At 35.6% G+C, this 72,089-nt stretch overlaps 3 protein-coding genes and 1 long non-coding RNA gene across 7 annotated transcripts; 1 reads left to right on the top strand and 3 right to left on the bottom strand.

Annotated features, from left to right (window-relative positions):
- Positions 1-17,811: 17,811 nt before the first annotated feature.
- On the bottom strand, positions 17,812-30,376 carry mbip (MAP3K12 binding inhibitory protein 1). Its single transcript, NM_001256179.1, is given in 9 exon segments — positions 17,812-18,136; positions 18,246-18,284; positions 22,592-22,686; positions 22,790-22,942; positions 23,406-23,471; positions 26,338-26,434; positions 27,968-28,180; positions 29,588-29,704; positions 30,212-30,376. Coding segments are annotated over 9 exon segments (1,038 nt in total). The 5' UTR covers positions 30,365-30,376; the 3' UTR covers positions 17,812-18,031.
- A 64-nt stretch (positions 30,377-30,440) lies between these two features.
- LOC147833145 (uncharacterized) lies at positions 30,441-48,030 on the top strand. 3 transcript variants are annotated; one of them, XR_015513677.1, is made up of 5 exons: positions 30,441-30,480; positions 32,409-32,529; positions 35,198-35,288; positions 36,098-36,182; positions 46,281-48,030. It is a non-coding gene; the product is annotated as an uncharacterized LOC147833145 (long non-coding RNA). The 3 variants fall into 3 exon arrangements; XR_015513678.1 differs by having other exon boundaries at positions 32,409-32,606; XR_015513679.1 differs by lacking the exon at positions 32,409-32,529.
- Positions 48,031-55,688: 7,658 nt separating this feature from the next.
- On the bottom strand, positions 55,689-63,855 carry nkx2-1 (NK2 homeobox 1). 2 transcript variants are annotated; one of them, XM_087289676.1, is made up of 3 exons: positions 63,319-63,855; positions 58,577-62,908; positions 55,689-56,115 (listed from the first exon to the last, which is right to left on the bottom strand). In XM_087289676.1, exons 1-2 carry the CDS (start codon positions 63,683-63,685, stop codon positions 62,235-62,237), a joined length of 1,041 nt encoding a protein of 346 aa, XP_087145802.1. In that variant the 5' UTR covers positions 63,686-63,855; the 3' UTR covers positions 55,689-56,115; positions 58,577-62,234.
- Positions 63,856-69,933: 6,078 nt separating this feature from the next.
- On the bottom strand, positions 69,934-71,575 carry nkx2-9 (NK2 homeobox 9). The gene is made up of 2 exons (NM_001099603.1): positions 70,963-71,575; positions 69,934-70,842 (listed from the first exon to the last, which is right to left on the bottom strand). Exons 1-2 carry the CDS (start codon positions 71,111-71,113, stop codon positions 70,319-70,321), a joined length of 675 nt encoding a protein of 224 aa, NP_001093073.1. The 5' UTR covers positions 71,114-71,575; the 3' UTR covers positions 69,934-70,318.
- Positions 71,576-72,089: the final 514 nt, after the last annotated feature.

The following is a 72,089-nucleotide window of genomic DNA, read 5'->3' as shown; positions in this document are numbered from 1 at the left end:
TATTTCAGCAAAAATAAAAGCAGTTTTTTTATTTTTTAAGGTCCATATCATTAGCCCCTTTAAGGAATTTTTCCCTAATTACCCTAACCTGCCTAGTTAACCTAATTAACCTAGTTAATTCTTTAAATGTCTCTTTAAGCTGTATAGAAGTGCCTTGAAAAATATCTAGTCTAATATTATTTACTGTCATCATGGCAAAGATAAAATAAATCAGTTAGAGATGAGTTATTAAAACTAGTATGTTTAGAAATGTGCTGAAAAAATATTTCCGTAAACAAAAATTTGGAAAAAATTAAAGAGGGGGATAATAATTAAGGGGGCTAATTCTGACTTGCGCTAATATAATATTGTATAGCTTCCTATAGAAAATATGAATTTAAATAAGAGATTCGTGGTGTTCTCATACGCTAAGCACTGTAATCAAGAAATATAAGTTTACTTTTTTCTAGTGCTGTGAATCCTTAAAATCACAATCCAAATAATTAAAAAAATAATAATTTATGAAACTAAAAACAGACAATAAAATATTGATAAAATGCTCTTTGAGAGCGCCTTTGTGTAAGATGTCAGTCAGAACATTTTGACATCTAAAATAAACATGACTAAACGGGCCTTTTTTATTCCTATCCTTGAGACGAATAACATATTATCTGCATGCTTTCCTATTTTAGGAATACAAAGGATGAAAGCTTTTTGAGGTGTATCGTCATGAAAATTTCAAGGCATAAAAGAAGAATCTAACAAAACAAACGGTCACGGCCAGGAAGGAGGTCAGTGATTTGCTTGAGAATGCGTTCCCCGTGCATACTGAAATCTCCTTAGGTGAACTTCAATCTGCTCGGTCTGTATGCCCGTGTGTGTTTGTTCAAACATGCATTTGTGCGTTTCCGTTTAAGAGCGCGGCCGAGTCTGTGGATGCCAGCGGCAGCCCTCCTGCTCTCAAAGCCGAGAAAGCAGCCATTCTCGGAGCAATCAGAGCCCTGCCTGCAGGATCCCAGCCAAACCTCTCATCCTTAGTCTACTCGAGAGCTGCTTTAATTAACCATCATACCACAGATGGGATCGATTTTAACCCCCCCGCGCTCTTTGGGTCGCTCTCATTCTTTCTCTCCTTCTCCACCAACCTTACATGCCTTTCTAAACCCCCTTCTCTAAAGTCTTTCACCTAGCTCTCCTCCTCTGCCTCTCATCTCTTGGCCCTTCTTCTCTATGGTCTCCCTCTTTCTTTCTCTCTCTCTCTCCCTTATTCTCTCCTGTCTCCTGCACTCCACTCTCCTGTACACAAGTCACATAATTGAACTGGAATAGAGCCAGACTCGGCCCCCCTCCTCCACCGGGCTGCCTGTTTCCCTGCATCCCTTGGCCTCACCTGCTCAATACCTTATTAGTGTCAGGATCTGTGGAGAGCCATTGCGGATTAACTAGAGAGATATGAGATTGATTTCTGCCCCTTGCAGATGAAATTGGGTTCGGTGCTCGTAACTGTAGGTGTGTGTGTGTGACGCGTGCGCTCTCGCCGTACAAAAGAGAGCGTGATGTGTTTTTTCCTGTGCTTAGGAGTGTTTCTTTAGCAAGGAAAATGAAAGCTAATTAACTATCTGGAAGCACACATGTGTCTCTGTGCCTCTATTCTAATTTCTTCTCATCTGCAGCTCTTGCTTTTTTTCCTTCCTCCGCAGCGTTCGCCTCTGAAATTCTAATCTCAACTCTAATCTGCAAGCAATCGCGGGCAGAAATGACCTTTTGTGGCACATGCTTGTCTCGGCCTCGGCGTAAATAGCGTGCTATTGATTATTCATGGGTCCTGTGTGTCCCCAGCGCAGCTCGGCATGTCAAGGAGTTTAACAGGAGTTGCCTATTGGAGGAGAGATTAAGGTCTCTTGTGGAAATGGGCGGCTGTGCGATGTGGAGAGAGAAGGCGGGGTGGTAATGACAGGTCTGTATGTGTAAGGTAGTGCTGTTGGGGTGGTATCAGCTGGGCCGTCTCTCTGTGTGTAAATAGTAGGGGGTCAGGGCTCTTGCACAAAGAGCTTCGCCTGATCCCCAGATTCAACTCGGTGGTTGACACAATGAATGTTAATGGATTGTTTTTTATGCGGCAGGACACGTTCGTCTGCTTGTCTTTATTTTTCTAACAGCTCTGGCGGTACTTCTTCAAACTGTTTTCAATGGACGATATGTTGCCTTGAATAAACCATCCACTATAAGAGGAACTGATTTCTACAGTATGAAATAGGACTTTATTCTAGAAAATGCTAAACTATTGATGCTGTGCAGTGTTGTAGTTCTTGAGACCAGACAAGACTCAAGTACTTTTCAAGTCCATGTCCTTTTGCACCAGGTAGTTAGAGGAACTCAGTTATATGAACTATCCACAAGGCCTCTGCATTTAACAAATCCAACAAATGGATGCAAGGCACCATGATCTAAGCTGTTTTCATTGTTGTGTGTTTTGTGAATGTAGAGACACATGTTATGTAGTTGAAACAGCGAAAAGGTGGACTAAATCACCTAATGGCCCGTTTGCACTGAAAGGTACAGTATGGTACGGTATGGGTTACCTTTATCAGGCTTGCGTTTCCACTTTCAAAATGGTACCCTTTGGTGGGCATGGTGTATGACAAAGTTTCAGATGAAGTCATTTTTACTTAAGGAAATGTCACAGTAAAGCTTACTGGTCATTCACATATATCATAGGAGAAGCTCTTCTCCCAAAACAGATGCTTTATACACAAAAATACTTGTGTATAAATGTTCATCACTAACCTTTCTATGAACATGAGTTGATTATAACTGCAGATCAATAACAATGCGAAATAGTCTACTGCAATGGTTCTCAAAGTGGGGGTCGGGACCCCCCGAGGGGTCGCGGGACAATGAAGGGGGGTCGCCTGTTGATTTCCAAAAATCGATTTATTTTTATTAAACCATAAGTATTACCAAATTTTTATCCATAACTTACTGAAGAGAAAAAAATAGTCGTTTATACCATATATAGTTACTATAGTAGCTTATAGTTACTACTTCTATTGGATTGCAACCCCTAGGGTAATTACATTGTATTAAAGACACAGCAATATCGTCAGATGCAGCAGATTTCATAACACCCGGTTTAACTTTGTGGCCCATTTACAGCTCTCATACATTAAAAAAATTAAAAGAAGAATAGACTTGGGTCCATTGGTGTGTGTGCGCCATTGCATGCAAGGTTTCTGTATTTATAACCACCTCAGAGTATATTGGGGGTCGCGAGTCACTTGCATTGTCATTTTGGGGGTCGTGGCATGAAAAGTTTGGGAACCCCTGGTCTACTGTAACATCTGCAACTATATAAAATAAATAAAAAATGCAACATTCATTCATTCATTTTCTTGTCGGCTTAGTCCCTTTATTAACCCGGGGTCGCCACAGCAGAATGAACCGCCAACTTATCCAGCACGTTTTTATGCAGCGGATGCCCTTCCAGCCGCAACCTATCTCTGGGAAACATCCACACACACACACATTCATACACTACGGACAATTTAGCCTACCCAATTCACCTGTACCACATGTCTTTGGACTGTGGGGGAAACCAGAGCACCTGGAGAAAACCCACGTGAACGCAGGGAAAAATGCAACATATATGAACACATACAGACCCTTACAGTCTCCGATTAATGTTACCAATATTAGAAAAACTGCACACAGCATAGATTTAGTCCTTATTTGGGTTCAAAAACCAAACGAAATATAGCCCACAGTCAGTGCGAACCTCTTATCTCTATCTGTAATCTTCAGCAGCACATGTAACGTCTTGTTAGAAAGTAATTCCGCCATTCCGAGTTCATAATAGTACAAAAGGCGATGATAATAGTTAAACATGGCAGTTTGTTCATGTTTTAGGTTGCAGAAGTATCATTTGCTGCTGGTTTTTCTGGCTTCTCCTTTTTTTTTGCGCTTCACTCTTGTGTTTGTCTCTTTCTGAAAGGATCAAATATCAGATGGCTTAAATGATCATGTGCACGCTATTAATATGAGCTCATAAAGTTTGCTATTTCAAATCTAGATGTGCAGCGAGTTCTCTGGAGAAAACGAAACCACTTGCACTTTTGGACGGGCTCGTAAAACAATTCAATTCAATTTCTATAGTGCTTTTATAATGTAGATTGTGTCAAAGCAGCTTCACAGAAGATTATAGTGAATTGAAACAGTGTCAGTTCAGTTTAGTTCAGTGTGGTTTAATATTCACTGCTGAGAGTCCAAACACTGAAGAGTAATCCATCGATGCGCAGCTCTACAAGTCCTGTACTATGCAAGCCAGTGGCGACAGCGGCGGAGTAAAACTTCACCAATTGGCGAAAGTGAAGGATAAAAAACCTAGAGAGAAACCAGGACAACAACAGGACACAGCAGATTTTGTTCTTCTTAGTTTCGTGGCTGTACATCAAGAAGACAACAAGGTTTGTTTGAGCTTGGGTCGACCATGGCTTGTTATTATATGTATATATTATTACAGTGTAATGTCTTGGCTGTGTATTTAAAAATGGCATTTCCTTTGTTTTCATTCTCCTGCTCCTGCGAGTGGCGTATCTCTGTTAACCAATAGCATTCAGCTGCGCGTCTAGCTCCACCTTATTGTATCCTTTAGGCCTGTTGGTTCCCTTTGCAAAGGATGACCAAAAAGTGGCACGTTCGCTTTTAGGTACCCTTTGACAGTGTAAACGACATTAAAAGCATACTGTACCGAACCATAACATTCAGTGGAAACGGGCCATAAGTATCACAAAAGCTTCTGAAATACATCAAAGCTGAGCTAAAGCATGATAACATAGACAAAAGCAGCAGGTACATATTCATTGCTGCAGTTATTATGCTGGATTAGACCCTATATGTGTTCTTTGAACTAAAATTGCAAGCAATTCATTCAGTGTGAACTACCAAAAACAGATACTTCTGCCAATAGTTCTATAGGAGCAGTGGAAAAGTTCCTTTAGTGCAAAAGACCCCTTTTCCATCCTCAATTCAATTCAAGTTTATTTCTGTAGCGATTCAATGTTGATTGTGTCAAAGCAGAAGTTCTAGTAAATGGAAAATGTGTCAGTCCAGTTTTCAAAGTTCAAGTTCAGTTTAGTTCAGTTCAGTGTGATTTAATTTTCACTGCCTAAAGTCCAAACACTGAAGAGCAAATGCATTGATGCGCAAACCCACATCTCCCAAACCAAGCAAGCCGGTGGCATCATCAGTTACAGTGAACAACAAAACTCATGCTTGTATTCAAATTCGAAAACTTCATGCTCAGTGCTTCAAGTCGAATAATTCTTACGACAGGTTTTCTAGCAGTTAAATTAAATGCTCATTTGATGCTCATTGTCTGCTTCATCAAGGATAGCAACATCATGTGCTTTCAGAGATGTGTTTTTGAATGAGAAACATGCAAAGAGTGGATAAGGATTACATTTTCAGCATTCAGCAACATTAGATTTTAGCTTGATCAATTATGCTAAGTAAAACAAAACTATTGATTGCAACTGTGATTGCAAAGAATTGTCTTTTGGCATTTTTGCCATACATTATAGTGACTGAACTTGTCTGTGATGCTTCTCTTATATTGTACATACAGTGCTCATCATATGAGTACAGCCCATTTTGAAAATGAATATTTTTATCCATTTCTCCATGAATATAGGCAATGTATTTTGGTGCATTTAAAAATTTAAACCGATTTATTAAACAGATACATTTATTAAAACAATATTTTGGTCAGCAAACATATTTAGAAATTGAAAGATAATACAATTAAATTCAAGCAAAATTTAGCGAAAAATAAAATTACAACTTGCAAAAATTTCAATTTTTTTTTGCTTCTCCAGATTTTTCCTTTTTAAAATTTGTATTTAATATTTTTCTTTAACATAAATTTGGCTGCACTAGTTTCTGTACTGGAAGTTATTTTGTGAGAGAAGCTCCAGATTTGGCTCCAGTACCGACTAATCTAATGTATATGCACAAATATAATATTGTATAGCTTTCTATTAAAAATATGAATTTAAAAGATATTGTATGTAAATATGTACTTTAAAATAACAAAACCAGGCTGAAAAAAGGCTGTCGCCTCACAGCAAGAAGGTCACAGGTTTGAGCCTTGGCTGGTCATTTGGCATATCTGTGTGGAGTTTGCAAGTCCAAAGACATGCGTTACAGCTGAATTGGGTAAGCTAAATTGGCCGTAGTGTATGTGTGTGAATGAGAGTGTATGGGTGTTTCCCAGTGATGGTTTGCAGCTGGAAGGGCATCCACTGCGTAAAACATATACTGGATAAGTTGGTGGTTCATTCCGCTGTGGTGATCACAGGTTAATAAAGGGACTAAGCCAAAAGGAAAATAAATTAATGAATGAATAGTCATTGTAATAGCTCTCATATTTGTATGAGTATAGGCCATTAGCTTTAAAAAACAAAATCATAGAATTTTGTATGTAACCCACCTCAGCTTGTTGAGTAGAGGTGTTCTATTACATTTCCAAGCATCTGGACACAATTTATGTGCTATATTTAGGGAAAAGACAAGACTTTCTTATTAAATGGCCACTAAGTAACCATCCAGAGCACCATTTTTGGGGGTGAAAATATAAACATTTGTTTTCAATCTAGAGGTGCTACTGATTCATATCAGTTTCCCTCAGTTTATTGACTTGCCAGAGAACATGCTCTTGACTGAAAAAAATAAGAAAATAAATGAGACATCTAGTGATATGGATAATGCCTTTCAGCAGGTGATCACATCACACTATGGCTTCTATGTGTGTGTTTGCGGCAGTTTCTGACCTCGAAACACAGAGTCCAAGCTTATTGTGGTGTAATTTCCTCGTCCAAAGGCTGGAGTGTTTGTGTCAGAGCGAGGCCTCGGTGTGATTGCCTCTCCGTCACCAGTGTAAACCGAGGATAATGCTACGGCCACCTTCCCCGCTGCAAAAACGGGATCAACACAATCCAATTTCTCTCTCTGTGCAAAGATGGAATAATTTGAAAGAATGGAGTCGCCAAGCCCAGCGTCTGGGATCCAGGGGGGGAAGATAAAGCGCTGTTAAAAAACAGCCATTACGAGAAGAATTGGGCGAGAGGTGTTTCAGGAAAACAGAACCCCCAAGTCGACAATACAGATGGGAAGTGGCTTCCAAAACATCAAGTGAGAGAAAGCCACGGGTAAATTGAGGTGTCTAACTAGCAATCTAGTCCAAAACAGAGCTCTGGAGAGACATGAGACATGCGGAAACATATTTTATGTGGATTACAGCTTAGATGCAGCAAGATGAGGTTTCCATGCCACGGGAGAAACTTGCAATGCACTGCTTTGCATTCGACAAGTCTACAATCTTCAAGAATCTAGGTGAATGTGGCGTCGAAGGTACGCTTTTCCTTGCTCGATTACTAAAAATATCCCGTTTTGTTTCGAAGCAGCTGGGCTCCAAAGCATCTCAAGTGCTTTGGAATCAGGTTTGTGTCTTCGCATGACAAAAACCTCAACCCGTAGGGGAAAAAAGTTTGAAAAGCTCTCGAAAAGTCACCAGTTCCGAGCTACAGTTGATCCCCTAATTGCTTTCAGGTGTCTTCCTCTCAATGCACAGTGACTCCGCCGCCAGAAGGAGGGCAGAAGTGATTTGTGTAGATGCTGGCGTTGCAGGAGGCCAGAGTGAAGCTGGGATGGGTTGGAGTAATCAGGATGGGGAACACACCCCCACCTCTCGTCTATGTGTGTCAGACAGGCCCACTCTGATGAATGGACCCTAGATTAGAGCTCACACAGGGCAGGCGCAGGCCTCAGGTGTGCAACCTAATGCATCGATGCTCAAGAGTGTATTTGTGTTGGCGCGCGAGTGTAGGTGTACATGCACCTTGAAAAGCTTGCTTCTTCTAAGGTGGAAAGACTCCTTGCAGCATGTTTGTGCAAGGTCACAATATGAGTTGTGTAACTGTTGCAGATAACGTGAGAGCCTGTCAAGTCAAGTGCTACTAAAGGTGAGGTTATTAAGAGAACTAAATCTGCACTTTTCAGTCTTCTTGAAGAATGTGGTTTCGACTGGAATGAAAGTACTGGATTTTGAAAATGTGACTACACCAAGACTCGTAATCGGCAAAGCATGACACAAGTAGTGTAGTGCTTGGAGGACATCATAATGTCCACTATACAGACAACCAGAGCAGTCATATTTAAGATTTTCCAGGAAACAAATGCACTTCTAGGTGAATGTGAGAGAGTATGTGTGAGTATGGGATGCAGAGATCTAAGGCTGTCCAGCAGGGGGGGTTGGCAGTCAGCGGAGAGGGCCAATGGCTGAGGCTGTGTGGCTAAGTGTCTCATCAGCATCCTACTCATGTTCCAGGCCCACGCTCTAACTGCGCCCTGACTTGATTGTAATTGCCTGAATTCGGCTCCCGCTGCTCCATCCTGGCAATATAACTGCCACATTTTAACCCCAGCAAGCCTAGACACTGCCACACAGCCCTTTGGCTGTTTTGAAGGATGTTATATTTGACTCCACTTGGGCAGCATCTGTGCATATATGGTCAAAGGTTTCTAAATATATTGCCATTCTTTTCAATTTCAATTGCAGTCAAGTAAGGGGACAAATTAGATTTTATATCCCCCTCAATTATTTTGGGTTAAATATTTAATTCTGTTGCAGTAACTGCTAGAGCATAGTGCCAGCAGTAGAAAAGGTTGTGGGCTTGAATGCCATGACGAACCTTGAATATACTACTTTTTTTTTTTTTTAATTGTAGACTGAGTCATATACATTGCAAATCTGTAAAACAAAAACAAAATCACAATTCAATTTAATTTTTCATAGTTATCTTCTGGTTAAATAAGTTAAGCTTTAAACCCTTTGCTATTATAAAAACATAAACACAAATAAAATCAAACTACATTTGGATGATGCTGTTACTGTTTTGTTATTTGTGTATTTTATATTTTGCTGTATTAATATGCTACCTCTATTCTATTCTATTCTATTCTATTCTATTCTATTCTATTCTATTCTATTCTATTCTATTCATATTTAATTAACATGCTTGTTGATTTGAAGGTTTGTTCACTATTTGTTCCAAATTTGGCTTTTTCATCCAATGGTTGGGTAGGGTTCATATTTGACCCAAATTTTGGTTAAAACATCTCATCTTAAAGTGCAGAGTTGTTTCTTTCGGTCTTACTTTTTTCTTTAACATTAATTCACTCATTTATTTACACTGTAAAACCCAACAGTAAACGTTATCAAATTAAATCAGTGTAGTTGACTTAAATTTACTGAGTTAATTTTACTCATTTGAAAAGAGTTTTAAAATCAGTGTTGAAGGTGAGTTAATTAAATACCTCATTACTTCAACTTTAATAGAGTAAGTTCACAGTACTCATATAGATTAGTTTTTTTTTTTTTTAACTCAAATGGTTTGTTGCATTCAGTCTCCTCAAATGCTTTGAGTTGCCTTACCTTATTGGGTTTTGCAGTACTCAGTTGGTTTGAGTTTTCATTTATTGGTTTTTACTGTGCTCAAATTACTTCGTTACCTCAAATAGATTATGTTCACAGTACTCATTAGGACTAGTTTTTCAACTTAAAGGGTTTGTTGCAATTGGTTTTCTCAAACGGTTTGAGTTACCTTAACTTTTTGGGTTTTACAGTGTACCAACTTACTAATTTATGATTTTATATTTTGAAACTTTTGAGAGTGTCTACTGTTTGGCGGTGAATTTTATCATGATACGCCCAAATAAATTCTTAATAATTTTTATTTTAGTTACTGGTTTTGAATAGGGATGTGCCAATCAGGCTTTTTTGACCTTGAGTTGGAGTCATTTGATTTTGATTGTATACCGATACCGAAATCCGATCCAATACTTCTATAATACATATAAACCAACAAAGAATAGCGAAGAAACAGATCCAGGAAGTTCCTTTCTTATTTAATTCACCTTATTTCAACATAAATATCTCTGTTAATTAAACAGTACACTTCTGTGAGGTAGCTTGAACAACCAAGTAATAAACACCATCAATTCTTCACTTTTGGACTTTAGTGCAACAGTAAATATAAAAAAATCTAATATGATAACAAATAGACCCTCAACTTAAAATACCCGCAGGCAATCTCAGGTTTACATATCTCACAGTTTGCTTTGGCAATGTTGTCATCATCAACTTTATAATACTTCCAGATCACAGACATACTCGCGCTCTCCGCTTCAAGCTGCTTCCGTGTTCTACTTTGCCAGCATTTAACTAATAGCACAACAAAGTGATGTCATGCCATACATGTTGCTGTTTCTAATTGAAGTCAAGAAAGAGGTCTAACTCTGTGCCACTGCATAACTATAGATATGAGAAAAAAAAAAAAAATATATATATATATATATATATATATTCAAGTCCTGATCGGGAGCTAACAACCAATTCTGATTGAGTCTAAAACAGTGTGATTGGGCCTGATTTTCGATCATGTGATTGAATCTGGACATCTCTAGTTTTGAAAATTGTGCTTCATTTGGGTTTCATATTTGACTCCAATCTAAGAGACTTGAATAGTTAACAGTACTTAGCCTGAAGTACTTTCCCAAAGTGCAGGTCAAACAAATGTCCAATACCAAGCATGGCTTGACGATTTACCTACATTCCATTAAAACTTGGAAAATCAAGAAGTACATCCAGACACCTCTTGAAGTCGATGCATTGTGCCAGCATGAGCGTGTGACTTCCTGCTGCATGGCAGGAAGTGTACGGGCTCAGACCGGCAGGGTTAACTTCACATCTCCCCTGTGGAGCTCCTCTCCCTGTGATAATAGTTGCTCGCGTAATGAAGAGCAGCCTGCTAGCCAACAGGTGGTCCTTTTTAAAGAGCCTAGCCACTGCACTCAGGACTCAAAAAAAAACTGCCATGCTAAAATGTGTCAGAATCTAATGTTCTGCAGAATGAAAAACCTGTTTTCTTCCCTTTGTTCAGCGCTAGAGATTCAGCCTTGTTCGCTATTGTTCCCCGCACAAACGAGCAACAGTCTTTTTTGACACAGAGCCATGGGGGAAGAAAGACTGAAGCTGACTAGTCACAGGAGAGAGGCAGAGGGGGAAAAAAAGCTTTCTTTCCTTCTTTTTTTTTTGGAGGGTTGAAGCCCATTAAGAGTTTGGGAGTTATGAATGGTTATGAGTCCATGTCTCTCCCTCGCACAATATAGGAGAAGCAAAGAAAACCTAACTGGCTTTTCTTAAGACTTGCAAAAAAGTCTTAATCACATACAGGCAGAACAGAAAAGATAGTAAAAGCCAACGTAAGGGAGAGAAAGTGTGTGACAGAGAGAAACCTGCAAACGAATCAGGACGGAAGTACCTTTTGCTACAGATAGAATGGCTGGGTGAAGTGGAGTGGATGGGGGTGGGGATCGGAGTTAATCCTCTGGGGGCCTCAAAATGTTCCCCTTTGTCCCTATAAAATCATGAGAATATAGCCATTGACCGCTCTAAAGGCTTCTTTGGGTTGTATAATATGCTGAATATTTGGTATGCCTCTACACATCATTCCCACTGCTATTCTGTTGATGGAAACTTAAACATTTTGGACCAAGTTTGGACGATAGTTCTTTAGATTAAAAAAGAAAATCCTTCATATTTAAGTAAATACAAAAGAAGTCTTTGTATAAACAAAATGTGTTATTTCAACATAATCTCAATAAGTTTCTTTTTGATTTAGTGGCTAATTCATATGAATTCATACAATCTCATTCGTACAATTTAGTACGATTTGCTCATCCCCCAATGACGGCTGGGTTTAGGGGCCATGCCTCCTTTTAAAAATAGCACATTTTCGTACAACTGAACTCTAAGAATTCATATGAATCAGCCACTAAACTGACAACACGTAGAATAGACACGTTACCTTGTGAGATCAGGCTGGTTATTATTTGGCATTGCTACAAAAACAAATTTTGCAGAGGTTATAATGTGATGTGGTTTTTAGCAACACCACTGGCCATAAAGTGAATTTCAAAGCGAAAAAGATTTTACACTCAGGGCAAAGTTAGTTTCCATTCTTTGATTGGAAGTAAAAAAAAAAAAATAATTGTAAATGCTTTGCAGCAATAAACCAACCCAATTTTTGAATAGTGGCTAATTCTTATCTCATTCATACATTTTAGTATGAATTGCCAGTCTTATTTCACAAGGAAACATAACAATTTTTTTTGTTTTGTCAGTTTAGTGGCTAATTCGTACAGATTCATACAAATTTGTTAATTATGAGTTTAGTCATACCAAAAGGTAAAATGTTTAAAAGGAGGCATGGCAACCAACCTCAACCCTTAACTCGCCTGTCAATGGGGGATGAGCAAATCATACTACAAATGTGATTGTACGAATTCATATAAATTAGCCACTAAATCAAAAAGTTTCGAGTTGCCATGAGATTGTGTTGAGTTTGCTCATCCTCCAATGAGTAGAGTTAGAGGTGAAGTTTGGGGCCTTCTTTTTTAAAATTACATGTTTTCATATAAATTAAATCGTATGAATTAGCCACTATTCTGACAATATGTACAATAGTTAAGTTTTCTCGTGAGATCAGGCTGGTGAGTATCAAGATGCCATCCACACAGCTGAGAGCAACATTTTGACATGTAAATATGCAACACAATCTCACAGCAATTCGTAACTTTTTGATTTAGTAGCTTATTTGTATGAACTCATACGATCTAATTCTTACAATTTAGTTCGATTTGCTCATCCTCCAATGAAGGTTGGGTTTAGGGGTGGGGTTAGGTGCCACGCCTCCTTTTTAAAATCGCACAATTTCGTACGACTGAACTCGTACGAATTTGCCACTAAACTGGCAAAAACGTTAAATACTTACGTTTTCTCGTGAGATCAGGCTAAAATATGTGCAACTCTCTTTCCTCTCAAAAAGAAAATAAAATAACATAGAAAATATCTAATCAATCAATATGGCTATTTCTGAATAAGTGCTGTTATTCTGAATCATGAAGTTTATTAAAATGACACTGTCAAAAACAGTTATTTATATAGATTATTCTAAAACAATAAAGTATATTTGAGACTATAGCTTTAATGGATCCCTTTCTTTACATAATATTATGAATATTGTATAAGCATTTGTTTCATGTGTCATAAAGCAAAGTGTGTGTAAACATCACTTCGTTTCCTTGACATAAAAATTGGTCTACAGATTTTTAAAGATGAACTAGGAAGTTGAGGAAGGTCTCATTTCCTAAGCATTCCTAAGGATAAATATCCTAGTGTTTCCTTTTTATGTTATTTTCTGGAAAAAGCAGTTTTTATATGTATTTTTGTCAATTTTATTAGTCCTTAATCATGTATTTTTGATTGATTGGCTACAGACCAAACCACTTTTGTCCAATAACTTGCCTAATAACTTGTCTAATTAACCTAATAACCTAGTTAAATTGCACTTACACAAATAAGCTGAATGCTAGTATCTATAAATACAGTTAGAAAAATATTAAGTAATGCCATCATGGCAAAATATGAAATAATAGTAATAATCGTCATTTAATAGCTGTCATTAACATTAGAAATTAATTATAAAACTATAACATTGAGAATATTAAAAGACTCTACATTCACCAGCACTTAAATAAATTCACAAAAGGCTTCTATTTTTGTCTTTAACTGTATATAGCCTCATGAAATGTATATCTGTAGCAGGTAAAACAAATATTTAGCAATTTTGCATTGATGAAATACTTTTAATTAAAACATAAAACACTACTCGAGTACTCAAAAAATCAATCAATCTGTCAAATATGTCATGTAAGGACAGGGACAGACAGTCCTGGATTTAGATTTACTTCACCTGCTTGCGTTCTCAGCTTAATGACCAGAGAAACAAACGGACACTGTGGAGCCATCCTTCAGAACAAAGGCCTTAATTCACTTTTATAATCCATTTGTTATTGTCAGGCCAATTTGTTCTCTTAAGCTACATAAGGGTCTCAGCCTGAGACAAAACCTGAGGGGTAACAATGGATGACTCCCCCCGTTTGCTTTGTTACTCTTCAAGTACACACCTCCCAGGGTGCATTGCGGGCCTTTTTTGGGCTCAGAAAGCTGGAGCAAAAATTAAAGAGGTTTGGCAGGACACCTGGAGGAGTCAGCTTCTGCTTCCCACTTCACTGTTACAACAGATCGCAGCCCTCACACAGTGAATTCCTACAAGTCCTGTGTTTTGACAAGCCTTCACTCAGGCAGTTTTAATTACCTGTCATGATGGAGTTGTGGGGATTGTGAATGTGGGCCTGAGCTGAGGGGAACAGGGGATCGAGGTACAGCGAGAGCCAAACATGCCTTTTGTGATGTGTGCAAATGTCTTCTGTTGGGAGAAAAAAAATCGGTCATTTACTGTATACGCACACTCATGTCATTGACATATGCGCTGATTCTGTGTAAATGTTATTTTGGGGACCAAAAAATGATTCTCCTGATTTACAGGTTATGGTTATATTTCTGATTAAAATGTCATTTCGAGGCCACTTATTCTTATTTAAATACTCATAACATTTCTTACAAATTTGCAATAACAAAGTAGTCAATTAGAGCATCCTAATTTGTATAAATTTAAAAGTAACATGCTTTCAGACATATAATTCATTTGGACAACTTCAGAAGAGTTACAAAAAAAGTTTTTGGTGAAATAACCCCAGTTTTCAATCAAAAAAAATTAAAAAAATTGTTATTCTGAGCAAATTATTACCCTCTCAGGGAGGTGATTGATGATCTTGATGTGTAAATCGAATTGTTTAAATATTTTGTCCCAATTGCTGTTAAATTATTAAACCAACGACGACAAGAACAACAACAACAACGCCCTATAGTTGGCATATTTGTGCGCAGTTTATTATGTATGATTTGTGTTGTCTAATAATTTGTAATGTATTGCCTGGCCTTCTATGTCCAGGAAAATGTAGATGACCAGGCAATACATTACAAGCAAACAGCGGTAATTTTGTAAAAAAAAAAAAAAAAAAATGTTTGAAAAAATATTTTAATTTAGAAACAATGCTTTTAGACCGTTATAAAACAAATGTAAAAAATTATTGACTTTATTCAAATCCACATCCAAATTTCAGCATTTTCTCAGTTGTCATATTTGATATCTAAATTGTTTTATTCAAATATTCAGAAAGTATTTGCCCTTTCCAATTTTAATAAACCTTTAACCATTAATGCAGTGAAGTTCCATGGAGAGGCCAGAGATGATGAAATCTGTGAGTCACAGCAGCCACTGCTGCATGCTCAAACTGCCTGCCGCTTGCAATCACATTCACATTTTCTTTAAGCAGTCACCACTACCCTCAATCACATGTAATAATCGTAGATCGTTTTTAACATGTTAACATATTCATGGACCTCTCGCTGGCATGACTGCCTAACAATTATGCTTCAGATATTTCTTAAAATAGACAGACAAAAATGGACAGCATTTTCCACTAAATAGAATTTGAGGCAGGGATTTGTGTATCCTTATAAAACTGTATGATGGTGCCATTTTGATCTTTTTATCCAGTTTATTAGTGTTCATTTACAGTGCTCAGCATATATAAGTGCACCCCTCACAAATCTATCTTTTAGATTCATATTTTTAATAGGAAGCTATACAAAATTATATTTTGTGCATATACATTAGACTAGTCTGTAAAGCCAAATCTGAAGCTCATTTAACAAAATAACTTATGATAACGGTACAAAAAAATAGTACACCCAAATTTATATGTTATAGAAAAAAAATGTAAAAAGAGGAAAAATCAAGAAAAGCAGAAAATTTTGGAATATTTTGTTGCGATATTGTAGTTTGTATTTTTTTCCGCAATATTTAGCTTGAATTTAATTGTATTATCTTTCAATTTCTAAATATGTTTGGAGACTAAATTACTATTTTAATAAAAATATATCTGTTTAATAAATCTGTTCTGTTTAAATGCACCAAAATACATTGCCTATATTTAATGAGAAATGGATACAAATATTCATTTTCAAAATAGTGTGTACTCAATTATGCAGAGCTCTGTAGCTAATAATAAAAATTAGAATATACATTTTTATTATAAAATTTATATAAAAGAATATAAAAATTATTTTAAAAAGTGCCATACAAGAATATAACTGATCCTGGAAATAATATTGTTTCTCTTTTTTTAAATTCATGCTCTCTGTTTTTTTTTTAACACAGCTATATACAGTTAAAAATGAGAGCTACTACTGAATTTACAGTTGAATGTAATTCTGATAATACAGATTGGCTAAAATAAATTGAAATTCCAATGTTATTTTAATATCAGAGATTTTGTTGTTGGTGGTATTGTTTTAATATTTTATACTTTAGTGTTTAATTCTTTAAATTATGTTTCATGGGGTTTAGTAATTATAATACCAAACCTGCAACACTTTATAATGCACACTATGAACATTTATTAAGCATTAGCATACAGTAAATTCATCATTTGTTAAGCTTTAACTCTACATTAATCGACTTTAGTTAGCAGTTTATAATTACAGTTACAAATGCTGGACTCTTGACTTATAAGCACATTTATAATGTGCGTAATAATTGTACTTTCATACTTTGGTAAGGATTAATTTTTTCATTACTAAATTAAGTATTGCATTATTTACAAACCAGTTATTTAAGCATAGTTGCAGGTTTTTAGAATCATACAGAATAAGTTAATAAATGATTAATAAACTATTCAAATCAACGTTTATATATATATTATTATTTAGGCATTATAGTAACGCTTACCATGTATGTTAATAAATGTTGTATTAACTCAACTTCATCCAGTTTTGTGACTAAATCTAAACTGAGGACTATTTATGCTTCATAAATCCCTAATAAACGACAAGGCTCAGTATCAAATGAACAATAATCTTTGCGGTCTTATTTAAAAAATAAAATTACAGTAAAGTTTAAACATTGCAAAATAACAGGAGTTATCCAAATACAACATAAAATTGGATAAAAAACTACAATATAATAATTTAACAATAAATGATGATGCAACGTTTAAATCTTATTTAGTGATGGTTAAACTGTACAGAAATTTTATTTTAGATAAGGTTGCAAAGATTTATTTTTAATTTGATACAGTTTCTGTACATAGTATCTTCAAATGAATAAAAATAAATAAACATAATCATTTATTTTCTTTTTCCTTGTTTAGAATTTAACTGACCCTTTAATTGGCATTTATAATGGATTTATAAAGCATTAATAGCCCTCACTTTAGATTAGGTGACAAAACTGGATGTAGTGGAGTAAACAAAGCATTTATTAATATACAAATTAACTTAACTATTCATATACGCCTTAATAATAAGAATTATGTTTATCTAAATACTCATTCTGAATGCTATTAAAAAAACACCAACTTAAATGAAAAAAACACCAAGCTTAAATAACTGGTTTGTAAATAATGCAATACTTAATTTAGTAATGAAAAATAAATCATTAACAAAGTACGAAAGTACAATTATTAAGCACATTATAAATGTGCTTATAAGTACAGAATACAGCATTGGTAGCTGCAGTTATAAACTGCTTACTAACATCTAGTAATGTTGAGTTAAAGCTTAACAAAATGAATTCAATATATGCTAATGCTTAATAATTGATTCATAGTGTTATTAAAAAGTGTTACCAATAAACCTTGTGACCCAATACACTGCACATTCAGAAGATGAATACATTTTCCAAAGAAAATTAAAAATACTGGAGGGCTGCTATCAGCTGAGGGAAAAATACATAAGAAAAACACCATCAAATCAGATGCACATTTATTTACATAAGCGGTGTACAAAAAAAAACACAACGACACATTTATGTAAAAAACAAAACATTTTCCATACATTTTATAGATATAACATATTCACTGACACACTCTCTGAAATGTGTGATCATCATAGTTGCACACATGACCAAAAAGATGAAGTCATTAGGAGAAAGAAAAAAATAAAACATAGAAAGTAAAAGTGCATGTGTCAGTATGAAAACTCTGCGTCTGCGGACTGGAATTCGTTGCTTTTCTTCATCAAGGCAGCTTTGACGGCACTGATCTTCCCATCGAGCTCAGCCAGACTGTAGTTCTGTGAAAACAAGAGCGTTTTCATCAGCTAATACCTTCTCTTTCAACAGCGGGACCTTCGTATTTTTTTCTCTCCATGAAAACGCAAATGAATCAGTAATGGAACTTACCTGCGACATTGAGGCTTTAGGTCGTTTGTGCGAGTAATTCTGGGCGAAAAAAAAGAAATGAAAGCATGAAACGAATGCTGATTTATATGAACAATGCACATCAGGCGTCATTCAAAAACACGCTGCAGCATTTATCTCAATATCAGACTAAACAAAAACAAAGAAAAACTATTACAAGGCTGCTTTCACAAGGGGGTGGAAAAAAATACAGCAAAAAGGGGAGAAAAATGTAATGGCAGCCAAAACAAAAAAGCCGAACCAAGGACAAGCGTAAGTGGACAGAAACGGCACATGATTAGAGTATGAAACGGAGATGTCCTTCAGCATCACTCAATCACTGCCAACAAACCCGAGCCGCTATGGACTTGCACTGATTAATAGTATTAAGTGGGGGCCATTGGGATTTTTTCTGTCACCCAATGGCCCTTTCATTTGTTCTGTCTATCTCTTTTTATCTATTACCCATAATTTATCTCCATTTTAATCACTTTTCATGGGTGCATATGGACCCACTTGGCAGATGCATGATATCCGCTCACCCTGGTCAGTAGAGTTCAATTAATTCATTCGACTTGCTGAAAGCTGCGGCGCAAACTAAGAAGATCAGCATATTTGACGGCACTCAATGTCCCACTTTACTGGCAATATGCAGACAGACACACACACACACACACACACACATACACACACATTGTAAAGGACATGGAAATCAGCTAGCTTTCAGCCCAGCACTGAACTAAGTGAAGCTGGTGTGAGGAGGCGTAGAAACGGTTCAAGAGCACTTACTCAGCTAACTTTGATGGGCTACAATCTGACAGGGATAACAAATTCTGAAGTGAGCGAAAAAAATATATATCACTCATATCAGCTTTTAATGGTTTTGAAGAACTCTCCGGCCAACTGTCGTGAACGCAAGAGGAAACACATGCGAGAAGGACGTGTTGTGGTACAGTGGGAAAAAACAAACAGTGGAAATGGCAACAAACAAACAAATATTACTAAATGGGTCAAAAGAGGCCATTTATCATATATATGTATGTATGTATCATGTCTCATTAATGGATAAAGCTATGGTACCTTAACACAGTGTTTCTCAACCTGGAGAACAACCAGCTCTGCACATTTACCAAGTCTCCTTAACCAAACACACCTGATTCAGATCATCAGCTTATTAGCGGAGACTGAAAAACCTGTAATGAGTGTGACAGACAAAAGGGACATCCAAAACATACAGTGCTGGTGGGACTCTTCGGGAACGTGGTTGAGAAACACTTGCCTTAACATGACACGTGCTTTACAAACTAAAAAACAAAAAAACATTTATGCATTCTTGAAATGTGGAAAACAGAGAAAATGGGCATGCTAACATTAATTTGCGTAATAACAGCATTCTGGGTGTCTAAAAATGTTCCAAAGTTATCATATGGAGTCAATCTAGGCTCATATATACATATATACTTGCAAAATAAAGTTTTAAACAATAAATAAATAAATGCAAATTAAAGAAAAAAAAATTAGCAAACAAAACAAGAACTGCAAATACAAATCAAGCAGTGCTATATATATATATATATATATATATATATATATATATATATATATATATATATATATATATATATATATATATATATATATATATATATAGCACTGCTTGATTTGTATTTGCATATATATAAAATAATAAAAACGATATATATTTGCAAAACAATTTTACAGCATTGCCTTTACAAAACCCGTACAGTCAATTGCAATGCTCATTTTGATTAACTTTTTAGTCAACCGTGAGTTTGCGATGCTGTTTTCAATTTTCGTTTCTGCGTGTTTTACTTTGTGGCCCTGATGTGAAAAGAAGATTGAGACAAGGGAACTTGGGCATTTACCGGACCTACTGGGCTGTGACAGGGTATATACAAAAATCAGAGAATGAAATTTAATACCTTTAAAGGCCTTTTTTAAGACTCTTTCCATGCATTTTAAGACCTCATCGGCAACATTTTAACTTACAGTCTACTAAATACTAATTGTAAAACGAATACATTATTCATATACTGATTTAAAATGCTAAGCCAGGTGGCGCCTATAGAACAGCAGGAATAACAGTGTTTCCATGGCAATAGCAATAAACAAAGCAGGGTGATGTCAAATCTAGCAGGATTTAATCGAATTCTGAAAAACTACACAACATCCCAATATTCAAAGATTAAATTCATGCAAACTTTAGCATACTGATACAAAATGTAATACTTTTTAAGGGCCTTAAATTTGTCTACATTGATTTATCAAGTTTTAATACTTGTGAAGACCCCACGGACACCCTGTGTAAGACCATTTCTGTGATGCTGTGTGTCTAGGTGATGACATCGCTTAAAAGGAGGTAGGTCCAGACCTGTAAACGCAAAAGTTCCCTTGACTCCGCCCCCTTGTCAAATCAGGGGCACAAAGTGAAAAGAGAATAATTAAATTGCAAATATTTTAGGTTTTTTTTTTTTCACTTCTTGATTTGTATTTGCAGTTAGCAAAATTTATTTTTATTTCCCAAAAATAGCAATTTTTGAAGATTTGCATTTATTTATTTATTTTTTTTTTGCTCAATACTTTCTTTTTTGCTTTTCTGCTACATATGGCCCTAGGTTGACTCCATATTATTTTATTAACCAACAATAAACTTAACAAGAATAATGGAGACTGATTGGTCATCTGGTGTAATGTTAGCTATGTCGTTTATTTGGCAAATATGTTCCTTCTCCCATTTTTCGTCCCAAACCACACCAAGTGAGCTAAAAAACTTTGCAAATTAAGGGATTTTTATTTAAAATTTGGTGTTTCCATTACTTGTTTATCATGCAATACTACAAAATGGACATTAAAACAGGGGGCTGGAAGCACAGCTACTGCCACTCAAAGGAGAAACAAACAAAAAAAAAATACTATGGAAGTCAAAGGTTGCTTTTTTCAATATTCTTCAGTATATCTACCTGAACACAAGAAAGAAACTGGCTGACAATTCATTTTTTGGGTGAACTTATCCCTTTAATGCCAGTCAAGTCCAAAATTTATGCAATGTTATCAAATTAACATTAATTTTATTGAATTAATATTTTGATTATATTTAGATATTATTAAAAGGATAGTTCACCTAAAAATTACTTACCATCTACTTACCCTTAAGTGGTTCCAAACCCTTATGAGCGTCTATATTTTCTTAAACACTAAATAAGATATTCTGAATAAAGCTAAAAACTGATAACCATTGACTTCCATTGTAATAAAAACAAATACAATGAAAGCCAATTGTTACAGGTTTACAGCTCTACTAAAAATATCTTCTTTTGTGCTCAATCAATAGAAGGAAACTCAATCAGGTATTAAAAAATTAAAGGGTTATAAATAATAACAGAATTTTCACTTTTGGGTGATGGATTGCTTTTTTTATTAGGCAATTTAAGGTAGATAAGCCAGGCTTCATCGGAAGTAGGGCTGCACGATATTGAAAAAAAAAGGACATTACCATACTTTGTTTTGCTGCGATGTATATTGTGATATGAATATCAATTCACCAGATGATTTTTAATAGCTCTGTTTGGGAAGATTAATAATAAACTGTGAAAATAAACCGTGCTTTCTGGTTTTCTGGGGAGAGTTAAAGTAATCAAAGACAATGGAACGGAACGTAACATGATTATTGTACAAATAATTTAAAATCTTTAAATTAAATCTTTTAATCTTTATTTAATCTAATTTTGCAATATGACCATTGCGGATACACACATTGCGCTATATACTATCACTAGCATTTCTACATTCTCTGTAGCTAAGTCCACATGATTTCTGTAACACATTAATGCAGACCGATAAACAGAATCCAATCCTAAACATGCAAACTGCTAACAAAAAATGTCACGGATAAATAAATGAACTCCAGCTAATCAAACTGTGATATTGATTAATATATGTGAATAATGTTAACCACAAAAAGACTATTTAATTATAGATCCTGCATGCTTTGTGTCAATAGTGTGGCTTCGTTAACTACATACATATTAAGGTATGAATAAAGCTTGCAGTGTTTTCAGTATTTACCTTCTCTCTATATGAATTTCTCTATTATACTTTTCAAATAGAATCATACTGACAATTTGTTTAAAAATCGAACACAAAACCCCCTATCACAATCCCTCAATGTCTGGTTCTCTGTTCATAAGATACGGTGGATGCTCAAAGAGTGTAGAACTTGAGGAATGACACCGCTAAGATGAACAGACTAATTCAATATCTGATCTTCCACTCCTCCAACAAACAAGGACACACATACATTCTCTCTCGCTTTTTTTCCCACCACTTACTGTGGAGTGGAAGTACTCCGGGGAAAGACCCTCGAGCTCCAGAATTCGATCTTCAAGTTTCTTTAGTCGCTGATAAACGCTTTGTGGAACTGGACCTGCAAAGAGACAGATACAGTAACAGTAGCAGTTTCACATTGTGAAAAACAGCACAAATAAATGAATTAACTTCCACTTGTTCTTCTATGGAATCAAATCTACCTGGTGGAAGTTTAAGGTGAGATTCCATGTTGTGGAGCCTCTCCTCAACGGCAGAGTTTCCACAGTCTCGGTTGATGGATCCCTGCGGCTGCTCTCCCAGATCAGCATGTGCCCCTCTGGTTTGGGGTCCGTATGTATTTATAACACGAGTCACTGCAAACAAACGCCAATTAATGCTTCAAGAATTGACCAAATGTGTTGATATTGATTTACACTGTGAGGGCCACAGCACGAATTACTGCTATGCTGTTTAATATACAGGGTGGGCCATTTATATGGATACACCTTAATAAACTCATTGGGAACTTCACAAGAAAAACAATGGTGTGCTTGGTTTTAAACGTAACTTTATACTTTCATGAGTTATTTACAAGCCCCCCTCACCAACTGTATGATTTAATACTATGATTTCTTTATTTTTTTCCCTCTTAAATTATTGTGATAAGACAGTAGATATTGTTAGGAAGTGACGTTGGAAAGAGGGGGAATGGCAAAGGTCCACAAGTCGGGACTCAAATTCAGGCTGTCGTTATATTTATTATTCAGTTTTAAATAAGTATAACCTTATCTAATACTAAGTTTCCTTACAATGAAAATACACATAAAAAAAACACACCTTTGACATGACTCTTGAAACCAGGATATGGTGTAAAGACTGCATCAGTTCTTGCACAGCTGTCTTCTGCACACCACACAGGGAAAAGATATTGTTAGTTTGTACAGCAAAAGCAATATAAAACCTCTGCTTCTTATAACAGTAATATTCATTCTTTCATTTTCTTGTCGGCTTAGTCCCTTTATTAATCCGGGATCGCCACAGCGGAATGAACCACTAACTTATCCAGCTAGTTTATTTACGCAGCGGATGTCCTTCCAGCCGCAACCCATCTCTGGAAAACACACACACACACACACACATTTACACACACACAACAGACAATTTAGCCTACCCAATTAACCTGTACTGCATGTCTTTATACTGTGGGGGAAACCGGAGCACCCAGAGGAAACCCACGCGAACGCAGGGAGAACATGCAAACTTCAGACAGAAATGGCAACTGAGCCGAGGTTCGAACCAGCGACTTTCTTGCTGTGAAGAGACAGCACTACCTCCTGCGCCACTTGTTTAGCAGTCAGGGCACTGGTTAGGAATTTAGCCAGTATAAGAAGCTGTCTCAACCACAAAAAAAAATTAAAAATAAATAAAAATTCTTCCAGTGCACTAAAACATTTCCTCCCTAAAATGTCCCACAATGCTCCATGCAAATCAGACAGCATCAATGCTCGCTATGTTCCTAATGGAATTCTAAAGCACATGAATTACGTGAAATTACCAAACATAACGACACATATGGTGCATTCCAGTCCAAATTATGCCCTTAACTTTCTAACTTTCCTCCATATCATTTACATAGATGTATGTCATCGGTTATGTTACACAGGTGTCCACAACTGGTAGAGTACCTGAAAGGGTTAATATGGAGTTCCCTAAACCCTTGAACACTTGGTAATTAATATACACTGTGAATGCAAGTCACTATTGAGATGACATTCGCATTGCATTGTGGGATATACAGGTACTGGAGTGTACACTTGAAGCAGACTCGAACCCTCGTATAAAATCGAGGAGTCAAGAGTGTGTCCATGTAAACCTCCCTTGTCCTTATTGACAAAGTGGAATGCGCATTAAAATTAAGGCGAGGACTCCTAATTCCTCATGAATTTGCCTGTACGTGTCTAGTGAAGTGGAACACAGCCATACTCTAAACAGCCACTTTATTCTGTACACCTCTCCAGCTGCTTGTTAATGCAAATACCTAATTAGCCAATTACATGTCAGCAACTAAATGCATATAGCCATGCAGGTGTGGTCAAGACGATCTGCTGAAGATCAAACAGAGGATCAGAATGAGGAAGACACACACTTTAAATCAGCGATTTCAATCCTGGTCTTGGACATTCACCACTCTGCGCATTTTATTCATCCCTTATTATTATCCCATCAGCTCATTATATTAGGTTTAAGAACTGTACTGACTGTGTATAAGATGATCTGTACAAATGTGCAGAGCAGTAGGTCCCCAGAATCAGGACTGATCAGCCCCTGATTTAAAGAGATTGTTCACAGAAACAAGAGTTTCTTTATTCGGTTGAACACACCCACAAAAAAAAAAGATATTTTGAAAAACAGTTGCTGTTGACATCCAAAGTAGGAAAAATATATCTTGTAAGTCATTAGTAGGCTCATAAGGAATCTGGGTGTGCAGATATCCGCAGATTTTTGGCCCATCATTGAGTCTATTTATGTACTCGTGTAAATTCATATTTATCAGTTTTTAAATTCATTTCAGCAATAATATTGACTACATTGACTGTTGTTTACAATACAGTTTGTAAAGTAATATTTGTTTTGTCTTTTAGTAGATACATTATATGATAGACTTGGTTTGTTTACCAAATAAATGGATGTAGATGGATTTGCACTGTAAACCCTAAATAAAAGTTACAAAACTATTATTTTGTATTTCATTTAATAAGTTATTAGTAATGATATTCTTAAAATAATACTACATAAATCCACACATTTTTTTTTTTTTTTACAAAATTCTCCGCAGAAATAGCAAAAATTGTCCGCAGATTCTGTCTGGCCATAGTCATTGGCTATGAGTTTCCAGCTTTCTTCAAAATATCTTTGCGTTCAACAGAAGCAGGTTTGGATCAAGTGAAGGGTGAGTAAATTATTACAGAATATTCTGTTTTGGGTAAGGGACTCTGAATATGGTTGAGTGTTTCAGAAATTGTTGATCTACTGGAATTTTCAAGCCCTACAGTCTCTATGGTTTACAGAGAGTGGTTGAAAAAAAAAACATCCAGTTAGTGCAAGTTATATAGGTGAAAATGGCTTATATGTATATATAATTGTCAACGTTTGAAGTGGATCAAAACAGTTTTTCTAAATAATATTGTAGACAAGAATGGGTGTAGTTGCTGTACTGAGTGTGTATAAGATGCTCAGTACAAATGTGGATTCCCAGGATCAGGATAGAAAGCTGCTGATTTAAAGGGTTTTCTGATATGTTACTACTTGGTCTGAAAAAGGAAACATCCAGTGAGTGCAAGTTCTATGGGCGTAAATGCCTTGTTTAAGTGTGTGTGTGTGTGTGTGTGTGTGTTTGTGTGTGTGTGTGTGTGTGTATATACATATATATATTCATTCTGATGTGGCGACCACTGTTTAATAAAGGGACTAAGCTGAAAATAAAATAAATAAATGAAGATATAATGTTGATATGAATTTAACATTTAAAAAGCCTCAGAAAAACTGCCATGAATGTTATGTAAATACAAACTTTTATTTTGGATTATTTATATAGTTAACCGTTTGACAGCACTAACAATAATAGATTTTATTTGTAGAATTTTCTGTGAAAATGACAGTTGAATTCTGACCTCACGTCAGTGAAAATCAGCACTCTTACAAACATTGGCAATTGTTGTGCAGTATACCTTTGACCACCCCCCTGCCGCCCATACCCTCCCATTCTCACCCTGATTGCAGTCGATCACGTTGCAAAACTCCCTCACATTGTTTTCATTGATCTCCAGCTGTTTGCGCTCTATAAATGCAGATATCCTACGTTCAATCTGAGAAAATGAGGAGAGAGAGAGCAATGAGGGTCAGGCTGATGAGCTATTGAAGAACAAAAAAATCAATTCACTGTCTTCTTTTTTGCTGTTTAGTTATAATGAGGACCGCTAGGCCGTACGGGCTGCATGACTAACAAGTGACCAGGGTGGACACAATTATTCCAAAAATCAAAATATTTCTCACACGTAACCGTTTCAGATAGTTGTGATTTGCTTGGGCCTTTTATTACAGTGACTGTAAATAAATAAGCAATAAAAATGAGGGCCTCCTTGTCCTTCGCCCACATGCAATTTCAGCGTGTAATGAACATCCACTTCATAACGTTGCAAGGACCAGGACCTCTCTCAGGACTCTCAAAGTGGGTGGCTATTTGTTTCTTTCTGAAGGAAAAGTGGTGAAGGAGCCTTTCATTCATTCTCAACTGTCTGTCCACAGATGGCAATTCACACTGCATATGACTGACCAACTGGGGCAGATTACATGCAAATAATACATTCTGACTGTCAAGCAATTGACTTTAATTGTGTTTTGGGAGAAGAGATTGCTTTAACACACAAAAATAAATGTTCAGACTAACAATAATCATTGGTAAATAAAAATGAAAACAATAAACTATTCAACTAAATAAATTATCTTAATACGTAGCAATGTACTTATGACTTACTGCATTAAAACTGAAAATAGCTCTTGGATGAAAAAAGATTTTACATTTGACATTTTGATTTAAACTATATATATATATATATATATATATATATATATATATATATTAAAAAAAAAAAAAAAAATATATATATATATATATATATATATATATATATATATATATATATATATATATATATATATATATATATATATATATATGTTTTATAATATTATGACAAAATTATTTGGTTAGATTTGATTTGATTAGAAAATAAAAGGGTAATATTTTTCTTAATTAAAATGCGTTATTAAAATAATGTAAAGCACATTTTATTAAGATTTTTAGAAGATGCACACTAAAATTTAATTCACTGAAACAATGGTTTATGTATCAAAACAACTTTGCCAGACATATTTCTTTTTTTAATAATAATTTTTTCAGAGTTTTTACTATCAACAAACAGGACAGTAGAGACTATTACCAAGAAAGCATGGGGAGCAGAGAGAAAGAGGAAGGGTCGGCATTGGACCTCAAGGTGGAAATCGAACTCAGGTCGCCGTGATCACCGCCGTGAGTGCATTTGTTGATGCACTAACCACTACGTCATCGGTGCCAAACATATTTCGAATAGGAATCATTTGATGACATATAAAAACACTACATAACGGATGCTCCAAAAAAAAATAATAATAATAATAATAATAAAAAATTGTCATTAATTGTCATTTTTAATCTTTATATTTTGCAACTATCCTTCAAAACCACTACGTTTTACCCCAATTTGTAAATATTCATATGATCACTTACTTGTTTAAATATTCCAATAAATACAACTGTGATTTGTGTAAAATATGCCTACATTTTGAAGTGATAAATTTACCTCTGATTTAGCAGCCTTGATCTGCACGTTATCATCGATTTGAGTCCTGTTTCGATCCTCAAGGGCAGCACAGTGGTCAGATGTAAGAGGATCATCAGTAAACATCTGCTCAGATGTATGTGCAGTTTCTTTCCTTTCACCGATGTCTGGGTTGGAACTTGTACAGTTATTTGCCTCAGACTCCACTATCTGCTTCAAACTCTCAGAGACCGACTAGAAGCAGAAGGTTAATAAAAAAAAAACAATGTGGTAAAAGACAGTCTTACAGTGTCTTTATAATGATAAACTGTGTCTTAGCAAGGAGTCAGAAGATAATGTGCAGTAATGCTGGTCATATACATTTAAAAAAAAAAAAAACGCTGATAAGCTAATCAGAGAACCATCTTGAAGGACAAAGGATTCATTTTGCCCTGTCAGTTTTTGTTTTGCAAAAAACACTGAACATATTTACATTTTAAGAACATTATTCAGGAAACAACATTATTCCACTTGCATAATATGAATTTAATAGTGCAGGGCAACGATTAATCGTAGTAAACCGTGACCAAAATATAAATACGTTGTAACATAATATATATGTGTGTGTGTAGTATGCATATTTAAAACACACATATACATAAAACTTAATTTTACAATAAAAAATATTATATATATTTTATATGTAAATGTAAATAAACATTTTCTCAAAAAAATTTAATAAATAGCATATTTATATATATATATATTTATATATATATATATATATATATATATATATATATATATATATATATATATATATACACACACACACACACACACACACACACACACACGCGAACACAAACACACACACACACTTACATACATACATGCATACACACAAACACACACACACACACACACACACAAGCTTTGAATTTGGATGTGATTAATTATAAATAAACATGAGTCAGTACTATGTATTTTATATATTTTAATGATCAACTAAAAGAGTGCACTTACTTTCTATCCCTCAAAGCCTTAATTTCATAAAATAAAAACATTGCAGCAAAAGCTTGTTTCCACCAAAGAAAAAACAAATAAGTAAGGATAACTGTGACTTTTCTTCAACGCATTGTGATTTGATACTTGCAACTGAAAATGATGAACATTATCTCGTAATTCTGACTATTTTCAGTATTGTTACTCTGCATCTCAGGGTTTCAAATGGTTTTGACTTCGTTTATAATAATTTATATCTTGTAATTTAAACGTTTTATCAAAAATGTGAGATACAAATGAAGATTTGTGGGCAATAAAGTCCCTATTCTAACATAAAAAGTCAAAATGCAAGATAAAATATTAAATAGCATTATAAAATTCTGACTTTTCCACCAATAATATATCATGTTTCCTTCTGGCAATACTGATGATATTCTCTGAATTACAATTGTGACATAATGGGTTTAATTTTTTATTCCATTGTGGAAACAAATGTTCACCAATTCTCTGGATAAGGTTCATTACAGATAAGTAAACAAATAAATGGCAAACAAAATTCACTTACAAGATCTATTTAAAGGTTCAGAAGATATCTTTATACTTAAAAAATCAGCTATGTGTGTTAGTAAATGTTATAATGCACATGACTCTGTTTACCTGTAGTTTGGAGATGTGCTGTTGTAAACAGGAGTGCACATGAGATGGCTGAAGCTCACAGATGTTCACATTGTTGACATTGGCACTGATTTTCAATGCGTTATCATCTATTTTTAACTGGAAAATAAGACAGTTTTTTGTTGTTGTTGTGGTTTCTAAATTGTCAATGCAGAAAAGATGCCTAAAACAGACTAGGTGGTTTATTTCGCTGGTCAATATGGTTTGTTAAATGAGTAGTAAGATTTTAGGCACTTGTCAGCTGGGGAGGCAGGGAGTAAAACCAGCTAAAAATTGAATAAAAATCCAGAAAAGAAACATATGAGACCATTATAAAAACTCCAGGACAGGCTGATTATTTCAGCAGTGACAGTGGAAATATTGCATATTACAACTTATTGCAGACAAGTACAGACAAATTATCTAAGTGATTGAAACAAATCATATTAGCGCGGACAAATCATATAATTTTACGACATGGGTGATCTTGTTACTTCGGAAAAGTTCCATAATTTAACGTTACATATTTAGCTTTTGGCATCTCAAATGAAATAACGTTACAAATATGACTGTTAAGAGCTCTATCCCAAACAGTGACACCGTGGCAGAATTTGCTTTTAAACAAACCTTTACTCCAAGCTCAGCGAGGGAGTCGACAATAGAGGCAACGCAGTCTCTGAAAGCATCCCTTTGTCTTGCATGAAGTGAAATCTGGCTTCTGCTTTGCTCTTGTTTACTTGCAGCACACGCACCGCGTCTTTCGCCGTCCGCCGCCATCATTCTTCCGCTCCCGGCTGCTGCGCTGATTGGACCAACGGTCTCCTGCATAACATGACCTCACTTCCGCTAGCAAAATAACGAGCATTTAAAATTGACTACTGCAAATATAAACGAAGGTAAATTACTTTATTTCGATAGTTTAAATATTGACATTGACCGTGTTTAATGTTTATTATTTTGTCCGTCACAAAACAATCTTCTGTTTCACCCTTTTGTGTTTTTAAATCGCATTTAACATTACAATTTATCAATATGACTAAAATGAAACGGGTTTTTATGTATATGCCAAGGGTAATGCATTTACCTGATCATTTCATGTCATTCTTTAAAAAGCTATTTAAAAATACACACACCCAGACAAACAAATAGGGTTCAAAAGGTTGTGTAACGTTAAAGGTAAAGGCCTGTAAATAAAAAATGTATGCCTAAATGATATTGGAAAAAACTGACATTGCAATATTTTCATTCACTGTGATATATATTGCGATATAAATGCAATTTCACCAGATGAATAGCTTGCTAAAATTGAGTTATTGTGTAGTGGAGCATATCTGCATAAAATATAATTTTAAAGGGCACCTATGATGAAAATAATATTTTCTAATCTGTTTGGACAGAACTGTGTATAGGTATAGTGTGTGTCCACAGTCATATTAAGGTGATATAAAGACAATAGGTCTCTTTTTAAAAAATTTCTTAATGTTAAAATAGGATTTAAATCCCTCCTATTTTGAGGCCCACCGCATCGTGACATAGGAGGGCGGTTTCCCTGTCCACCGAATTGATTGACAGCCGCGTACTAACATGTATTAGTAGTAATACGCATAATCATATCAACAAGGCACAAAGTGTGCAAAGCAACTGGGATTAAAAGATCTGTTCAGCTTTCTGTGATCATCAGTCATCATCAAATGTGATCGAGAGTGAGTTTTACAAGTTTAAAAAGTTTTTAAAACAGTGCATGTTTGTAATGAATTACAGAGATTATGCCGTCTTTATCACCACAACAGCATGTCAGTACAATAATATAAAAGACTCCTCAATCCTGGTTTGTGGACATTAATTCAGGCAGTGTATATTAAATGTGCATTAGGGGATCAGCCTAAATGATAACCGGCTAGCATAATATTTTTTAAATTCAATCTCTCCACTGCTGGCCAAAACCACGCCTCCTGTTATCACAAACACGCACATTAAAGATGACAGAGACCCACTAGATCATGTCATTCACCAGTTAGAAAAGTTTATAGTACTTTATAATACTAAAATTCCCAATGAAAAACTGCTTTATATCTAGCATGTTTTCAGTGTTGCAAGCAAAACTTCATAATGTTCAATATTTCATACATGCAAGGATCGCTGGCCTTACTCTCTCTTACGCGTTTTGTCCTAAATCGACACCTGTGTGCTTAGTGATTGGTCAGCGATGTGCAGGAATTACATTTATTAGTAAGTCACATTTACATGCTGTTTCAGACTGAATATTCAGAGTAGAAGGGTAAACAATATAGAGGGCGCTTCACAGGTTTTCATTGTTCAAAAATGAACCAATGTGATGTGAATATAAAACCAACTTCAGCTCAGTAAAGCAGGCTAGGCAGAATAGCGCTATTTACTGACATTTTGTCGTTAAAGTAAATAAAAATCGATATTATTGATTAGAGGTGTGAACCTATACTGGTCTCATGGTTTGGTTCGGTTACGATTATCATGCCATCGATTTGGTTCAATTCGGTATCTTGGTGCATTGATGATGCTTTCCATACACAGTGTTATATTTTTTGGCGGGGGCTATAACAAGCTGTCTGTTTAAAAACACACATAGACACATAGCATTACACTGTCTCTCACACATACACACACAAACATAGACAGCACCAATCAAATAAACACACACACACACACACGTGCACTTGCTTGCTTGCTCGCTTGCTCGCTCGGGAGCGATATTGTGAGACCGCCCACTCCTGTTCAAATTACACCAGAGTTACAGACCGCTCCCGCGCTTTATTTGGAAATAAATTTTTTTTTGGTCTCGCGACAGTGTACAGGTACAGCCACGGGAATGCAGACTTATATCCAGAAGTATCGTTGTAACAGCCGAGAGGAAAAGAGAGGGAAGGAAAAGTCACACCAGCAGCCGAGAGGAAAAGTCACGCCAGCAGGTGAAATGGGCCACAGAGAGAGAGAGAAATGGAGTTCACTTTCATTCCCTAAATCGCAGAGAAATATGGCTTCTGCTGTAAGTGTCAGTGAAAGACTGTCCAGAAAGCAAACACATGCAGTGAAATTGTGCACAGTTTCTGCGTTTTTAATTAGTTGGCACCTGGGGCCTGTTTCAGAAAGGAGGTTAAGTAAAACTCAGAGTATTTTAACCCTGAAATGAGAGAAACTCTGGGGTTTTCTGTTTCAAAATGGCAGGTTTGTTAAACTTGAGAAAGCAGGGTAAGTCAAGCCTGTTTCTAAAAGAGAGGTAACTTTTACTCAGAGTCAGTTACTGTGGTAACTTACTCTGTGAACCTAACCTGGTCAGGAGCAGGTTTTATTTTCTAAACTCAGAGTTTCTGTCGGTCTCCTCCACTTTTTTAAAGACGAAGCGGTATTTCTCGCCTTAGCCTTTCGTTTCCACCCACCTATTTTAATGCTCATTTTGGATATGTGCATAAAAAACGATTGATGGAAACATCATGATGCACTTAACTTTTAATAATATGCATAAAAAACATGCATAATTGAGCAGGATTAACTTATTCGATAGAAAATATGTGCATAAACTACGATGGAAACACTTTTGCTGAACAAATTACAGTATGTACATTAAAAAAAGGTCTTTTATATGATGATGAAAATGTGTGTGAATGGACAAACCAGCAGGCTGAGCACACTGTAGCACGCCTTAAATGTTGTTTTAGTCATTCTAAAATGGCTTAACTGTTTAAGTATTAGTGTATATTATTACATCTGAGCATCTAGAGCGTGTCAAGAGTCTTCGCGTTTCATGACTTCAAACACCCCACGTGTTCATTGTCTTCTGAGACGCAAGTACATTTATTAAATAAATAATTGACGCAGCTTCTTCTACCACAGTAAATTCTGATTTTACTGTTGATATTTAGCGCCAGTTAATCAGGAAGTGACGATTTTGTTTTCTTTGACTCATTGGATCGCAACGCTGCTTTATTCGCATCTTTTATAAAATATTCCAGTTTTGCACATACATTTATGTAATATATTTGGATCAAAACATAGATATTGCCTACCTTTTAGTCGCACACAGAACAATAAATAATTAGCTTAAATTAATTGACCTTCGACATGTACTGTAACTAGATTAATGGAATTATTATTCTTTCTAAAAATTATTTTTGGTACTGCTTACCTTCTAAATGTTATATCAAACTCTATCACTTGATCAAGAAAAAAAGGCAGACACACAAGTGCACTGTTAAATCTATTAAAACGGATAAACGTGTATAAAAGTAAAAAAGTAAAAAATGTATAAACATCACACATTAAATTACTTATTTTAGTATACTTAAATATTTAAATATTTTAAATGTAAAATTACGCATTAACTTGAGCAGCTGTTTTCCCAGGCTAACTGTCTCTGTTTCACTGATGGTTGCTTCGTTTTAAAAATATATACACTCATTTGCTATAACGTTGCATGATCACTTCAAGTTCAGCTGGAGAAAGAAATGGTGATCTCTTTTTTAAAGATGTTGCCATTGTCACTCGTAATATCTGCGCTCCATTGATAATGCCTTTTAATAGTCAGTGTGCGCGCTTAACTCTGAGTTGGTCTTCTAAAAGTTGATTGACCTAATTTAGATCCGCTATTCTGAAACCGAAAACTCTGAGTTTTTAATCTCTCGGTAAATCAACTTAGAGTTCAAGTTTAAACTCTGAGTTGTTTGAACCTCCTAACTGAAACAGGCCCCTGGAGTGTTGTAAATACTGTGCTCGTCTTCCTCGCGACAGAGAGCATATGAAATAAATGACGTCAGTACATAATAACCGGTTATGATTATTTCTAAACTGATATGGAATTGTCCACGTCTGACAGGCAGGTGGGAACGGTGGGCAGGGAGAACCAGCGTTAAAGGCACAGGCCACAAAAGCAGCTAAATCGTGTTTAGAGTAGAACATTCCAACATTCTAAAATGTATAAATAACTAATCTGCTGTTTTTTTTAAGCTGAAACTTTACAGACACACTCTGGAGACACAAAAGACTTATCTTAAATTTTAAAAAGGGGTGAAATATTGGTATCCTTTAAAATGACAAGCATAGTTAAGTACAACAGTACAAAACAACTACAAAAGATGCAAATAACCAAAGATTTATAATTTTTTTGGGAGTTAAAGAGTATTCAGAAGCAGGAATTAAGGAATCACTATAATAATGATGATAATATTAATATTAATAATAATAATAATCATAACACTATATTGTTTTAATTGAGTACATATGTACAATTGACCTTTAAGCTATAAACGTTTAATTTATTGTTTCCAAATGTTTAGGTTAAAAATTCTTACAGCCAGGCCTTAAAACATATGCATATTATAAACTTTCACTTGAAACATATGTTTTGTAATTACTTCACTATGGTGTTAACGGTAGTATCTGGTCAACTATAATCCTGACTACATTGCAGATCCCTGCGATGTGACTATTATAGACTCATGATATAATACATTGTGCAGCACTAGTAAAATTGTAAACAATGTTCAGTTGTTGTTTTGTACAGATTGATTTGCTTCACAAAATGTATTATCAGGAGCCACTGGTATTTTGTTTTACCTGTATGTTTTTGTTTCACTCTCAAAGTGTTTGTAGCCACGGACATAAGAACCCCAGAAATCTTCTTTAATGTTCGACTAACGACGAAAAGCCTCTCTGCATCTTGGATTGGCCGAAGGTGAGTAAATTAAAGGCATGTGACGGAATCAAATTTTAAATCAAGTGGTGAATCTTTTATTACAATATATGGTGTTATCACAAACAATATTGACAAACTGGATTTCCCCTAACAGGTGTAATATCAAAAAGATCATTTTACATATCAATCACAGATACATTTTGTGTATTGCACTATAGCATAAATGTTCAGAATAAATAAAAAAGTTTCAAACAAATGATTAGATTTAAATCAGATTTATTTTTTTAGCGCTTTTCACAATAATTATCATTCCAGAGCAGCTTAAAATATGCATTAAGTTTCTGTGTATAGAGTGGACTGTATATACACATTAACCTGCAGTCATACCATAAAGTCTTTTGTGCAGCTCTGCACAAAAAGTTTGGTCAAAGGAGAAATGGTCGTGCCCATCTGATAATGGTTTTTCTTGAGGCTTTTTCTTTCACTTTTGTCAATTGGTGAAGTTTTGTTTCTCGCCACTGGCTTGCTTGATTTGGGATTTGTGTAGCTGCTCTTCAGTGTTTGAACTTTTAACAGTGAAAATGAAACCACACGAAACTGAACTAAACTGAACTTCAGCTCTGAAAACTGGACTGACGCAGTTTCGATTTACTAGAACTTCTATGTTAAGCTACTTTGACGCAATCTACATTGCAAAAGCGCTATAGAAATAAAGATGAATTGAATTGAATAAAGTGTACTTTTCAAAAGGTTGATGTATGAGGTCTGTGCATATAATATATTTTCAAATAAGTGGCCTGATCATTACAACAATTAAGAACAATTTGTGTATTGTGTTTTGCTTCAAGACTCTGGGATGTCCTCGTAGGGTCGACAACATCTCTTCAACTGGAGCTGTGCAATCTTTAGACGCCCCAGGATGATCATCTCGAGGTAGAATCACAGAGCAAAAGATCGAGAATTCATGTAGCTGCTGTTTGTAATATTTTAAACAAGAAATATTCATGTTTACATGAAAGGAAGCATTTGATGACAGCTTATTTGAATGTTATCATTTGATTGAATGGGCGTTATTAGTGGTTATCAGCTGATAGATATGGGCCAGTAGGGGCCTTCTGCGCCTACTGGTAGGCTCAGAAGACTGTTATCATCCATCCACATGGTTAATTGGCTAGATCACATCAAATACATTTAACTTCCCATTAATTGTATTTTATCAAAGTCTACCATTACCCCAACCCTAAACCCAGCCGCCACAGTAAAGTAAAAACAGATCTGGATCTGTAGTCTTCTCTATTAGTATAGCTGATAAACCATGTGGATGGATGATAACAGCCTTCTGACCCTACCAGTAGGCACAGAAGGCCTCTGCTGGCCCATATCTATCAACTGATAACCACTGATAATGCACAGTTAATCGAGTGATAACATTCGAAGCAGGTGCTTTATAAGATGCATTTAACTAGAGCATACAGTTGTGGGAATCACTGTCTATATGCTTTGATAAAAAGGTCAATCTTTTAGTCTTAAACTAGATTAAATGAAATTGCCAAATGATTATAAAGTGTAGTAGGTAACAATTTATAATAAGGTCTCATTAGAAATCATTAGTTAATGTTAAATTAACAAACATCAGGAATGGGAAATTACATGTTGCAGTCAGAGATACATTTACACAAGTTACTATTTTATCTTTAGTTTAAAAAGCGAACTAACCAACTAACCAAGTTTGCATTTGAATACTATTGTTTTAAACACTGACACAATTAAATCACTTAAGATTACTGTAAGTAATGCTTTATAACAGGGTGTCTGTGGGGTCTTAAAAAGTCTTAAAATGTCTTAAATTTCCTTAATTGAATTTTGGGCCTTAAAAAGTCAAAAATTCACTGAAATATTGTCATGTGGGTCATAAATCATTTTAAACAGGTCTTAATTTTCCTTTGTTTATGTAAAGCTACCCTATCAGTTCAACACATATCCAATCACCAACAATACATCTGAATAAACTTAAAGCACAACTCTTTTTGTAATTAATATTATAACAGGTTGTTGCACATATATTTATATTTATATATTTATTTTTAATGATTTTTTTTATTAGTATGTACACAACTAGAGTCGGGCAAAGCAGTGGCGCCGCAGTAGGTAGTGCTGTTGCCTCACAGCAAGAAGGTCGCTGGGTTGCTGGTTCAAACCTCGGCTCAGTTGGCGTTTCTGTGTGGAGTTTGCATGCTCTCTCTGCGTTCATGTGGGTTTTCTCCGGGTTCTCTGGATTCCCCCACAGTCCAAAGACATGCAGTACAGGTGAATTGGGTAGGCTAAATTGTCCGTAGAGTATAAGTGTGTGTGTGTGAATGTGTGTGTGGATGTACCCCAGAGATGGGTTGCGGCTGGAAGGGCATCCACTGCGTGAAAACTTGCTGGATAACTTGCCGTGGCGACCCCAGATTAATAAAGGGACTAAGCTGACAAGAAAATGAAATGAAAAACTAGAGTCTGCTTGTTTTGACATGTTATTTAAAAAAATGTGGCTAAGAAATAACTAATTAAAATTAGTTGGGTTTTTTTTATCAGGCAAGTAAAAAGCCAAATTTTTACTGGGACATTAAAAAATCCTTCGCATTTAGCCCTATACAAGTCTAAAATAGCATTTTTGATGGTCTTAAAAAAGTTTTTAAAAGTCTTAAATTTGACTTGGTGAAACTTGCAGAAACCCTGTACAAGTAGTCACCTTGTAATGTTATCAGAGTTAATGAACAAAAGGCTTATCAGAATCTTTTTAATCAATACATCAGTCATGTCATAGAAGGCCAGATTAACGTAATTTTTGTTTGAAAATGATTAGTCTTGAAGTATATGCTGTGATGAAGACACCTACCAATACAACAATCTGAAAATTCTTCAAAGGCTTTCTAAAAGTTTAAATAATACTAAATATGATTAGATATTACATATTTATTCATAGTCATTTGAAATATCTATGATGAAAAATATCATGCACTTACAGTAACACAATATATTGAATTGTTAAATACCGGCAGGTCTGGTGAGAAGGGTCTAAATGCAGAGTGGGTGAAGTTACAATCTGAGCTGCATGCAATGCTTTTAATGTGCACAGCAAACCCCACCCCATTAGTGCACCGTGTCTGACATTGCAAGTCTGAGATATGTAGTCTCAGCTTACATATGCAAGACTGCATCCAGATACTATTGGGTCTGGTAAATTAACAACAAATTCTCTTTTTCTGAAGGATTTTTTTTACTATGCTTTTAAGTACCTTATATGTTTTCAGTACTTTGTATAGGCTTAGCATGTTTTTTTTTTTTACAATTACATTACATAAAAAATGAACCATGGTATTATTACTACAGATAACACAAAACAAAATTATATAGTTACACTCTTGTAACCACAAATCATTGTTTTGCTTTGCTAACTGTAGTTTAATCATGGCGTTGGTAGTAAAACAAATACATATGCAAATGGAAAATTCAGCAAAAACAAAACAGTTACCGCACTTTGATTAATTTATGTAAAGCTGTATCAAACCCCTTGAAGCTATTAATATGATACGCTGATATTAAAACACTTGAAACACGCTCGCATTACATCTAACTTTTACCTTAATAACAGTAAAATATACATGTTGACAAACTATAACAAGCACAGTATAACTATAGCACAATAACACACAGTGTTTGTATATATATTCAGCATTTGTGTAATTACAATGTAACAAAGACACTTTGTTACAAATACATACCAATCTATACATTTTATAGCCCTTTCTGTGTCAAACATTAAGAATTTTAAAGGTTATTACCAATTACCCAAATAAATTTTGGGTTAAATAGGGATATTTATTTATTTATTTATTTATTTATTCAGTTATATATTTTACAACTCAGCCTTCGGGTTTTTGCATATTTCACCCAACATTGAGTTGAAGCAGTCCATCATTTTCACAGTACCAGCGTTTTCTGTGTAGCCATGCGGTTAATATTATTAACTATACTTAACCTTTCTATATGGTCAGTGTAACAAAGCGTAGTTTGTTTTGAGTGATGATGACATTGCTCTCCTTGTTAATCACTTCCCCTGTCAATCAAAGTAGCATCAGATTGTGGTCAAAAACGTGACCTCTAAGACACATTGAAGGGTTTTGACACTGGTTCAGTATCTATCATATTCAGCGTCGGCCGTTTCACTCTTTAGGCGATATTGTCAGACGGCGCTCACCACTCCAAGTTTTTCTACCAGGGAGCGTTTTGAAAGGCAGGCTGCCCGTTTATAGCAATACCGACTGTCAAACAATAGTGTAAGGGCAATAGGGATGGGAAGCTGCTCACAATGGTGCTCTTTTCTGTCCCGAGAAAGTGTGGGAAAATCTCCCTCGTCTATTCATACATTTTTTCTTCTTTTTTTCCATATAATGAGGAGACTGATGAACGCAACAACTAAGAAAAAGAACAATTGCCATCAGTGACAAAGCACAAGTGCTCGGTGCTGAACCCTGTAATGTCTTCTGGAAGGGTTAATCATTTTAGGAAGGGTTTTGGAGACAAACCTTTCAGCTCCAGTCCTTTCTGTGGCGCTCTTTAATTCCTGCAGTGGGAAGAGAACTGTAACACTTGACATCCTCTTGCACTCACTGCTGTTTGAGCATATTCCCACGCAGCGGGACGCATGAGGAGGAGAAGAGGCTTGGGTTGGCAGCTTAGATAATCCAGGCCTTTAGTGGATGATATTTTAGACATTACTTGCCAATGTGTTTACTGTACATAGGTGTAAAAGCTGATTGTAATTGTTGTGTGGGTGGCTATGGAAAATTGCCTGCTATATGACACTTCTGGACATTTTTCAAAAATGTCTTTTATTATTATTATTATTATTATTATTATTATTATTATTATTATTATTATTATGTATACACGATTATCATTAATAATAATAATTAGTATATCAATTAGCATGCAAATATACATATGGTTGAGGTCAAAATTATTAGCCCTCTTGTGGATAATTTTTCAAATATTTCCCAAATTATGTTTAACCGAGCAAGGATTTTTTCATAGTAATTCCTATAATATTTTTTTCTTCTGGAGAAAGTCTTATTTGTTTTATTTCAGCTAAAATAAAAGCAGTTTTCATTTAAAAAAAAAAAAATCACTTTAATATGATTTGCCTAATTACCCTAACCTGCCCAGTTAAACTAGTTTAGACTTTAAACTGCATTTTAAGCTAAGAAGTTTCCTGAATGTTATGGATCGTCATCATGGCAAAGATAAATTAAATCAGTAATTAGAATTTAGTTATTAAGGCTATTATGCTTAGAAATGTGTTGAAAAAAATCTTCTTTACAAATTGTTGGTGGGGGGGTGGTAGGTGAGTGGAATATATATGTATATATTGATAACTGTTATGATAACTGTTTTTAATATATTCTTGTGTACTTCATTCCTACGGCAATGCTAATTCTTCAGCATTATTTCTCCATTTGTCAAAAATGTCCTTCAGAAATTTTACTGAGGTGATTTGGGGTTTAAAAACACTTCTTATTGCATTACATTAATATCAGAGTTGACTGCATTTTACTGCTGTTTTACTGAAACAATGCTATACAGTGATCAGTATATGTAAGTGCACCCCTCATAAATCTATCTTTTAAATTTATATTTTTAATATGATGCTATACAATATTATATTTGTGCATTTACATTAGATTAGTCAGTACTGGAGCCAAATCTGGAGCTTATCCAACAAAATAACTTACGATAACGGTCCAAAAACTTGTACACCCAAAATGTATAAGTTATAGAAAAATATTAAATTAAAAAATGGAAAAATTGAGTTGCAATTTTGTTGGTTTTATTTAGTTTGAAATATTTTGCTTGAATTTAATTGTATAATATTTCTATTTGTAAGTATGTTTAGTGACTAAAATGTTATTTGAATAAATATATCTGTTTAATAAACTAAGGCAACGTAGTGGCGCAGTAGGTAGTGTTGTCGCCTCACAGCAAGAAGGTCGCTGGTTCGAACCTCGGCTCAGATGTTTCTGTGAGGAGTTTGCATGTTCTCCCTGCGTTTGCATGGGTTTCCTCCGGGTGCTCCGGTTTCCCCCACACCCCAAAGACATGCAGTACAGGTGAATTGGGTAGGCTAAATTTTCCATAGTGTTTGAGGGTGTGTGTGTGTGTGTGTGTGTGTGTGTGTGATTGTGTGTGTGTGTGTGTGTGTGTGTGTGTGTGTGTGTGTGTGAGTGTGAAGATGTTTCCCAGAGATGGGTTGGGTTGGGCATCTGCTGCGGAAAAACCTGCTGGATAAGTTGGCGGTTCATTCCGCTGTGGCAACCCCGAATTAATAAAGGGACTAAGCCGACAAGGAAATGAATGAATGAATGAATGTTTAATAAACCTGCTTTGTTTAAATTCACCAAAATAAATTGTCTATATTCACTGAGAAATGGATAAAAATATTAGTTTTAAAATGGGCTGTACTCAATAATGCTGAGCACTGTATATGTTTTGGAAATTCTAACAAACAGCATTTATTAATTAAAACAGAAATAGTTTATAACTTTAAAAATTTTCACTTTTGATCAATTTAGTACACTCTTGCTGAATAAAACTGTATAAAACATGACACCTAAATTAATAGTTAGATTTATTACATTGAAACTATCAAACATGTGTTGGTATTGCTGACAGGTGGGGTTAAATGAGGATAGTGGCACAGTATGAAATATTTAAAATGACAAATATTTTGCCTTTAGTTTCTTGCACTCCAGAGTTTTAAATCTGTTAGTTTTTAAAGTCTGTTTAACTTTATTCATACTTAAACTTTACATTTGCAGTTTACTTTGCAATTCTCTCATGCGTTTTACTATTTTGTTGTTTAACTTACATAATGTAGACCTGACCTGTTGCAGCTGGAAGGGCATCCACTGTGTAAAAGATATGGTTGAATAGTTGGCGGTTCATACCGCTGGGTTCAGAACCCCTGATAAATAAGAGACTAAGCTGTAGAAAAATGAATGAACGATAAGACTCGGCAAAACAACATATTAAAATCAAAAATAAAATAAAAGATGTAATCAAAAACAGAAACTGTGGTACAAAATGCACAATTATGGTTACACTAATATAATTCATTTTAGTATGGATGTAATAATTGTTTGCCTTTATTTTTGCAGAAGAAAATTTATTCCAGATGTCTTCAAACAGAAACAAAAGCAATGTTAAAGTGTAAATAAAATCGGAAAACTAACCACTGGAGGGGAACATGCTCCAATACATGAGAACAACAACATCAAATAGTTGAATAGGATTTATTAAATTGTGTTACTTCGATATTTATTTTAAGAATTATTATATATATATATTATTTCTGAAACATTGTTAAAATAATTTTTTTGGTTGGATTTCTCCTACAATCATAATTATTGCGCTAAAAAAATGTTTGCTGTTTGCTCAAACTACTCATTTTAAATGAGCTCAAACAACACAATTCTTTAGTTTTTTTTGGGACAACTTAATTGTTTTATGTTCAATCCATTTACATTTGTAAAAACAAATGTTAACTTGATCCCTTCATGTTGTCCCAATTCAAATTGGTTGTGTAGAACCCAGCATGTTTTGTGTGTGTAGTTTGTCAGCAAATAGATCTTTTTGTCAGAAATCAGTATTGTAAACTATTATTGTAATAAACAGTATTGTAGTACTCTCAAAAAAAGAAAAAAAAACTCATCGAATGAACTCAATTTAAATAAGGGCAGGATTTCCATCTAATAAATTTGTTTATTCTTTCATTAATTTTCTTTTCAGTTTAGTCCCTTTATTAATCTGGCATCACCACTGCGGAATGAACCGCCAACTAATCCAGCGTATGTTTTACGCAGCAGATGCCCTTCTAGCTGCAACCCATCACTAGGATACCACTTATTTACTCGCATACACTAAGGACCATTTAGCTTAATCAATTCACCTATACCACTTATCTTTGGACGTTTTGGGGAAACCGGAGCACCCGAAGGAAACCCACATGAACAAGGGGAGTACATGCAAACTCCGCACAGAAATGCCAACTGACCAAGCTGAGGCTCGAACCAGCAGCCATCTTGCTGTGAGACGATTGTGCTACCCACTGCGTCACCGTGATGCCTGGTAATATCATGCGAGTCTATTATCGTGTCGTACATTTCGAAGTCTCTTAGTTTTATGTGAAGTTATCCTAAATGAACTAAAAGAGTAATTTTTAAGCATTTCATGAGTTACATATACAGTTGATTGAGACTGATCTCAGAACTAATTATAGGACATTTATTGCTCACCGAGCAAAGCAACATACTGCATTTCTTTCTAATTAAGCAGCCAACACCTAAAGCATGTGTGCTTTTGCAAGGTGGTAATCTCAAAACTCAAAGCATTACATGAAACTCTTCTAAACCTTCAAACTAAAGTAAAGATTAAAAAGTCTTTCCTTTAACATATTAAATTATATATATATAAACCTAAGATTACTTTTATTGTCAACATTTCCCCTCTTTTAATTCAATCCCACAGTAAGCATGCTGTGAACTACAAATCCTCTATACAATGTGTCACAAAAGTGAGTACACCCCGCCCATTTCTGCAAATATTTCTTTATATGTTTTCATAGGCCAACACTGCGGAAATGACTCTTTGACACTTTGAAAAGTAGTCAGTGTAAAGTGTGTATAGCAGTGTAAATGTATTGTCCTCTCAAAATAACTACAAATACAGCCAATAATAGCTGAACCCCTGGCAACAAAAGTGAGTACACCCCTTAGTGAAAATGTGAAATGTCAATATTTTGTCTGGCCACCATTATTTTCCAGCATGGTTTTAATTGTCTTGGGCATGGAGTTGACCAGAGCTACACAGGTTGCCACTGAAATTCTCTTCCACTCCTCCATCACAACATCATGGAGGTGGTGGACATTTGACACCTTGTGCTTCTCCACCTTCCTTTTCAAGATGCCCCAGAGGTGTTCTATGGGGTTTATGTCTGGAGACATGCTTGGCCAGTCCATCCACCTTTACCCTCAGCCTCTTTAGCAAGCCAGTGGTCATCCTGGAGGTGTGTTTGGGGTCATTATCATGCTGGAACACTGCTCTGCAGTCCAGTTTCCTGAGGGAACTGCTTCAGTATGTCACAGTACATGTTTGAATTCATGTTTCCCTCAATGAAATGTAGCTCCCCAATGCCAGCAGCATGCATGCAGCCCCAGATCATGACACTCCCACCATCATGTTTACTGGTAGACAAGACACACTTGTCTTTGTACTCCTCACCGTCTTAGACCACAGGACATGGTTCCAGTAATCCTGGTCCTTCGTTTGCATGTCTGGCGCAAATTGTTTGCAAGCTTTCTTGCATCATCTTTAGAAGAAGCTTCCTTCTAGGACCACAACCATGCAGACTAATTTGATGCAGTGTGCGGCATACAGACTGACAGGCTGACCTCCCATATCTTCAATCTCTGCAGCAATGCTGGAAGTATTCATCCTTCATCCTGTTTTTTAAGGACAATCTTTGGATGTGACAGTGAGAACGTGCACTCTGCTTCTTTGACCGGCCATAGCGAGGCACTGAATGGTCTTGGCCACTGTGCTGCAGCACAGTTTCAGAGTGTTGGCTGTTGTCTTATAGCCTAGGCCATCTTTGTGTAAGGCAATTTGTTTTTCAGGTCTTCTGAGAGTTGTTTGCTATGAGGTGCCATGTTGAACTTTCAGTGGCCTGGTTGAGAGAGTGGAAGAGCTTTTATACCAAATTTAACTCACCTGCTATCTGTGGATACCCAAGACAGTGCAACACTTATGAGTTACATGACACAGGGGAAGAAAAATGACTAATTGTGCTCAATTTTTACATTTTCACTAAGGGGTGTACTTACTTTTGTTGCCAGGGGTTCATCTATTTTTGCTGTATTTGTAGTTATTTTGAGAAGACAATACATTTACACTGCTATACACACTTTACACTGACTACTATTCATTGTGTCAAAGAGTAATTTCTGCAGTGTTGTCCTATGTAAAGATAAAAATAAATATTTGCAGAAATGGGAGGGGTGTACTCACTTTTGTGACACATTGTATAAAAATCTGGTAGTTGGACCAGCACAGTACCTTCATGTTGTCTGAACACAAAACACGTAAGTGAACCTAATGGCTTACAAATTTAAGTGGACTGAACATAAAAAAAATAAACTGGCCAAAGAAATTACAAGAATTGTGTTGTTTCAGCTCTTAAACAGGTAGTTTGAACAAGAAGCAGTAATCATGTTTTTAAGTGTAGTTTCTGTAAACAACTGTAAAATTAATGATAGTCAGTATTTTTTATCAGTTTCAATCAATCAATCAATCAATCAATCAATCAATCAATCAATCAATCAATCAATCAATCAATGTCACAGTTGAATGTACAGTATATTTACTAATAATAATACAGTTTTTTATTACTCTTGTTTTAATGAAACCCATTTTCATCATTGACCCACATGTTGGTAATATTATTATAATCTATATTACTGTATAAACAAGTTTCCTAACTGTAGACCTATTCATAAACTGATCAGCAGGAGACTTTTCTTTATCTTTACCCTTTATTTCTAATGATACTTTATCATAAATCATGGACCAAAACATTCGCTCTCAAAAGCACTCAGAAATGACATTTGTTGAGATTCAAGCGCTTTACAAGCATACAATTCTTATACATTCTCCATCTGAATGATTGTGTTGGGGTATTCAAAAAGGAAAGTGGCCTTTTTAAGTCTCATTTACACTGGAAAAACATGAAAAATTATCCAAACAGGATCACATCAATTTGTGTGATTGTCGAAGGGCAGCTTAGAACAGAAGTTACACAATCTGTTTTATTCTGCAACTCTGAGCAAGAAACATGCAAGATCAGATCTAACGTTATTGTTTCATATTTTCCCATATATCTCCTAGTTAAAATACCTTTTCTTTGCATCTACTTTCTTTCCCTCTGTTTTACAGCAAGTAAAGGAGTGTTTGGAAAAATCCCTCACAAGGTCTATGGGGAGTGTGAAAGAACCTGAAAGCGAGAGGGAGTGTGCAATTCAATTTAGAAATATCCAAGACATGGCTAATATGCTATAGTGACCTTTCATCTATATCTGCTGTACAAATAGTTTTTGAAATGATCAGATTTTGCTAGAAAAATGCAACCTTGTCTAACATGTTTTCATTTCTTCAAAAGCAACTTTTAGATATATTACACAAACCACATTGTCCAATCTGAAAGAATCTGTGTATTCATGTTGCGTCTATATTTTTTTTATTTGTGTACGTTTCCTAAGGTTTATGTAAGGGCAGCACGATATTGAAAAAATCTGACGTTGTGATATTTTGTTTTGTTATATACATACAGTTGAAGTGAAAAATTATTAGTCCCCTTTTATTTATTTATTCTTTTTTTAAAATATTTCTTAAATTATGTTTAGCAGAGCAAAGAAATTTTTACAGTATGTCTGATAATATTTTTTTCTTCTGGAGAAAGTCTTATTTGTTTTATTTTGACTAGAATTTTTTATATTTTAAAAATCATTTTGAGGTAAAACTTATTAGCCCTTTTAAGCTATTTTATTTTTTAATTTTTTTGATTACAGAACAAACTATCGTTATACAATAACTTGCCTAATTACCCTAACCTGCCTAGTAAACCTAAATAACCCAGTTAAACCTTTAAATGTCACTTTAAGCTGTATAGAAGTGTCTTAAAAATATCTAGTAAAATATTATTTACTGTCATTATGGCAAAAATAAAAGAAATCAGTCATTACAAATGAGTTATTAAAACTATTATGTTCAGAAATGTGTTGAAATAAATCTTCTCTCCGTTAAACAGAAATTGGGGAAAAAAATAAACAAGGGGGCTAATAATTCAGGGGGGCTATGTAGAATATAATTTCAGCAGATGATTTGAAAAGCTCTATTCTGAAAGATTTCATTTGTTCAGATCCACTGAAATTATGAAGCCATTTTCCATGTGGTGCATCTGCATAAAATATAAAAAATAACAAGCATATACAACAATGACAAAGCAAAAATTAAAAGTTAAATAACCATCGCTTTATGGTTTTCTGGGGACTTCAAAAGTGTCGAAATATACAAATTTTACAATTAAACGTAAAATAACATGGTCATCATTGTATAAATAATATTTAATAATATCTTTATCAAAATGGCATAGTGGCTCAGTGGTTAGCACTGTCGCCTCACAGCAAGAAGGTCGCTGGATCGAGTCCCGGCTAGGCCAGTTGGCATTTCTGTGATGCGTGTGAATGTTCTCCCTGTGTTGGCATGAGTTTCCTCCAGGTGCTCCGGTTTCCCTCACGGTCCAAACACATGCGCTATAGTTGAATTGAATAAACTAAATTGGCCGTAGTGTATAAGTGTGTGTGAATGTGAGAGTGTATGGGTGTTTCCCAGTACTGGGTTGCAGCTGGACAGGCATCCGCTGCATAAAACATATGCCAAAATAGTTTGCGGTTTATTCTGCTGTGGCATTCCCTAATAAATAAGGGACTAAGTCGAAGGAAAATGTATAAATAAATGAATTAAATAATCAAATTCTGTGACGTGACAATTCCGGATACACACATTGCAATGTCGATTCTCAAACAATATTTTGTACAGCCCTAGTGTATGTACAGTGTATCTAAAAGAATGTGTAATGTGAAATTAACAATACTAATAAATATCAAGAACTTCTTGCCGGCAAAAACATGGTGGTTAAACAATAATGGAAAAGTGTACTGCACTGTGCTCCATGTGAATGATTTTTGCTCTAAGTAGCCTTCTAAGATTGTTTTTAGTGTTTGAACTGAATCAAGACATTTCACTTATGCAGTTGTCAGAAGCTTTTATCCAAATAAACTTAAACTGCATTCATGGTATAGATTTAATTAGTTCTTATGTATCAAACTCATCTTGGCGTTGCTGCACCTTTGTTTCGTGTTAAAGCTACACAAAAGAGGATGAAAATAATGGAAGTGTATATGATAGTCAAATTTCTTAAAAGATTTAGGCAAATGACTTTTGACAAATCATTTTTTTTAATTTAACTGAATGGAAATGATGGCAAAAGGGAGTCTATTACGTGTTTTTTGGTTAATCTGAAGGGTGTTTATGCTACACTTTTTTGTAACATTCTAAACCATAAAGTGAGTGTAGAAACCAAAGGTTAAATAAGTTTAAAGCTAAAAGTGAATTAAATGATCATCCTCACTTTAATCCCCTGAAAATCTGGTTATTTTTGATTTCAAATTATGGTTTTCAGATTTTAACTTATTTTAAATCAGTTTTTTTTTTAATTGATACAAAACTTGTTAAAGGCTTTACCAGTCACCAAGTGAACAATCAGAATCAAGCAATGAACAAAGAAATCAAACAATTAGACACAATTCTCAAAAGTGTTTATTGGTCCTGACAAAAAAATGTCAAATATTCCTCACAGTCAAAAATGGCTGCATTGTAATAAAATGGTAAAATGCATTTTATATAAAATTTGAAACTAATAATATTGTACATTATTTACTTATTAATCTTATTTGCTTTAAATTTTTGGTTGTTGTTCAAAACGGGAAATTTCAAAGCTCAAAAAAAAAAAATCTAATTAATCAATCAGTACACAACAGCACCGCTTTTCCACTTAAATTTGGAACTCTATCTTGAGTTGAATTGGTTGTGCTAAATGTTGCTTACAAACCTGTGTTTTTGGACTGCTATAGGAACCTATAAGAACATTTTTTTCTAGTCTACTTCAAACATCCACTCTACGTTATGAAAAACAGCAGGATTCTGTATGTGGTGAAGATAACCCTTTTGTGCTATCAGTTTTGAATTTAAAAAATTGTCTTGAAGCCAGCACACACACACACACACACACACACACACACACACACACACACACACACACACACACACACACACACACACACACACACACACACACACACACACACACACACACACAATTATAGCCAACATTACAATTATTCTTTTACAAATGAAAGTCAACTGTACTTTTTGAGAGTTCATTTGAAAATCCATCTAATAGCATTGTGTCTTTTATTGTTTTTTATAATCAAAAACTAATCTAACATATTTTCTCATCTACTTCAAACACACTGAAAAATTGTTGCTCCTACAATTTTCCCATCAAAATGAAAGAAAAACAAAAGCCTTAATGCGATTTTCCTCTCTTGTGCGATGAGTTGATTTTGTAGAAGCTGCATTGTCTTGAAGTCAGCACATGGACAATTAGCAAACATTACAATTATTTCTTACTAATGAAAGTCAACTGTACTTTTTAAGAGTTTAATTGAAAATCCATCTAATACGCTTGTGCGTTTTATTGCTCCTGCAGCCTCGCTAAGTTTTCTCGCTCCTTGTCTCATGATTCCCCCTCTGCCATTGCTCACAGGAACCTGCACCTGTCACCTGGGGGCCCCTGCCTGCACTCAGGATCAATTTACATAACCTCATTTAGCAGTTCACAAATCAGAGCCATTAAGAGCTGCTAACAGGAACCAAGGGTTCTAATTTAGCCTGCCTTTCACAGTGGGAAAATTGGGCAGCTCAGGCCTACAAATAAAGACTCAGGTCTTGGCTTTGATTGTTGATTGTGATGGTAAATGTGCGGATGATTAGAGCAGATTTTCCCCTTTATTGATTTTCTGCCAAAACACAGCATGCTACGGTCCTGCACTAGGAAGCTAACTCAGATTGGGAATGGGGGGGGGCAAAAGCTTGAAAACGGGGGCAGGGGTCTGTGCGATCACGTGGCAAAAAGTCTTTGCGCACCACTGCAATACGCTATATGAAACGGCAAGATGCTTGTGAAAGAGCCGTTAATGAGAAGCTTAAAATATTAAGTTGCATGCTTCCCCAGGTGACCATTCATTGCGCATAAAAAGAGCAACATCAACATGAGCAGCTAGTGAATGGTGCTGTGTTTCCCTCTCTGGCAAGACTGAAACAATATAAATGAAGTAGCAAATAATATCAAGTGGAACATGTTGGGCATTATGGGATATTACCATAATGTTTTATTAGCCACACTGTACAGCATTAGAAAGCTATTCACGCCATCGTAAAGTGCGGATGCTTGATTTTGTTCTTATGAATTAAATCTCTGTTAAAAAGGGAAATGTAGTACAGTAAGCCTAGAAAGCCATTGAAATTAAACTGGTTATAAGTTTTTTTTTTCTGTAATTTGTCTGATTAGACTTTCAGTTAAAGGATCGGATGGATATTCACTGTAAAAATGACGAGTTGTTCCCAAGACAAATTTGGGCAAAGTATAGACAAACACAAAAATTAAAGGTGAAATTGGCATATTGAGAGATTTTAGCATTTTTGACCCACCATAAATGTATAAGACATTGAATAAAACTGATGTTCTTTTTTTCACATAGTGAACAGTCAATATAGGGTCCAGTGTTGTTTTAAACTGTAGCTTTTTATTGTATTGGAGTAGGATTGTCGCAATACCATTAATTTATGTTACGATACTATACCAGCTGAAGTATCATGATACCAAGTAGCATTGCAATACTGTAATCCATAACTCAAACTTGAAAATTGTCAGAAATACTATATTTTAGATGTTATAATAGGCCTTGAATTGAATTAATAATTCCCTTATTATTGAAAAAAAGTGTGTTTGCACATCACTTCACCTGAAATGTATTTGTTCTTTTTGTTTATTTTGTAGATAACTGACCAACAAAAATGCATTAAATAAAGATACAAATTATATCAAACAAAATTAGTTACAAAACAGCATTTTTTTCCAACCAAATGAGGCTTTATAAAGTGGTCAAAATTGTTTCAGCTTTCTGTATCTATTGTTATTGTTTTTTTTCCAGTCTTATCTGGTAAGAAACCAAAGTAATTAAAATTTTCACTTTGTGGGTCTCTTTTTAAGAGATTGTCGCGGTTGTTGTAGCTACTCTAAATCATATTGACAGGAGCAGAAATTAATTGATTCAGAGTCGAACATAAATCGTGCAATATTCTACCATAAAAGGCACAAATTTTGCACAGGCTCCCTTTAAAATAAAACGGTCTATTGTTGCACAGTGTGAGCATTTTATTGACTTTTCCAAATCTACAATGGTAACGCCAGTATTTTAGAGCCATTATATCACAATACTACCTTAGTACACGTAAACCGTGCAGCTTTATATGAAAGTAATATATTATTTCTGTAATAATATTGAGCTTTGAATTTTTTTTTCAAATTGTTAGTAAATTTCTTTTTATTAATTATCGACAAAATTATAGACATTTCTCTAAAAAGATAATAAATAATCTTGAAACCTGTTTTTCTATAGTGTACAATTACATTTCTTCAAATATCTGGTTTAGTGTATCAAAGTAGTCTAAAATTTTAGTAAATTATAGCAAAATCCATTTTCTACAAATAAATCACTAAATTAAGAAAATTCATTGCAAATGTCCATCTTATCTGACATTTTTGTGACTGAGTATCCTAAAAGCGGGATAGACTGAAATAAAAGGAAATATCCCGAACACTCAGCGTACTTATGAGCAGATTCATGCACATCTATGATATCTATGCTCTTTTCTATTTCCGCCTGATTGAAGTCATTCTAATTCATAAATGCATTTTGTTGCCACCATGAATCCACCCCATGCAGACTTTTTTTTTCCTGGAAAGAACAGCCGTGCAATCATGTGGATGATTTTAGCTTTAACCCCTTTCATTTACCATTCATCAGATAAACTTCAGCGTGTCACTATACATAGCTCAAGTCAAGTATGCTTACTCAAAATGGCTCTCAATCGGCAGTCGATTTGGCAAAGATCTTCTTATAATATGAAAGAGCTGATTCAAACTTACACGTGTTCACTGCCAAACTGGTGTATCTGAAGGTGTCTGAAGTGTTTGTTGTCTTGCGGGCAGAGGAACTTCATTAGCCGAGTCAGGGAGCCTTTTCCATTCCTTGTTTTGGATACATATTTAAGCTGCATGTGGTTTGGTGCCACGGGTAGATGCCATGCCAGCAGTGTGTTGCAGAAATGAAAAAGCAGTGTCATCTTCAATCATGACTGATGATGAGAAAGAGATGTAGACGTAGATGTCTACTTTAACAGAGCACCCTTGTTTAAGGTGTTGAACAGTCTTCTATATGGCTGAAGATATATGCCAGGTGTTTTTATAAGGGAAGCATTTAAGTTTTTTTTTAAGTGATAGAAAATATTTGCTTTTGCCATTCATTTAAAATCCTCAACAAAAAAAAAAATTATAAGAATAATAAATAAATAAAATCACACACTTTTGAAAAAGATACATTGTTGGCCTGGCATACATGATGATAATATTCTTTGTCTTTTTTTAGGATCCCTGTAAAAAATAGTAGTTTCTTAATTTTAGTTGATTCAAATAATTGCTCTCTTCATTTCAACATACATTAAACTGGCTTAACACATCAAGTTGAATATGTAAAACAAGTTGAAAGATGATGAAAGTAACGTAAAAATAAATGTTCACGCTTAAAATATAGGTTTTTATTTGCATTGATTCCATTAATACCATTTAATATTGGTTCTTATGATTAAAAATGTGATTTATTAAAATGGTCTTTGCACAAAAATAAATTACTTTTTTACTTTGTTTTACATTCTGTAAAATCGCCATATACCCTAAAATGTACTGCATAATTTATAACATTATAGAGTTATTTTTATTTAAATGTAAAGCTTGCGATAATAAGCTGTGATGAGACAAAATAAAAATAAAGAGACCATGTTCTAGACCAGAGATGTCCAAACTAGGGCCTGTGGGCCAAAGTTGGCTCATGGTAACCTTTGATTTGGCCCTATATCTGAGAAAAGAGAGAGAGAGGAGAATGGGGATGGTTTAGATATTGTCTTTTCAAATTTAATGTAACCTTTTATTTGTTTGTTTTATTGTTAAGCCACAAAAAGCTAACTAAAATTAAATGTTTCAATTAAATGGTGTAGTTTAGTTTAAAATGTAGATTAAATGTGAAATGTAAATCGCTTGACGGGTAGAGGACAATGCAGAGACTTTAGTAAGCAAATCAAGGCAAAGGCAGCTTCTGCTTGAGCAGTATTCAGAATTGAACTCCACTGTGTTATAAAGTTATAGTGCATTTGGTAATACGATTTAAAGTTTTTTATTTATTTTTTTTAATATTATGAAATAGATTAGGAAATTATCCGTGCAACTAATGTAAAATATTTTTATTTATCTTCGGCTCATGGCTCTAAATTATATTTGTTTTTGGCCCTTTAAATGAAAATGTTTGGGCACCCTCTATTTATATCTTATTTTGGGGTTTTCAGCTTAACCCTCCTAAAATTAATAAGACACGTTATTGAAAATCTCAATGTCGACTGTCGCCATTACGCTATAACGCATTATGCATTTATTCTATACCTTTGAAAATGATGGAGCAACAAACAACTGTTGTTGTCCCTGCGGCAGCATCCCGGATAAATTAGCTTTAATGAACATGTAATTGCTTGGAATAGACTGAGCGGACCCGATGCAAACAAGGTTTCTAATTGATTTGCATTTCTCTTTTTTGTGAGCAGCTCATTGTCCGAGCGCGCTATTGATCGGCTACTGTGTATCGCCCCGCATGTGTTTCCCTTCATTAACTGATAACAGGTTACTGATGACTCCCATCCCGGCTCTAATGTGGCTTAACGCCTACTTTGTTCCCGTGTCATGTCGGAGGGCAGCCCGGAATAATGAGTAAGTGGGTGGGCTGTGTTTGGGGCTATCTGCTGGGAGGCGTTCAGTCTGCCGGGTGCAAGGAGATCACTGGAGGGGTTAAAAAAGCAGCACCTTTTAGGTCTGGATTACTTAACTGCTGCACAGCGTGGGCCCGTCCTCAATTTTCACCAAAAACCTAAAGCGATAACCTGAGCTCTGTTTGTGATATGTGGAATTTTTTGAATTTTAGATTAACAGAATTATTTAAAAAAAAAAAAAAAAAAAAAAAAAACAATGACCTGTGTAATGACATTAATTTAGGCTGTTTGACAAACACTTTTATTTAAAGCGACTTCAATGTAGCTATATTTTACCCAAAAATGACATTTAGGCCTATTCACATTTACTCTTTCTTAAGTGGTTCCAAACCTTATGCGTTTCTTTCTTCTGTTCTGCTGAAAATCTGTAGCCATTGACTTCCATAGTAGGAAATACAAATAGCCTATGGAAGTGAATAGTTACAGGTTTTGAATTATAAATATCTTCTTTTGAGTTCAAGTGTAAAAACAAACTCATCAATGTTTGAAACAAGTGAACGGTGGGGAAATCATAACAGACTTTTCGTTTTTTTCGCTGAACTATACCTTTATGGCTTTCTTTGGGAATTGAACCCACACTCATAATATTGCTCGTGCCATGCACTGGGGCTGTTTGATCATACAAGAAGTATTTATGAAGTCACCCTATAGGCACAGTCAAAATTTTGGGGTTGCTACGAATCAATACCATAGCACTCTACAAATACTGCGTTGTTTCGACCCAATGTAAAATAAAGACTCAAATATAGCTCAAAGCGTTTGGTTAAAAACAAATAAATATATAAAAATTGGGTTGGGTTTTTCCATATTTTACTCTAATATGCTATTTTAAACTAAAAGAATCCAGCATTTATAGAGCTATAGTTGTCAAATCGAGTGAAATTAGCTAACTGAGCATATTAATGAAAATCCCCCAACAAATGCAAGTTCGCTTGGAAGAGTGTTGGTGTTCCTCGTTTAGACTGGTAAAGCTCTGAATGTATGTGATTTGTATTGTGCACATAGCTTACCCCGGAAACTGAGCAACCAGTCACGGAAATTCTAATTCTCACAGACGTTTACCCTGATTTTCTTTTGCCATAGAATTGTAAATTGAGCATAGAAATGATAAATGATACGCCATACGTGCAATTGGCTGCGTAATACAATGGTCACACAACGGCGAGCCGCTGGGCTCACAGAGAGAATTGCATGTTAGCTAATTGTTAATTTGGGCGACTCGCGCTGGCTAATTATGGCGGCACCGCCAAGCCATTTGCATGATGGACTTGCCACCTGCCTCGACGCATGACAGCCCGCAGCCTGGGCAAACTATATAATTACTGAACAGTGGTGGGGCAATTTTTGACTGCCGTCCCTTTGTGTGACATGAATTCTTCCTAATGACATATTTTATAAAGGGGCAAATAGCATCCCTCCTTCCGGTTCGGCAGAAAAAAGCAACCATCTCAACAGGTCTTAATGTTTAAGCCACCGCACTCCTGTCAGGGGAATTCTCCGCAGTTTTGCGTTTCAGGCTCCATGCTGCATTAGTCTGACAGAACAAACAGAACTCAATGGTTTGAAGTATTAGGTATATAGTTGTTTTTATTTCAATTTAAAGTTTGTGCATGGGTTACATTTGTCATTCGCAGCTATTTGAATGCAGTAAGACTAAAGTGAAACGGTCAGAAACCCCTATGTTGAAATTTGGATTTATGCTAAATGATTAGTTAAAACTCAATGGTACATTTGAGTGACACTAGGTCTTACGAAAAGAGGCACACTTTAACAAAGGGTTCTTGTTATAGTGTAACTACACTTTTTGTGATGATGAGTAATGCAATTGCTGTTAGTGTTAGGATGAGGTTTGGGGTTTGTTGAAACAACAGTTGTTACAACAGCAACAAAGAACACCATCTGACCAGTGTTTTCAATACCGAACAGCACAGACACCGAAAACGAGATAACATTGACCTTGAAATACACCCTAAATCAGGGGTGTCCAAACTCGGTCCTGGAGGGCCAGTGTCCTGCATATTTTAGTTCCAACCCCAACTGAATACACCTGAACCAGCTAATCCAACACAATCTCACGGCAATTCAAGCTCTTTCTAGGTGTACTAGAAACTTCCAGGCTGGCGTGTGAAAGAAAGTTGGAGCTAAACGGTACAAAACACCAGCCCTCCAGGACCGAGTTTGGACATCCCTGCCCTAAATAAAAATTGTGTCTCACTTAAAGTGATGTTTGTTGGTTTAACCTGGGCTTATTAATTGCGTAACAAAGTTCATTTTCCACACAAAACTTATTTTAGCTTCGACAATAGCATTTTCTGTGAGACAATGGCTTGCCTTGTCCTTTTATTAAACCTCATCATATGAAATTAATATGTGACAAATATTAAATTTCTCAAGTCGATTACTGTTACTCATTAACTAAAATTCTATTTTTATTTACTTATCTATATTGGTTGTTTGGTCCTAAAATGAGAGCTAGTGGATATTATATACTAATGGTTTAGATCTGCAATGTTATATTGATGTTTTTAAGTAGTTTTTGTTGTACCACGCTTAAGTAATCAGATGGTGTTTAAGTGACAAAAAGTTGATCAAAATAGCAGTGGGGTGAGGTGATTACATGTTATTTAGCGAGGGAGGAAGTGTTAACACGGTTAGTGATGGTTCGCTGATCACCAAAGGACTCCCGCTGGTACAGTACAAGACTGCGCTGGAGCGCCTCTTGTCTGCTCAGAATTTCATTATTGAGTCTTGACCCGCGCGCTGCCGCACGAGCCACGCGGACATTTCAGGACATTCAAATGTAATCTTAATTCACAGATTTTTGATAAGGCGTTAACCAATATTTTGAAGACGCGTTAGTAAACACATAAACACAAAAAAAAAAACGCACAGAAATATGTCAGTATTGCGTTTCAAGGGTTGATACACGCTGTGGTATCATATAATATCCTCAGTGATGCAATCAATAACTGAATTTGATGCTGTTAAGTTTAAACAACGAGGGTGTCCATATTTCTGGCAGCAGAGAATTAAAAAGTTACGAAATGTGAATAGTAGGCTATGGCTAGGCTAGGTTTATGACTACAGACATATAGCAGCCTACAAAACGCTGTCCTTAATAATGTGTTATAATACCAAAATAAACCAAATGCAAAAATGTTTGCATCTTTCTATCCGACAAGATGAATCGGGATAATGCTGCAGCTCATAATTTTACTTAGTGTAAATTTGACAATTTGAATTGTGCAATTTTAAAGACTTGGTCATTAAAGGAGTAATTTTCTTTGAGGAGAAACAAAAAACAGCAAAGCAATGGGAAGGTATGAAAATGCAGTTTTTGTTCATTGGATGGGAAAGGCTCCATTCACATAAGGCTGAATGCGCTGCATTTCACTGGTGCCACAATTACACTGAAAGGTCAAGTATTACTGCATCTTGTGTTCCGCGCTGCATGCTAAGTATTTCTCCTTGCAAATGACCCTCGTCTGCGTGCGCAGTACAATGGCCTCAAGAAGCAGATAAATGCAGGACAATTAAATATATTTTTGCTACTAGTTGACAATAAGATTTACTAAAGGAGGTGATTGCAGTTAATGTGTAATTGTGCCATTTGTCATGCACATAGATGAAGCTGGTCTAAGAATGAGGTGTTGGAAGCCGAAGACGAAAACGTTTTGCTCGCCTTAATTTCTATGCTTTTTCAATTCCCATTTGAGGTGTATTTAGATTAAACGCGCTGAGGTATACGTTTAAAATGTGGACTTATACCCAGGAAAGTTTCTGTTATTTTTAATCGTATTCTTAAAATGAGACCAACTATTATTAATAATAATTTCTATAATTTACTTATTAATAATACTTTCGTCTAACTTTTGACTTTTTATTACAGAATTATATTAAATTAATATTTTAATTCAACTGAATGTCTCGAGATTTCATACTTTCGCAGTTGCATATACTTTATCTCATTATATATGCGAGTTTGATAATTTATTTATTGTTATTTTTGCCATTTTGTATATGGGCTTCTTGATAACTCTCAAGACGGTTGCGGACTGTAAAGTGCACAATTAAATAACTGACTTAAAACTCCCTGCTTTTCAGCTACGCTTCTGTAATTTTATTTAAAAATAAAAAAATAAATGGAAATAATCTATTATTTCTTTAGTATTGTTACCCATGTATTCCGTGGGAACAAACTTCAGCACCCCGGACAGCTCCATACCAACTTACATAATGCAAACTAAAAACTATGTGGGCAACTCATTGCATAGCCTTACTTTTCGAAAGTGTGGTCAAGTTTGGTTTGGTGTGAACATGTTTAAAGTCAGAGGTGAGAATAAAAGAAGAGTCGCAGAGTAAAATATTATGACATGATTATTATTGTGAGATATGTGCAAGACATGTAGATATTAGTTTAAGACTTATTGGACGCTTATTACGCTGTACAGGAATACGGTGGTTCTGCAAGATAAAATCTCTATTAAAATCAGTTATTATCTGTTTGTTAAAAAATATTACACTTTTAAATGATCCAAAACACGTATGTTTTTTTTTTCTCTGCTGGACAATGCTCTTAAAGTCTATTTTAAAGTGAATTTTTTACTTTGAAAATGTAAAATATTGGCAAGTAATTGATATTTTGTCAAGATTACATGTGGTTTTGATAGACCTTGTATGGAGTTGCAAGAATTACCAACAATAGCCTATAAATAAAAAATAGAAAAAAAAAAACTGTAAATAAACCCTCGAGATACAGCGCTGAATAAAACAAAGAGCAAACCTCAGAAACCCTAACTCTAATATGATTGCGTTGGGATTGGGGTCTAATTTAGGGAGGTGACTGGGACCTTTGCACCCAAAGCATCGAGGACAGTCCGCAGTTGTGCAACGTGTGTTCAGTGAGAGTGATGAGAGCATACACGCTTCCAACAAGTCATTTTCAACAGCTACAAGCTCCACACAAAGACCACACACCGAGCCTCAGACATGTTAATGTAATCTGGAGTCTTTCAGAGAAGCTCTAACAAAACGAATCCCCGAAAACCTAATAGACTCTTTCGGCGCTGGTAGATTGCTGTGGAAAATGATTAAATTTGCACAACGGATAAAAGAGAAAATCTTACTTGCCTATAAAATGAACGTTTATTTAATGTATTTGGTTAATCAATTTATCCAGCCTTGATATAAAAGTATATTGCGGTTAATACAGCAGACATCATCAAACATTTGTTTAAATAGTCAAGGCCTTTAGCATTGCTGTGACGTGTAGCCTATATAAAAAATAATCAAAACCATATTTCGCTCCTTGTAATTTCAAATGACTATAAAACTGAAATCTTGTCAAACAGACTAACTTGAGAAACTGTTAAACCCGTGTACCTAATGTCATAGCAAAACTCTTTTTTGTATTTTGTTTTTAAAGTTGTGTGAAATTAAAAGCCTCACAATCACAAAACGGAATACAGACACTGCTTAGAGTTTTCGGTGGATGTTACATATAATTGAGTATCAGTACAAGTAAAAGAAGCATCTGTAGGCCTTCGAAAGTATAATTTCGGACATAATCGACGAAATGATCTGTTGATTTAACGACCCTTCACAGAAAAGAGCGCCATTACAATCAGTGAGTCATTAAAACGCGCGCCCCACTGCCCGCTTACTGGCGCGAGGTTTCACATAAAAACCTTCATCAGCCCAAGGTGTAGACTACTAAATGCACAGAGTTTTTATTTGCGATTAAAATGTGTAAAAAACGAGGCGATAAAACAACAGTGGTCTTTACGACCACTCGGCCTTACGGTTTATGGATGGATAATAACATCCAACCAGGCTCAACCACTGATAACACATTCAATCATGATAACATCTGAAACGGGTGCTTATGACATTTATTCGTACTATAGCCTAGTCATACTAAGTTTTGCCTGTATCAATAGTCAGAATAATCTAATGGCTGTTAGAGTAGCCTAAAATGTTAGAGCAAATGGTGAATAGTCACAATATGTTCACAAATAACTCTAAAAAATAAATAAGTTGTCTCGTTTAAGTTAACACGTTACTTTTAAATTACGTCTTAAGTGTAGACATAAGGATATTTTTTTCTGAATATATTTATTGTCTACTTGGCAACACTATTTAGTGTAAAAATGCTATAAAAGTAGCAAATCTTTTTTTTTTATGTAGCTTTGCAAGTTTTAAGTAAAACGATAAATACATGTGATGTCATCCTCTATAATTATAGTCCCCAAATCTGCACGTCTTATGCTTTCATAAACTGTGGCAAACATTTTTTTTCAAGTCTATCTCAGTAAAATAAATGGACAGATAAATAAATGGGAAAAGAAAGACAGAAATTCCGAGTAAATCATGAATTTTGTTTACATGCACGCGGCCTTTGCATGTCAGTCCACTAAAGATTTTTGCGTATAGCATTATATTTAATTCGGGGGCTATTTGTAATATATTTTGTTCTGTTCTTGCACTGATCAAAATGCGTAACAGAAATGTCACATGTGATTCGATAATTACTTTACGTCTCTCTGGAACCCACACACAGATACACACACAAAGAAGCACACGGCACACACTTTCAAATGTTCCAGCAGGCATCTCAATCTTACCTCAGCCCTCTGATGTTTACGGTCTTTATCAATACGTAAACACGGGGGCATTTGATTTTACCTCTGATCTCCACAAACACGGTATTGATGGACGGCGCTCTGATAAGTGTGTTTATTTCGTCTTGCTAAGTTATTTAGGAGAATAATGTTGTTTGAACAGCAATGTGATTGATAAGTTAGCTTTTAGGAGTGTTTGTTTGATGTGAGTTTCTCTCAAGGAGTGGAGACCTCACCTGCATTGACTCATTCCCTTATCACAAAGAAAACGCTCCAAAATAGATCTCAGGTTAAGTCAGATACATAAATAAATAAAAAGAATAACTCCATAAGCTAAAACTCATTTAATAGGGTAATGCCAAAATACAATTTGCGGATAGAAGACAATTTGTTTTTAAAAAAGAACAATTCATAGACGTTTGTTTTTATTTGAGCATACATTATTTTTAGCGCGCGTTTCATTTTGAACTTAGACTCCGGATTTTAACTTTATTAAAATATTTAGACACGCTACAAAATTACCGTTTAAACTAATTTAGCCATGCAATATCCAACACAATTAGAATAATATTTGTTGTGTGACTTCATTGGTGTTGCAACACACAGAAAACTATTTGCTGAATGAACGCTTTACTAGCAGGCCAGAAATCCAGCTCCACAAACCTGACACACTTGAAGGGATATCCTCTACAAACTGTAGAAATTGTGCGTCTAAAATAATCCACTAATGCGTGTTCATTTGTAGTGACTAATTTACTAATCGTATGTTGCTCACTTTTTAGGCTAGTTCAATTTTATTAACCTTGAAGCAAAATGGTCCAACTTTTAGCACCGCAAAATGTTTGATTCCATACACCCAAATCTAAAATGAACGTAGGGTAAGGATATTGTTATTATTGTCATAATTTATTAATATGATTGTATGACTGCGTTTAAGTCAAATATCTATATAAGTTACAAGAAAATTAAACGTACAAATAACAATGGAACTGAAAAAAAACTTGTGAACCTTAATATCGATAAAAATTTTGTACAATATACACATCGCTAAAAACTATGTAATCAGTCCAAACCTTTTACAGAAATATACAAGCTACGTTTTACAGTGAAATCTTTAAGAAATCATGAAATGTATTTAGCAGTCTAAATGTGAGGGGGGACGTCTTCATTGTTGAAAGGGACATTTTTAAAAATCCATCAGGATGACAGAATATTTGTGTTTTAGTGTTTTAGTCAGTCTCCATTTAAAATCTAGTGTATATAAATAATTCCATCTTCTTAATGATGTTTTGGCGCTCATCCTCACAATAAAAGATTTGATACCTTTGACATTTGGCAATCCTCGCGTTGCTTGCAGCCTTGTCACTTCTCCCTCCGAGAAAGGAGACAATGATTTCGGAGCGCCACCCCAGTTCGCATGGTCTTTTTGAGCAGAGCATAGTGTACACATAATCTGCATCCACCTGTCGTACTTTCGTTATTGTATTATTGTCTGTCACCACGTCCTGCCATAAAGCAGAGCGGAGCAGGGCAACGCAGCTCCATATTCGGAACCGGAAGAGTTCAGGTGTGATAGGCCGGGTACCTGGGTTTGGAGGGATGGCGGGCTTGCAGCATGTTGACCCAGATCAGGGGACTGACCGGCGCTGCCTACCTGCTGACTTTGATGCTGGCTCATTGAAGTACTGTTATTGGTCATAATCATGACGTTTCCCCCCTGGTGATGGTGGTTTTGTACACCAGTGTTGGGTGTGTGACTGCTGCCTTGGCATGGCTTTCCGTCTTTCACCAACACAGGCACCGCCACCCGCCGTGGAGACTGCTGCTGCTGCTGACAGGAACCATTGTCTTGTTGCATCTGCTGCTGGGACACCTTGTCCTTGGCTTGCCTTTTCATTTTATACCGGTGGTTCTGAAACCAAATTTTAACTTGAGTCGGAGTCAGGTGTATCATGCTGGCCAGATGCTCCCTTTCCGGCGCGGAGAGGTACTTCTGCTGCTTGAACCGCCGCTCAAGCTCATACACCTGCGCCTGGGAGAAGAGTACCCGTCTCTTCCTGCGAGGTGTGCTGGTCAGTGGACCCATGCCTTTACCAACATCCGCCAACGAACTCAGAGTGCTCATGCTGCCCATGTTCATACCAGACGAGGAGCCCATGAAGCGAGAGACTGCGAAAGGAACAGTCCCGTTTAGCTTTGCAATTTCACAATAAACACAATCAATCAATTAATAACGAGTACGGAGAGATTAAATCGCTGTGTGAGTTATAAAAGGACAGCAAATAAACAAATATTGTGCATTATTATTGTGTTGTCTGTCAACTGTAACTGGAGAGTTAATTTATGCAGTTCGTTTGGGTTTAGATACAACACCTGGCACGTGTAACGTTTAGCAACGCCGGCAAAGCCCCATGCGCTCTAATTTGGTGTAAAATTAGAACATTTTAAAACAGAATAATACATGATAAATACAACCGGCTACAGTCACAATTAAAACAGATTAATACGCATTGCAAAACACCTCTCAAAATGCACAAGCAGCTCTTGCAAACACAACGTAAAGTGTTAATCTCACGTACTTGTAGAGAAGCGTGGGTCAGGATTCGTTCCGTACCAGCTGGTGGCCGTCGTGCTGCCTCTCATCCCGTCTTGATAGGCCGGCAGGTCGCTCATGTTGCCCAAATTCCCGTTACAGTAGCCCCCCATGGCTGTATGTGACAGCTGGGAAACTCCAGCTGCAGTCATGTGGTAGGCAGCGGGTACTGTTCCATTGTGGCCCATGTGGTGCTGCTGCATCGCCGCTTGCGTGACTTGGGGTTGTCTGTACGAGGCAAGAGGAGCCCCCAAGTTGTTCCCCTCCATACTCACTTTTTTGTAGCTCTCTTCAAGAGGACTTAAGATATCGGATACAGAAAAAGGAGTCGTATGCTTAGGGCTCATCGACATTGTTCTGTGTTGGAAAGGGAGAAATTAGAAGGCAAGGCAATCTCTCCTTCTTTTTTTGGCCAGCTCCTCTGTTCCTGTTGTTTCACCGTCGCTGCAGCAGGATGGAAACGTATGAGTGCGCACTGGAGTCCGCCTTAATTGGTTTGAGTGGGAGCTCGAAGCTGACTTTCGTTTGTTTTAGCTTGGTGCCAGGTTTAAGGCTTCCATCAGAGGCGGGGCATCAGCAGCCAGGGCAACAATACAAAGCAGCGCTATCATCTGTGCACCCACGCACAATTTCTATTACGCGGTCTTCAACTACCCGTGCCATCCCCCAACCCCGAAAACATTTACGCGTGTAACAACACCTGTGCGTAAATATAATTCGCCCATAGTTCATTTTCAGCGCGAGGCTGTTTATTGCGCGGCGGCGAGGCTCGCACGAACGGCAAGGAACGCAGAGCAAAGGATGAAATATTGACAGTTGGAGTGATGTTTATAAGGGGCCCTTGATGTGAGTGCATATGCGGACTTCAGACTTTGAGAACCACTCAGTATCTGAAAAAAGCCTGAGTTGAACTACTGACTTTTAATGGCCACAAGAGGCTTCTGGTGATTGCAGGCGTGTTTGTATTATGCTCCATCGTACTCAAACATGCAAAGGGCCCTTGCGACGACTCAGGAACACTGACTGACAAATAAATAAATACATATGCGCGTGTTAAGAGGCCAAGTAAATGATTAAACCCTTTTCCGTTTGATATTATTGGACACAAGCAGCGCGTCGTCCAAATTTCCGTCCACTCGGTTCAGACACGCGGTACTGAGGAAAATGAACTCGGGAAGAGGAGAGGCTCTCAGGTAAAGTTAACGACGCTCAAATAACACGAGCAAGTCCTGAAGTAACTCCGCGTAAGTTCAGTAATGCGTTTCATGCCGGTGCGCGGAGTTGTAAAAAAACTAGTATGAGTGGACTGAAAATTGTCAAGATTTATTTTACAAAATAGACATTTTTCTTTTACATTACACACCTATTAAAATAATACCTTCAATTTAGTTTATTATTATTATTGTTATTATTATTATTGTTATTATTATTATTGTGTTGTTGTTGTTATTATTATTATTATTATTATTATTATTATTATTATTATTATTATTTTGTTTATATTTTAACAAATATTTAAGAAAACACATTTGTAGCTCTTTGCAAAAGAACGCGTTGTCTTACGCAATTATTATAAGTCTATATCTGAATAGTTACAAAAGAATACAATAGCATGTTTTATTTTTCTAACTATATATCGAAAAATAAGTGTGATACATAAATTACTTAGAAAATAACGTCCATCATCTAAAATTCTTAGCTTCCATCTGAGAAAAAAAACTACTTTTGAGTGCACTAGGCGTTTATGTTTTTTATTTTTGTGTGTGTGTGTGGATGAAACAATGACTTGAAAAGCAAACATCTAAATGTAAGAGCCTCCAATTGAAATTTTTCCCCTCAAGATCTGCGTCTTCTTCGCTGAGCGCAGCAACTTTGTAAAAATTAAGAGATGTATAAACGACTATTTATTAATTTATTACTACTATTATTAATATTATTTTTAAACATATTAAAATAGAAAACCATTAATTGGCCTTCGGCACTGCAGGGATTCCAAAGTATCTGTTTATGATTTAATACTACTTCGTTATTTTAGTGGCATATATATATATATATATATATATATATATATATATATATATATATATATATATATATATATATATATATATATATATATATATATATATATATATATATGTGTGTATGTGTGTATATGTGTGTGTGTGTGTGTGTATGTGTGTGTGTGTGTGTGTGTGTGTGTGTGTGTGTGTGTGTGTGTATGTTTGTGTGTGGTGTGTGCGTGCGTGTGTGCTCTTTTTCTGAATTTATATTTTAGGTATTTCATTTTAATACAATTTTAATTTCTTTATTCATTTTAATTTGAATATTATATATTTAAGATTTATTAAAAATCTGATATATAAATTATTGTGAGCATAAAGTCAGATAAATATGAAAAAACGTTTCTGTTTTCTGTCTAAATTTCAATGACACTTTTAGAAAGTGCCAGTTTTCTGTATTTGTTTTATTTGCTATCTTTCGGAAAAGTATAGCTTTTTTCAAGGAACACGAACATGTCAACTCGTCGGCCTCGAAACGTTAATCTTGCGTTTACGCCACTGTAACACTAAATAAACCAAAATAGTTGCATCACACTGAACAACATGCCACAGTAGTCTAATTTATATTAAACCTTTCTCGCGAGGGAATACAGCGTCTTCTGGTGGTCAATATCTGAATAGTTTCCACTGACAAGACGGTAAAAAAAGCCCTATGCTGCTTTGCTGAAATTACACCCATTTGAGTGTGTGTGTGTGTGTGTGTGTGTGTTTGTATATATATATATATATATATATATATATATATATATATATATATATATATATATATATATATATATATATATATATAGATAGATAGATAGATAGATAGATAGATAGATAGATTTCATTTTTTTTACATAGACTCGTGATTCCTTATTAACCTTACGAATGGTTCACATCTTCAACAGTGCTCAAACATCATGAAAACATCATAATAAGATAATCTTCAAGTAATCTTCAAGTCAAGTCAGGTGTTTTCTTATGTACAGTACACACGAAACATTCCTCTGTAGGACCTATATTATATACAACGTAAGTTAACACAAGGGACACTAAATTAACTTACCAATCACCCTAATTAAACAATTAGGGCATTTCTCTTGTTTGAACTTCTAGTTTGCGTGATGATCATCGTGTACATAATTAACAGTGTAAAAAACTATATGGCATCCAGCGTCGCTTTCAAGGTGTTCGGCCTATACTTGATGTAGCTTACAAAAGGCTCTCTTAATTATCTTAATCAGGCTCACTCCTCTCTACTGGAGTACGGCTATCATGGTCAATTAACGGCAATTATAGTGTACGCTTTGTCTTGTGTTTAATATAGCCTATTTTGTCTATTAACAAACAAGTAGACCAGGCTATTTTGTTCAGCGTTACATGCGTGACTAATACATTTTTAATATGCGGACAGCTGTGCATATACATGGAATTATGCCTGATTTATCCAAAAGTCTTTATATTATATTATATTATACTATGTTATTAATGTTCTATTTGATATTATCCTTTATATTCCTTTTCTTATATTTTATTTAAGGTTTTTTTATTTTTATTTATTTTTTTAATAATGTTGGCACATATAATGTGCAGTAAATTCTATCAGCAGATAACGCAAACTTCAGACTGCACGGTACTATTGTGACATCTAGTGGAGAGGGACAATCATGCGGTTTGTTCAGTGACGGCTCATAGAAAAATGGCACATGGGAATATTCGTTTCCTTCACAGCCCAATCAGATTAAGCCTACCACAGGAAGCTGTTAACCTCAAGGTGGCAGAGTGGCACCACATCACTGAGATTTCACGCCTGTTTTCCCTGATTCACCTGGCAGTTAAAGCCAGTCAGACCTAATGGAGACGAAAACGAATATGTTACTACTATTAGCATATCTACGTTTATTTAGATAAATCAGGTCAACAAATGTCTCTGCTGCGTCTTTCTAGCTTTTTATTTCATGTTTTTCATACCCTGGAAGATCATATCAATTGGATAATTGTAAAACAGGTCGCCTTATTGTTTTTTAAAATATGTTTCACTACAAAGGAATATGGTTAAAACCCACTATATATATATATATATATATATATATATATATATATATATATATATATATATATATATATATATATATATATATAAAATCAACATGCTTAACTCAATAAATTAAATATTCAAATGAGTTATTTAATAAAATATGCGCTATTTTATATGTATTTCTAGTACAAAAATCCGAACATTTGATAAACTCAAGTTCAATTGATAGATGGAACGGGTCTAAGGATGTGTACATATACATACATACGTACATACATACACACACACACACACACACACACACACACAAGCACACACATTGCTCAGCACGATTGAGTACACCCAGTTTCTTAGTGATTGTCGGCAATGTATTTTGGTGCAACAAAACAGATTTATTAAACAGATATACGGTTTGAAGGTTTGTACCGTGTTTTTAACGGTAAAGTACTGGTAACCGCAGCTGCCGGTTTTTTTTATTTTACGGATTAATTTTTTACAGTGTATGACATGACATGACTTGGAAATCATGATATCAGGAAAAATGTATATATACATCATTTACACTCCCTCCACTTGTTACAAATCAATTAGTAGATAAATTGTAGAACGTTGTACACAAAAGTTTACTTGGAAGTCAGTGGTTAGGTTTACAAGATACTTCAATATTTCTTTTTTTTGTGGTCAACGAAACAAAAAAGGAACTCCCACTAAAAGAAGTGGAGGGTGATAAAGCCATACTTTTAATTCCCCTTTATCTAAAAATAACTTTTTAGTGAAAAAAAACAAACAAAAAAAAAACAAAAAATATTAATAGTATCATATACACCAGTAAGGTGTTTTTAAGTCATTATTATAAAATATGCCTAATTTTATAATTTAGTGAAGCTAGTCCTGGCTTATGCTAAGCTTTGTTTGTGAAACCAGCCATTTAAGTATTCAAAAGTATCCTAAAACTATATTCAAAAACACCCATTCTTGTTTTAGTCTTTTAAAATTCACTTCAAATGTTGGCTACTGTATATATATTAACCAATATGTAGTCTCTATGTAAAAATGGGAATGAAAAGGTACAACCCCAACGAAAGTTTTGAGAGTGATGCATGAACATATCCCTTTGTAACAACCATGATAATACCAACACTTGTAAAGCTTTGTGTAAGTGCTGCAACTGAATAAGGCATTTAAGACTATATGTTGGAATTTAAATCTACAGACAAGCTTATAAATTGCTACAAAAGAAACGGCATCAAGATCTGGTTAGCTGATTTCCTTAAAAGACATTATGTCGTAATCAGTTTATATATTGCTGTATAGGCTAATTTATGGAAACGATAAGACCGGTTTTGTTTGCACGTGTTGCGTTATGTATAAAGACAAGAGTTTTGTCTAGTGTGCTATAATAAATTTCCTCATATCAGTTGTATTGAATTTTATTTGTTTTATTTATTTTATATATTTAGGGAAAGGAATTAGGAACAAACACTTAAGAGACATACATAACCTCGTAAACTTAATTGGTGAATTTAGTTACGGTAGCAGGCTACCAAATTGTCTGGTCATAAACCAGCAGAGACTTCTAAAAGCCTGTCTTTGTCACCCCCAAACCCAACGACTTTTAAAATTCCATTGTCTTGTTAAAGCCCATAAATTTGTCACCCGGGACTGATTAAACATCACGAGAATTGAGACGCTGCGGATTTTGTCTAGGTCCTTTTAGGACGCACACAATGGTCCTTTCAGAGGACGACACAAAAAAAGTGTTTTAGGGAAGATGTAGCGAAGAGGAGCGGCGGTCAGTCCCCTCCATATGTAGTACAAGGTGGCCGGAGAGAGGGGACAAAGGGCCAGGTGACAAGGATGATGGTAACTGGGTCGCTGAATTAATTGGGACAACCTCGGTATTGAGAAAGCACGTCTCTTTCATTAATGTTACAACAATGATTTGTGTCTTTTAAATATGGAGTGACTTGCCTGAACTTTCTAAAGTCATAGTGCCGTTTTTCAGTACTGCTAATTTATTTTGAGTGTAATAACATTTTTTAAAGAACATTAACATTGTAGCTGTTATCAAACCTTTAAAACAAGCAACATCTCGTTAAATAGACAACATTTTTGTATTCAGTTATTTGTGTGGTAGAATGCGCAAATTCCAGAATCATTTGTTCTTCGGTGTTTACAGTGTCCTTTCTTTAAGCTGGTTATTTGGTCTTCTCTGCTGGGAGAAAGTGGACGTCTTAACATTACAAAAGCCACTCATCTCTTGCTGCGCGCCAATTCTCATACTCTTTTCAGTCCAATCTGAGATCTTTTATACAAACACTATGTAACAATCGGAGGGATTATCAGCAAAGGTTAACGAATTATAAAAAAAACAAAAAAACAAAACACACAAAAAAGTCTTAAATCCGAGTGAGGAATTAAATATATTACAATCGTTATGATTAAAACGAGATACTTGAAATCTGTGGATAAACCAACCATTTGTTTGAACAATAAGAGAACTATAAATTGCTAAATGTGTTTTTTCAGTTTTTTTAATACATAGAATAAAGAATGAAAACATTTAACACTTCATTTTATAAAAAAAATGAAACTACATAAAACATGGTTTTCTCACTGATATATAAACTTTTGGTTCAGAAAAAAAATGCAAAATTTTAACAATAAACTATGAAACTAGGAAATCACACACGACAGCACTTATTACACAACAATTTGCAAAACGCAACTGGGCAAACGAAACTAAATCGACCATCTAATATGTGCAAACAGCATTTTTTAAAAATCTTATCAACGCTGAATATTTCTACTTGAATAGACCTATCACTTTATACAATTAAAACAACTTTAATTGAGATGGATGCTTGCGCTAAGTCCCGAAATAGTTCGTGTTGTCATAAGTCTCACCAAACACAAAAGTGGTGCCGGGAGGCCGCTGTGTTAGTAAAGTGCTGGTATGTGGGGAAAAGCGCAAAGGGCGTCTGTTGCTGTAAAGAATGGAAACCTTGAACAGTAAACGGTGAAGATGGCACGGTTGGTGGAACGATGCCGTTTCCTTTTTCTGTATCGATAGTGCAGTTCTGATACGGTTTGCCATCTCGAACCAAAATGGGCACCACGACTCTGCGCAACACAGGAGGCTGGTTAAGGTCCTGAGCGCACTCTATCCGCGCTCTCTTCATTTTGTATCTGTGGTTTTGGAACCAGATCTTGACCTGCGTGGGCGTGAGGCGGAGCAGGTGCGCCAGCTGCTCCCTTTCTGGAGCGGACAGATAGCGCTGCTGACGAAAGCGTCTCTCCAGTTCATAAGTCTGAGCTTTAGAGAATAACACGCGACGCTTCTTCCTCTTTTCGTGCTCTGTGTCCACGGAGAGCACATCTGGTTCTGTGGAGTCTGGCGAAGCTTCAATATTGCTATCATCCGACGCTAAAAATAGGAAAAAAAAGATAATGACTAGCCTTTATACATGGGTACCTCTACGTAAAGTAAACCTGTATGTATACTTCTTATATTAGTTAATGATACGAGTTAACTTTAAAAACTTACATATATGTCCTCTGTCGTTTTCAGTCCAGGTTGAGTAAGGGGAGACAGAAAACGAGTCCAATGGAGAATGCTGTACGATGCTTTCCGTGTCATTTTCTGGCAAATCCAAAATACTTCTCACAGTGAAACTGAACTTGTTTGAAATAGCCATTTGTATCGTAGGTTTGCTATTAGTTCCAGGACTGGTTCTTGAAGAGCTGTCCTCGTTAACGCGGTGCTGAAGTGATGCGAGCGTTTCAAGATGCACATGGAAGTGACAATGTGTACACTGATGTCGCGGTGTTTATATAAACAGCACTTGGTGGCTGCTTTGAGGCCTCTCCTCCTTATAGGCTCTAAGTATCTCAATGACTCGTGTACTTAAATCCCTGTAATGGTAGGTGTGAACTCGGGAAATAATAGCCTGTTACTTTCACAATGATGGTGGGTAACACTCTTCATCATTACTGATTCGTCCGAAATCGTGAAAAGTGGGAAACAGATAATGGTAATTGTTGAGGCTGAATCACGTCTTGGGTGGCAAGTGACAACAAGAGCCCTCCCTTCTTTCCCCCGCTCAAATAACATATCGGATATTTGCATACAAAGTGATCCATTAGCGTCTGAGAGTTGGTTTTTCCTAATACGTTTATTGGGGTATTCTCGTTTATTGCAGATGTTATTGCACAAACACTGGTTAAATGAGCACTGTCTCAGTACAGTACATGGGGTTAGAGTTGCTAATTCGTAAAGGTTATAAATTCATGGGCTCATGGAGTAGTCTAATCTTTGCATAATGTAAAAGTTCAATTGTTTCCCCAGTAAAGACGCTTTTGTTAAAAATTTACAACATTAAAACGTAAACATTTAAACTGAATTAAAACGTAAATGTTTAGCCTACACTTAAATGGGCCAAAGACAAACTCTGTCGTTAGGTAAAAGCGCTAATTTTAAATTATTTCAAGATTTTAATAAATAAATGATTAACAAAGCGGTTGGGTTAGCCCATATTTGACCCAAATTTGGTTTGCGACTATCCAACATTTATTTAAACCTTGCGTCTTCGCATATTTAACGTTAAATAACTCATTAAATGAGATTTTTTTTATTGATTTTAATTTGGGAAGAGATCCAGACATCAAGCAGAC

This window comes from Danio rerio, chromosome 17 (assembly GCF_052040795.2).
Source record: "Danio rerio strain M-AB ecotype USA chromosome 17, GRCz13ab, whole genome shotgun sequence".
Lineage (NCBI taxonomy): Eukaryota > Metazoa > Chordata > Actinopteri > Cypriniformes > Danionidae > Danio > Danio rerio.
This window is presented reverse-complemented; position numbering and strand designations above follow the sequence as displayed.

Coding starts and splice junctions, on each gene's coding strand:
- nkx2-9 (NM_001099603.1), bottom strand. CDS start 71,113: ATGGCTATTTCAAACAAGTTCAGTTTCACTGTGAGAAGTATTTTGGAT. Junction 70,843..70,962: donor AAACGACAGAGGACATATAT/GTAAGTTTTTAA, acceptor TCCTATTTTTAG/CGTCGGATGATAGCAATATT.
- nkx2-1 (XM_087289676.1), bottom strand. CDS start 63,685: ATGTCGATGAGCCCTAAGCATACGACTCCTTTTTCTGTATCCGATATC. Junction 62,909..63,318: donor TGACCCACGCTTCTCTACAA/GTACGTGAGATT, acceptor TTCCTTTCGCAG/TCTCTCGCTTCATGGGCTCC.